Source organism: Hyposmocoma kahamanoa, unplaced genomic scaffold (assembly GCF_003589595.1).
Source record: "Hyposmocoma kahamanoa isolate Upper Pololo Valley unplaced genomic scaffold, ASM358959v1 134, whole genome shotgun sequence".
Classification (NCBI taxonomy): Eukaryota; Metazoa; Arthropoda; class Insecta; order Lepidoptera; family Cosmopterigidae; genus Hyposmocoma; species Hyposmocoma kahamanoa.
This window is the reverse complement of record NW_020653477.1, coordinates 2,336,224-2,408,312: the sequence shown is the minus strand read 5'-3', so window position 1 is coordinate 2,408,312 and position 72,089 is coordinate 2,336,224. Positions and strand designations below refer to the sequence as shown.

Here is a 72,089-nt window from a genome sequence, read left to right as displayed (position 1 = left end):
AAATATGTTCCTGACTTTTATTACAGTTGATTTCGATTTTTTGTTAAGCTATATTTTATTTTTATAAATGAGACATGAGTAAAATATATTTTAAATATATATAATTTTATTATTTTATTTTGTATTAATTATTCCCAAGTCCAACTTTTTATAGACGAAACTAAAGATACTAATAAAAATGAATTTCCAGCAAAGTAACGCCTGAATCTATAAATTATTTGTAGATAATTAATAGATTCAGGCGTTACTTTGCAGAAGTCCATGTTGATGAAAATGTAAGTTAATTAATTTGCTACTCCGCTAACCCAGTGACAGTTAAACCATGCAAAATAGCCACGCTTGTGTTGAATATATTTTTTTTTATGCAGATAAATAACTATTTCAAGAAAGTATTTAAACGTCTTTACTTTTTTTACTGGACTGGCTCTGAAATTATTAAATTCGTTTTAGGCACTCACCAGCCGCTCGCTAAGTCCTAACCTTGGTAAATTAATTTTTTCTTCTTAATGTACTCAAAAACCATAACCTGCGGAGTAAAAATTATAAGAACAAAAAGTATTTATTTATGTCTTATCTATCCAAAACAATCATTAGACAACTTAAAACAAAAAAAAAATCTATCGGAATTTTTTAACTCCAGTAGTCTTGGTAAATAAATTTTTTCTCCTTCATTTACTCGAAAACTATCGCTTGCTGAGAAAAATTAATAAGAACAAAAAGTGTTTATTTAAGTCTAATCTTTCCGCAGCAATCATTAAAAATAATTTAAAACAAAAAATCTATTCCGGTTAGTACCGGGATTTGTAAAAGGGAATGTCCACATTATTCTTAACGTTGCTCAAAGTTTCTGTATAAAAACTCCCTCAATTCCGATCACTGACTATAAGGGATACCTCAGTAGCGGTTCCATTTGCGTTTGAATAAAATATTCCACCTCTAAGGATGGCAAATCAGGGGATGAATCGGGTTTTATTGAATTTCACCCATTTTCCGCTAACTGATTGCAATAAAACTTGGCGAATGGATGTAATTCCACAAACTTTTGAGATCGTTTTTTTTACACATATTTCCTACATATTTTTGTAAAAATACTCCACTAGTTTGTTGTTATTCCCACGCAGTATAGGTATTAAACTAAGTTAAAATTAAATTAAGTGTTCTTTTTTGCTTTACTTAATATCATGTAAAATCTTTGTACATATATGTTAATAAGTAGCAGAAGAGCTCCTTGTGAAAGAGTTCGTCCAGAGTAGCAGTTTCGAAGGGCAAGGTTGCTGGTGAAATTACATGCATATGAGACTTGTCAACTTACGTTTCAGGGTGACGGGCGCAGTGGCAGTGCCTCTCAAATCTTTGCGATTTAAAGCTCTGAGTGGCACTGCAACTGTGATGGACAGGCGTGTAGCTTACCATCAGGCGCACGACTTGTTCGTCACTTCACTTCATAATATAAAAGTAAATAAATATCATGTATGCCCTGAAAAATTATAACTATAGCAATTACATAATAGGCATCCAGTTTGAATGTTTATATTTTCAATACTTTAAAGAAACGTCTGTACTTGGAAGTGGCATGAACAAACACATATATTTATAAAGTTCTTTCATATATTAAAGACTATATATATTAATTATAACCTTAACTATTTTAATCAAGATGAGTTACTGCTTACATTATGGCTGGTCGTTGGAATGATTTACCACGGTTTGGTAATTTATTACTTCTGTTCATCTCCTGGCTGTGGAATTTCGAAACATCTTGAATATCATTAAGTGAGCAAATTGTGAGCTTCTTTTTTCTTACCTACGTTTTAGGTGTTTTTTTTTTGTAAATTAAACGTAATTGGGCCGAAACAAAGTCTTTTTTGTCATTGACCTACTAATAAATGGACATCGGGTTCGCGCTAAAAAGTGTCCGCACCAATAGGGCGTTAAAATCACATACAGAGCGTCAATCGCGTAACAGTCTTCGTTTGTTCGACTGACAGCGCGTTTGCCAATCATGCAGTACCATATAATAATAACTTGTAAAAATTACTGCAGTAAAGTGTAAAAACAGGATTTTGTATCATATTTTCACTAAACAAATATATTGTGTTATCATAAGTTCTCATTTAAAAGTGTTATTTTGTACAGTTGTATAGTATTTAATGTATATATAAATGAATCGTAAATATAAAGTACAAAAGCACACAAAATAATCAAATCGCTATCTGTCCTTTTTCTACATATTGCTTGCGCAAAAGATGGAAAGAGACCCATTACGTCAATTTCAAGAAGCTTATATAAACTTCTTGGTCATCTTCAACTGTTCGAACCACAAGCGATTGAAATATTTAGAACAAAGAAACTATAGAGTCGCTTTGATTTTAATCTTATTTTTAAAATTATTTTTCATTAAACGTTAGCAATAACTAACAAAATATTCTTGTACTCGTTTTACGCCTTGGGATTACCTATCAGAAGTCAGAAAATACATTTGCCCGAAATAACGTTAGCTCGAATTTTCATAATGTCAAATGTATTTTTTTAGGAAGATTACAAAACAAAAGCTAATTTTGTCTTTGTGAAAAGCATCAAAATTACTCGAAAGCGTAACGGTTTTATTATAAATCGGTTTTCGGAATTACGGATATTCGAGTTTACGTTTAGTTGGAATATCGGTATATTTGTTATAGTACACGCTTGTTCTCCCATTTGTAGTAATATTTGTACGTATGTATCGGCCCAACTCTTATTATTCGTTTATGTGAATTTGTACAAAATTCGACATAATAATATGTATAAAAATTAAATAATATTTACGATAAAGGCTACTCTATTACTCTTGTGTTTAAGTAAATTTCAGTCGAAGCTAAATATAGTGCATTTTGTTAAGTTTCCAGTAGAAGCTGAATATGGTGTTTTTGGGCCCTCACATTTAAATTAAAGGTTTTAGTTTTTTATATTTCGTTACATGTTACTACGTTTGTATAGGTTAACTTCGGACATTTTTTTCGTGGTTTTTAGACCCGACGTCCATTTGTTGGTAACTTAATGATTTTTGCATACATTAATGTTGTTCACGACTGCTTCACACGTTTTCAGGGGTTGTGAACCTTCTACAATACGCAGATTTCTCCTCAATGTTTTTCTTCATCGTAAGCCAGACGTACTACTTCCAAACATTCGAAATGCCTACACCAATGCTACCTTACTTTCTAGTAAACGAGGATAATTTGAAATCTGATTTCTAGTTAATTATGAGAATAAGTTGCTAATAAGCATATACTTATTAGACCTTGTTATTCACAGCCGAGTCTACAACTTATAACAAGACTTCACGTTCACTATTATAACTAACTATGTTTTTCGTATCTAAAAGCATATAATATATTTTTCAAACAAACGTGACGCTCTTCCTATGCTGACTTCCTTCTTCGTTACCTTATTATCATCCTCTTTTCTGGTTACTTGCCACTTATTTTTGAAATTTTGAATCGTTCTCAAATTCTCTTTTCTTCACTATTCTTCCGTTTATTCTATTCATCGAGTATATAACCAGAAATAGATGCGAAATAAGGTCCATCAGTCAAATGGTATTGATATCACTTATAAATATCAACTCTCGTTTGCGCTGAAATAACAAATTAGAAAGCTGAAATAGTACAGCGCCAACAACTAACCGGTGTATACGTCTCCGTATATTCCAAAAATATTCTGTTTATAGTAATAAAGATAATATCTCAACTAGGGGGCTGTTCCATTCGGTGGTGTGGGAAAAATAGCAAAACATCTAATTACAAAACAAACGGAACCACATTATGTAATTATTCAATTAGTAAATTATGTAATTGTTCAATTTTCGTCCATTACAGCAACGCTTAAGTTAAACTTGTCGATTTGAGGTAAAACAATTGACGACACCCGACAATATTACGGCAGAATAATTTTCAAACAAATTAAATGACATTTCGTCTCTGTTTCTGGTTATATACTCGATGATTCTATCCGTCGACACTCCCATCAAAATTATTGAAACGAGAAGACGTCGCCATAAATCACAAATCATTTTGTTAAAGTTCATGTCGATTATTAAAATTGTCTGTAGTTATGTAAGCCTTTTTGGGTTGAGTATTATGTATTGTGATAGGGAGAGTTTTATAATAATTATACCTTTTTTATATCATTTTCAAAGCAGCAGTCGCGGCTAACTAAGAACTCGATATCCCGAGTTAATTACGAGTATATTATTTGACAACCTGTGTGGTCCAACAGTTAACACTGACGCTAGAGGAAGAGAATCGATTTCCAGTATGACAACTTTTTTAATTTGTTTTTTGTTTTAAATTGGTTTGATCTCGTTGAACTTCGTTGCTCTGGTACTCATGTTAAATCAAAGTCATTATCTTTGTATCATAGGCCATGATATCATACGTATGCTCAATTACCATAGGTACGAAAAGTACACTTGAAATCGTCATATTGTTTAAACTCTACTGCTCATTTGTAATAAAGATTCCTTTGAGAAGAATAACACGAAACTCTAAGGTTTACTCTTTGTATATATACAAAGATTTTTTTTTTTTAATCTTTATTTATTTAGAAACTTTTATACAAAGTACATGACAGTTTCATCGTAACTTAACCTAAACTTTACAAATCCGGGTATACAAAGATTGATATTGTACACATTTATCATGTACAATGTGTACAATAGTTATTTCAAACATCATAGGTCAAGAGACGCTGCAAGATTTAAACGGGTCACTACCACGGATTGTCATCCAAGTGCAGAGAAGCTGTATAATAAACCTTTATTTATAAAGTTTTTGTTTCACTATAATTTTAAACCTTGTGAATGGCAAATTTTGAATATCAAACCCGGTTTCTAATTATAGAAGCGTATATATTACCCCTTACATGAATTGTGAAGATGACAAGAACAGGCAGTTTATTTTTAACCGACTTCAAAAAAGGAGGAGAGTATCGACTGTATTTTTTTGTATACATTAAAAGCGAACCGATTTTGATGGTTCCTTTTTGTTGGAAAGAGAGCACCTCGGTAGTGGTCCCATTTAAATTTGAAATAAATATTCCACTTCAAAGGGTGGAAAACTAGGGGATGTATCCCGTTTCGCGCACTTTCCGGTAAACGATCGCGATGTCAATAAAACTTGGCAAATAGATTTAATTCCATGTACTTTTGAGGTTGGTTTTTTAGTACTCTCTGTACTGACATTATTATACATCGTATTAATGCTAGAGGGAATAGATAGAAAGTTAATTCACACCATTATTTGACATTCACTATTATTACTACATTATTATTAACAGATGTTCAAATTTTTATTGTTTAAAGTAAAACTGTCAAGTACCATCACAATACAATTTACTTTGCAATGATCATAAAAAGTAACAACATTTAAGTTGTATAACCCGCATTACGTAATAAGTATGGAAGATAAAATAGACTATTACAAAATAAACTTTTAAATCGAAACTCAAACCCAATTCGCTATAGTGAGGTAAAAACAAAGATTGGCGATTCGTAACAGTCGATAAAATTTCCTACACTTCTTGTTTTACGATTTTTCATGGCTATAGAATCAATTTCGTGTTTTTTTTTCTAATTTTCGATACTCGTGCTTTCACACTTTAATGTTATAAAGCGATGTATATTTCTATATTTCTAGTAACCGTGCACAATGAACAGAGAAAGTAAGGCCTTACCTTTTGACCTAGTGCTACCTAGATAGCCTACATTCCAATCAATGTGGCTTTCACGATAAGGCTGTATAACATAATCTACAAATAAAAAATACAAAGAGGCCATACTTGAGCGCGGGTAATGAACAATGGCGTTTGCTTCCCGCCATTTCGCTTACAAAATGCAATTTCACGAAGAAATGTTTGTAGTTACCATACGAGTACTAAAATTATACGTGGCTTCTACTATAAGCTATATAAATTTGTAAGAACGTACCTGTGACTTCGGTATTTGTGTCGAGAACCGGTCCCCGTCAGCTGATGAACAAAAATGGCGGCAATATACCAACGATGGAACGTGTGATAACTTAATCTTATCTCATTGATTTAAATACAACAATGATTTGCATAATTGTCATTATTTAATACTATATAACGATAGTTTTATTTTTATAAGTAAAATACGTGGAGGTGTAGGTCCACAGATGTAACACTATTCCTATCGAATTAACTTAAAGCCTGGTTCAGACTATGTTAGAAATTTTGCCAAGTGACGAGTAACTTAGAAACTAAACAATAAAATTTCAGTTGGATAAGAGATTTAGTCGAGTTGATCCATTTTATTTTATATTTTCGGGCGAGTAATGCATTACGCGTCACTGCATCGTGTTTTATCCACTAAAAAAGTGCGAACCTGCTTATTTAGTTGAGTTCAATAGCTGCTATAAAAAAATGTTCCGTGGGAGCGAAGATAGTAGTTAATAAGACTAAATAGTCTGGTCAATCCATTTTATTCTATATTTTCGATCGAGTAACGCCCATTACGCTTCAGTGCATCGTTATTTATCCACTAAACAAGTGCGAACCTATTGATTTGGTCAAACTCATTAACTGTCGCTAAAATGTCGTTCCGTTGGAGCAAATACAACTATAAAGTTTATTGAGAAATATATATACAACATGAGTGAATTAGAATTGCAGGATCTAGTTCACCTCTTCTTCTTTTTCCTTTTATCACACATTGGCTATTTTAGAAACTTTATTAGTTTGTTGCGTTGTGTGATAATTTTGAAATACTATACATGAACGCTTTTTGGTAAGTTGGTAAACGTTTAATTACTAGATTACTTGTCACACGCCTAAATTACTTGTATAGTCTGTACCAGGCTTGAGATATTTACTCTCGAACTTAGTGTATCATTATTATAGTATTGTTTATTATACTAATGTCCATCTTGCACTAAACTTAAGTACGTCTTAAACCAAAGCTTGCAATGCAAAAGACACTCCTTAATACTATGTGTTAAGAGAATCTTATCAATTTAAGTATTGATTTAAGACATACTTAAATTTAGTGCAAGTGGACATAAGTGACGATGGTAATAAAGCGTGCGCTTGGTAGTAAACGTCTACTCATTATTTTTAACCGGTTTCAAAAAAAGAAGGATCTCAAATTCAGAGCTAATAAGATTATATTAGCTTAGATATACACACTTGCTGCTTACTTAAACAGAACGAGAACGTTTTTAACCGTCTGTAAAAAAAGGAGGAGGTTCTGAATTCGACAGTATTATTTTTGTATTTATGTTACGTAATAACTTTGTGAACCGATTATGATGATTCTTTTTTTTTTAAAAACAGCACGTCAGTATTCGTCCCATTTAAATTTGAAGAACATATTCCACCTCTGAGGGCGGTAAACTAGGGGATGAATCCGGTTTCGCGCACTTTCCGGTAACCCATTTCAATATAACTTGGCAAATAGACGTAATAAAAGTTATTGCAGTGTCAGTCTGAGCTTTAAATCGCATAGATAAAATATATAAATAGATCGAGAGTAAAGTTAACAAATCCTGTGCGTCTGTAGTTTCAACGGAACCCATATCCTTACAAACTGGAGCGTAGTAATGCTCACATTACTGCTTGGTGGTAGATATAAGTATGGTGGCAGTACTTTCCTACACGAACTCTTTCAGAACGAGCTTTTACTGTTACTAAAATATAGTTTTTAATTAGTAGGAAGATATAGGACGGAAAATGCCTGGAATTGAAGCATTTCTTGCCTACCTTTAACATAAAATTTGAATATTCTTTAATATTCAGCCGCCGTTGTTAGGCATATAATATTTTTGTTTACGCACACGCTCATAGCCCCCAATAGGGAAAGTCTGTATGTCGGATGCCATGGATACATACATCGACAACCACAAATTACACCCAAACTCATGGGAGAAATAAATGTGGGAGAAATAAATAAAATAAAGTTTTTATGCACTTTTTAATGTTGGCAGGTTCCCCCGTTATTATGGTGCGTTGAGACAATTTGTAAGTCGCGTCAGTTTTTAAAGAAATAAGGGAGCGTAAGGTGCAAGTCAAAACGAAATACTTTCAATTTTTTTTTAAATTGTTTTATTTAACAATAAAGGAGTATTACATTGTTTTTCCTCTAACTTTAACCAAATTTCTCGAAGGAATTATGAACACCGCGCCTGAAGTAGCCGCACAAGCTGTGGCACTTTTGCAGTCTGGACTTAATCAGCGCAATGCAAGTACACAACTGCATATCAGTCGTTCCGCTGTGCAAAGGTTACACCATCGGTACTTAGAGACTGGCGCGGCGGCTATGTTCGCCGTCAAGGAAGGCCACGATTTCGAGTGACAACGGAAAGGCAAGATCGATTTGTCTTCACGACGAGCTTACGAAATCGTCAACTGACTTCAGTACAGATCCAAGAACAGGTTCGAGATTTTCATGGAGTGGCTGTTAGCACTAGAACTGTGAGAAGGAGACTTAAGGAACGTGGTCTAACTCCACATAAGCCAGAGAACGGGTCTAAATTGACACGAGCTCATCGAATGGCGCGACTCCGATTTGCACGAGAACATTTGCATTGGACTCCACGTCAGTGGAGCCAGGTACTCTTCTCTGATGAAACTAAGATTATGATCTATGGTAATGATGGAAGGAACAAGATCTACCGAAGACAAGGAGAGCGTTTTGTGCAGTGTTGCATTGAAGAGAAAGTGAGCTGTGGCGGGGGTTCATGGATAGTCTGGGGAGGAATGTTCACCGAAGGCAAAACTGCGCTAGAGGTTGTGACGGGGCCGCACTGCCACCATTAAATGCCAACAGATACATTCGCCAGTGCGTCGAAATTCATGTAATGCCATAGGCTGGCGTTGTAGGCCGAGATTTTATTCTCATGCATGACATCACAAGAACGCATATTGCAAGAGTCGTCACGGAATACCTTCATGACGTCGGTAGTACTACCATGCAATGACCAGCACGAAGCCCGGATATGAACCCAATAGTACATTTATGGGACGAGCTAAAGACGCGTGTTGGAGCTCACCACCAACCCTGCAAACCTTACCGGAGTTGAAAGTTGCCATTGAGGAAGAATGGGAGAACATTCCACAGCACTTCATATTGACGTTAATTAATTATATGCCAAATCGTATGGCGGCCGTTGTCAACGCTCTTGGAGGCAATACAGTTACTGAATAGACATTTTTTTCCGATAAGCCACTGTTTTATTTTCAAAATTTCTTTATTAGAGTTTCATTTGACAAAGGTGAATTCAAGACTTGTGACACTTAAACTCGTTTTTCCCTGGTTTCACAAAATCAAGGACATACGGAAATGACGTTTAGTAAACCAGCTTCAAAATTGCATTAATATTTTTTAAGCTTAGGGCTTTTAACACTAAAAATGCAAGGTGGCTCGAAATATATATATATATTGGCATAACGAATAACTTCCTCTTTGAAAATACATTAAATTAAAATAACAATCTCTAATAAGTTTTTAAGCTACGACATTGAAACAACGTAAACAACACCATACTTGAAAAGTATATTTTATTCCTTTGTTTCCTTATAAGGAATCTGGCCTAGAGACCTACACTGATTTTAATACAATTTTGGCTAAACGGCGTTTCGCTTAACGCTTTTGACGACTTAGTTAAATCAAATAGAATGTGTAGGTGAGTCGATTAATTTTTATAAATTAACTTTGTTCTTTGTTCACCAAACAGATTTGATCGAATTTGTTGAAACACAAGAGTAAAATTGTGATTCAGAGTGTTCTCTAGGCGGGTGAGACATATGGCACTTGACAACTAACATAGTATTCTCCATTGACTTACAAATAAATGGACGACGGGTCTAATACAAAAACCAAGAAAAAAATGACCCAAGTCAACCTATTTAAACGTAGTGACATGTAAAGGAATATGAAAAAGCTAAAACGTTGAATTTAAATTGTAATGTCATCGCAGTACTCTCTAATTTTGCTTGCTTCGCTGTCAGTCGAACAAACGAAGACTAAAGCGTGAATGACGCTCTGTATACGATTTTAACGCCCTATAAGTTCGGACACTTTTTAGCGCGGACACGACGTCCATATAATTGTTAGTCAATGGTATTATCTCAAAAATTGCGTTATATTATATTTTACTCCAAAATTGCGTTATATTAATAATTTATTTGCAAAATTTCGCTATAATGACGTGTCATTCATATACGATTTAATTTCAAAGTGACAGACCAGCACTGTCGCTTTGAAACTAAATAGGTAATATTAATATAATTTAAAGCCATTTTGAGATAATACTATGTTAGTTGTCATGTGCGATATCAAATGGCAACCTAAATAATAAATTAAATAATAAATATTTTAGTAGTACTACAGTTCCTTGGAAATGATTTTGTCCAAGGAAGTACTGCCACCTTACATGCAGCTAAGCAGTAATGATCAGATTACTGCGTTTTGGTTTTAAAGGCTAAGGGTGTTGGTGAAATTACAGGCACATGGGTCTAGTCAACTTATGTCTCAGGGTGACGAGCGCAGTGGCAGTGGCCCTCAGATATTTGCGATTTAAAGCTTTGAGGAGCATTGCATCTGTCATGGATAGGCGTGTCGCTTACCACCAGGCGCACGACTTGTTCGTCCCGTTGCTTGATATCATAAAAAATATAAAGTGACGATATTCGAAATATAATATTTTTGGGAAGCTGACAGTTACCATGGCGTAAAGCCTGGTAAAAGAAGCTTACTCTCACCTATGGCGAATTAGTTTACTGTTTATATTTATGTAACGTAATGCTTTTCTATTTTTCATTGTATTTTTTTGTACTTCAGTCGTGTAAGGTGTTTGATCCGAATTAAATGACTTTTATTGTAATAATAATAAATTCTTTTTTAAAACGCCCTTTTCAGCCATAAGGTGACAAACAATTTAAAAATTAGACTTTTGTCTTATTAACCAAACGGCTGGTACCACATAATAATACGTTTTTATGTACATAAGTTTCTCAAAAAATACGAATTACGAATTCGGATTACATCACTTTATTATTGATGGCGCGGCATGTCTTTTTAAGACTTCCTTGTAACCAATTAACAGATTCTGGCGTTACTTTGCAGAAATTAATGTTAATGAAAATTATTTTGTAACTCCTTGAACCCAGTTAGCTCACCTATGACACATGTACAAATATATGTAAACTTCCATGAATAGTTTTTAATTTTATAACGTCTTAACAAAGAACTTGATTAAAATCTCATGTTTTTTTCAATGATATAAATTGACGGGACGATCAAGTCCTGCGCCTGGTGGTAAATGAAATAAATAACATACACACTCATAGTCCCGCATTAGGGAAGCTCTAGATATAAATGTAGGCCGTATAAATATTTCTCCCGGCCCGGGAATCGAACCCTAAACCTCTGCGTGACAGATCAGCATGATAACCGTTCAGCCACAATTAAGTGATACGCCTATCCATAACAGTTGCAGTACCACTCAGAATCCCATTTGCCTGTAGTTTCACCCTTCAGAACCAGAACGCAGTAATGCTCACATTACTGCTTGGCGGTGGAAATAGTTCGTTGGCAGAAAAACTTCGACTGCCTAAATGCGTAGCCTATAAGTATAGAGCCTACTTTTGAAATAGTCTCGAAAGTCTCGTTTTTTCCGGTATTTTCAAGACCGCACCGAGACACGGTTATTTTTTCCCGGGATGCTGAAATGCAACGAGATTAAAAGCCCTAGTAGATAGACTTTCAAAACTTGTAGAAATGTCGTTTTGGTAAATAAATATACCTAAACATATATCGGAAACATTATTTTGCCACGATTTTATTACACGAGATGTAGCAACACCCTTTTAAGTCTAATTTACGATTGAGACATTGAAAGCACACTCATGTGCAGTCCGTAATCTACACCTTATAAGGCGACAAAGCCTTTTCGTTTATAACTTTTATGTAGTACATATGTTGATGCACAAACAGGCACAATTAGAGGAACAAAAAATGAGAATATAAAATAGTGATGTTTATATTTAATAAATAAGAATTAGACATAAAGTAGCTATTTAAATAATATTTTATACTATAGGCGTAGTACAACGCCTTAGTCAACCTTATAAATTAAATATAAACAATAATAGTTAATAAAATACAAAATTCATCGCGTCTTATATAATGTCATATTGAGGGTGCATTTGGGATTGCCCAGATACTGCAATGCATGTGGTATGTTTGCGGAAGCACACGCTGACTGTTTTTATGCTCTAATGCGTAAAATAATTGCATCAGTAACACTCAGAAGGCTGGAAAGCCCCAACAGCATACTGAGGACACTTGCCGATTACAGCTTGGCGACAGGAATAGGTAAAGTGGCAGAAATCCCTGGACGAACTCTTTTACAAAGTGCTCTACTGCTACCAATCTTGGCATTCTTAAACCTGAAAAGGTTTGTTATAGTGTTACATAATCTTAATATGTAATTCTCAACTTTGATTGGTGGATAACTGAATCAAACTTCGTTTATATGGAACGCACAGCAGAACTGCCCTTTAAAAGATCGTTTAACTTGAAAAGTCAACACGCATTCCGATCGTTGATAAGATTCCAGTGTCATGCAGTGCAGCGCACAGATGCAATCTCACCATTCTCACAACCTAACCACTATAACCTTCGCACTTGACTTGCGTTGAGTTGAGTTTGTGTGGTAATTCACTGATTTTGAATTTTATGCTTGCGGCTATTGGGCTGTAAATATTAATTGTATAATTTTTATACTATCAACATTTTGCAAACGAAACTAGCCGTTTTTTACTGCGTTCCGGTTGTTAAGGGTGGGCGTGATGGTGATACTAAAGGCACATTGGAAGTGTCAAGTTTATGTCTCACGGTTGCGGGCGCAGTGACAGTGTATCTCAGATCATTACGATTTAAAGCTTTGATTGACACTGCAACTGGGGCTCTACTCTCGAAGTACGAAATGGGTACGTAGTTACGACCGTTTTGCCACTACGGATGACCTACAGACTGGAGTTTCGGTCGGGGTACTAGAACTAAGTATGTACGACAACGCGATTAATATTTTCCGCTTGACAGCTTCGAAAGGGTCAGGTCTCGAAAATCCCGGAAAAAATGAGATTTTTGTGACTATTTCAAAAGTAGTTTTCCATACTTATAGGCTAGGTGTTAAGGTAGCCAAGACGTGAGATTTTAATCAAATTCTTTATTAATTAAAACTAAAAATTATTAATTAAAATTTTTTATTTTTTTATAGTAGGCACGTCTGAAACAAAGGGCGTTTAAATGTAATTACAGATGGACAGGACCTGATTCTATTACTATCGTTTTTCAATCTCCACAGATTATACTACGCTCCAGATCACAGTGTTGCCATGTCCATGTAACTAGAATAACAAACGGCTATTGGTTTGGTAAATTGTCTATTTTTTAATTTATATTATATAGACTAACATACATATTAATTTAATAAAACACTATGTATTTACACGAATGGACTATGACGTGTGACGCAATGTGGGTGTCCGATAACTGTCATCGGAAACGTGGAAACATGACACTATTCGGCCAAAACTCCTCTTTCACGAAGGTCGACAGATGCTGATTTGGAACTCCCACCACAAATTAATTAAAATTCACATTGTGGCGGGACCGCAACTGCTCGACCCTCATGGTACTCGTAGCTTTGGCTTTCACCCGTATATACTCCACAATATCCACAGAGTTTTTGGAGTAATAATAATAACGCACACGCACTTATAGCCCCGCACTAGGGAACTGTATCGCGGGTGTCATGGACACACACATAGACAACCACAAATTTCACCCAAACTCACGAGAGAAATAAATGTAGGCCATGCAAATATTTCTACCGGCAAGGGAATCAAACCTGGGACAGCAAAAACAAATATCGCGTATATCAGAAAAAGTTTCATTTCCAACTAAAACCGTTGTTCATAGTAACTCAAACTAGTAAACAAGCAATCCATTAATGTAATAAAAAATGAAAAAGAAATAATAAAAAATGCTACTTCACCGTTTAAATTATCCACCCCACCGTTCACCCTAACGAGTAAACACCTATTCGTACCATACACCATTTTTCAAAAACCACTTGTTAAAAATCCCTTACCGTACAATCTTAACCATAAGTTAAAAAACTCTTGCTCACGCATTAGTGGCTAGTATAGCGCTGAGTCAGAGACTGTACCTGTTTATGAAAATTAACCACTTTCTGTGGCGTCACCCCTTCACCCTCAAATGCATTCGAGCATGACGCGCCGTTGCCTCGCAAATGGGAAAACCGTTAATACAACTACTTCTTTGTATTACCAACATTTCTACCCAGGTTACTTGATAATTTGGTTATTAAATTAATGTAGTAACAGTAAACTATATACAGCGATGAATGGTACATACTCGTACAACACGATTTTGAAAATAATGTAGGGGCATGACATTTCACGGCAAATGTCAAACAGAAATGAGAACCAGACAGTGGACACTACTAATCCGAAATATCTCCAAAACATAAAAAAATATTGTTCTGCTGTACAGTCAAGCAGCAAACTGAGCTACTGCGCGCTCACCCCTTTGGTTGCTACCAGACAGATTGCATAAGCAAAGTCGATATTATGTATAACTGCATGCAGCCGAAATAGACTGCTTGCAGTCGATACTGACGGGAAGCAGTTATCACCGCGCGCCAAACTCGGGAGGCCAATGTATTTTTTGAAGTCGAAATGGTAGCGCAGATGTTACTTGTACCTTCTCACTGTATCAGAACTTTATTTACAAATGCTAACTTTACTTCTTATTAATAAAATGTAAAGTTAGATAACATATCACTGTCGAAATCATCCATTTTAATATAATAATTTGTCAACAAACTCACGTTCGTAATCCTGACTATACTCTGTGGTGGTATTTGCGATCAAAAATGTAAACAAAGGTGCTATTAGCATTGTGCCAACGTGAAATGACCGTTGAGAAAAGTTTCACAAATCGTGTTTTTGTTTTACCATTATGTTGATTAAACTTTCATATAATCGTTACCTAATGCCGTTACTGAAAAAAATCAGGTGGTTCCAGATACAATAAAAAATCATATAACCTCTTAAGAATGTCAATTGCTGCTTTTGATTCTTGGACTATCGTTCACATGACTGCAGCCGTCGCTTGCAGTCAAAGTTACGACTGGATGCAGTCGAAGTCACGACTGCATGTAATTGGTCACGACCGCACGCATTACTTGCTGACATGCAGTCCATTTGTTAGCAGTTTCCTTTTCTTTTTTTTCGCAAAATTCGTTTTCATGTTTTTTTGGAATTTTGTTTTTTGTTTCTTTATTTTTTTTACAAAATTCAGGGAGCATAACATTAGTAAATAAATATGGCTGTTTACAAAAAGAACAGAAAATGACTTAAAAACAAAGGTATCGTAGCATTTGCTGGAGGTATCGAAATGCTGACAATGATTGTTAAGACTATAGCAAGTGGTATAGGATTAAACTTTTAAGTGTAAAATTGGATGTACCGTTGTCCGTACTTCATAGATATAAGCACTAAAGCGACAAGTGAATGGGACTAGATAACTGAGATTATAACTTTACTTGTATTTCTAATGAATGAGTGTAAGATAAAATTACAGTCATAAGGTTTAGTGTCAGTGACATGCCAGTTATTTAGCTCGCGAGACCAGTTCGCTTAAGGTGCCAATAAACACGACCACTCGGGTTTTGTAGTAATCATGACTTAGTGATGTAAGTACGGACAACGGTATTACACTTAAGAGTTGAAATGAACTCTATAATTCTAGCCTCATGGCCTAAGTAGGTACGAGCTTAAGTACGAGATTTTAAGACCTAATTATGTAATTATTGCATACAATACTTTTTCTACGCGTAAATAAAATAATGAGACAAAACCAATATTTAATAAAATAAACAGAAAATAAAGAGACATTTATTCATCCACAAAACACGTAAATAAACATAACCGTACAATTAAAACAAAAGAACCGAAATGTGGACAAAAATGATGAAGACACAGCATTGCTGATTTTCAGGCTTGCTGCATCAGACCGGCAAGCGAAGTGTATACTTAACACCAAGCAATTAATAGAGGCTGTCTGTGTTGCACTATATGTAAAATGTATCAAAATTTAAAAAAAATTGTAATTAAAAACAGAAAACATTCTAAAATTGTATTTGCTTATTTAGTGTTGCCAACGGATTTAACCACCGACCATTTGCTACTCGATTTCTGCACAGACAGGAGATATTGTTTACACATTAGTTTAAAAGAATATAGCGTTTTGGCATTTTTTAACGGAGGTGTTATTGTATATTTTGTTAACAATCCCATTTATTAGGGTAGGCAAAGGTTCCACCACACAGCCTCTTCCATATATTTAGACGAAAGCCAAAATAAAAACAAACGCTACAAAACAAAGGCCCGGTTGCAAGACTTTTAGGTCAATTTAACCTATCAGGAGGCAGTATAGCGTTTGAGTAGCATCCTAATTGATATTTTAATTAGAAAAGAACGACGTTCTTTTTTTGAAACTCATTAGGCTCAAGTCACACTGGCGCAGAGTCGAAGCGTGTCGCGCCGCGTCCTGTTTTTCAACTGTAACGCCTGGCGACGCGCGACGACACTCGCATTAGTGCGCCCGGATCGCAGTGTGGTTGGCGTCTGACGCCTCACTGCGCCAATGTGAGTTGAGCCTTATAGTAATGTGTTCAGAACTATAATGAAATATGTAATAAATAAATAGATAGTGTAATAAATAAATTTCAGTTCGGTACCGAGTACCATAGACATTTTGATTCAGAATTAAAAAGAGTGCCTTTATGATATGGTTTATGAAATTATAATTGATAGATTTAAAGTACAGGAGTAGTAGAAAAATTATATTATATTTTACATTTTTTTATTATTTTTATTATATTATAAGGTACATAAAAATAAAAGGTTAAAGACTGTAAAAAAACAATAGGTCAAGTTAAAATACGTAAAAAGCAGAGTAATTTAAGTAAAACGTAAAAAAAAAACAAAAATTTATATGCTTCTCTTTTGGAGATAGATTGTTAACGTTTATACATAGAATGTACATTTGCAATTGCCGAACTGTACGCTTGACTTATTAATGAATGAAATATTCTTTATTGCACATAAAAGTGCAGTGACAACACAAAACAGTTAATCACGTATAAAAATAGTTAATTAATGTGCATTATGCGTCCTCATAGCTATGTATCAATTTCTTTCAGGCAACCTTAGGATACAAATTTGACATATGGAAAAGGTGTGCAATCAGAGAATGTCATCATAAATACACTACATAACAAGTACTAATAAAAACATATACGTAGATAGATATATACATACAAAAAAACGTAAAAATAAATAAATAATATTATTAAATACTTGTATACTTTTGAAGAAAAAAGAAATGATCTTTGGGCACGATGTTTGAAGGAATCAAGAGAAGGGGATCGTTGAATAGATTCAGAAGGAATTCCACAGTCTGAAGATGAGAAGACGGTAAAAGAGTTGGAATAAAAGTTGGAGGTATAAGAGAGCTTGTCTAGTATGACAGTATAAGATGAGCGAAGAGGACGGCAGAGTGTAGAAGAGTGGAAAGTAGGGAAAGAATGTGAAGATCTCTACGCGCGAAATTGGGAGACATTGTCAAATTTACGAAGTCCGTAGACGAACCTTACAAACATATTTTGGAGCCGATACAATTTATTGAGCTTGGTGAATGATAAGCCGGGTAGCAAACATCTGTATAGTCTAGTATCTTATAATCAATTTCATAAGGGCATTTTCTTTTATATCTTTAATCTACGAAACCAATGTCAGCTTCAATAAAGTAACCAATCTTGACACAAAGAAAAATATAAAGTAAATGTTAATATCTAAATATTGAGATCTAAAATGGTATATTAACCGAATTGTGCATGCAAAACAACTTGACACTGTTATTTAGTACTCAAATTTAGTTTCTTAATTTTAACATATTATTTATTTGACTAGAAAAATTTCAATGAATAAATACGGTCGATATTTGTAACTGATGTAAGAAGTGCCTGAATCCAATGTCAGTGACATGGTAGCTACCCGAGTTGCAAGACCAGTTTGTATTAGAGGTGGCTGTAACGGTGACTGCGCGTAGTATGCAAGACTTAAGTTCTATGGTTCTAGGTTACGTAACATATTATCCTTACAAAATAAATGAAATATGATATTGTAAATTAAATTAAACTTAAAAACTTAAAAGTTACATTTCGCAATGAATAAAATTGACCCATTACCACGTTTAAATTACTGAGTTATTAAATCTGCGTAAATTACTTCACAATTTTGTACGCCCTAGCGGTCACAAGAAGAAACAACATTGTGTATACAAACATTTTACGCGGTCCCTAGCGATAACTGTCATTGTAGTCTCAAGTGAAATTAAAATCTAGAAAAGAAAATTAAGATCGCTAAAAAAAATGGTAGACGCACTGATGTCACAAAAAATGGCAACTACCTATTCTTAAATCTCTCCACCGCATATGATACTCAAGTTGAATGATTAACGATGGAAGTTTTGCTTGAACATAATTTAATAAGCAATTTTTTTTTTTAGTAGATTTTGTTTAGTATATCTCAGGAATTTTATATGATACCAAGCAACGGGACAAACAAGTCGTGCGCCTGATGATAAGCAACACGTCTACCCGTAACAGTTGCAGTGCCATCCAGAACTTTAAATCGCAAAGATATCGCATAGGGGTAGTGCCCCTAAGATCTTTGCGATTTTAATCTTCGCGACTACATCCGTCATATGACACGTCACCCTGATATATTATGTGAGCATTACTGTTTGGCGATAGAAATAGGAGCTCTACAGTTACTAAAATCTAATTCGTCTGGCACGATATGCTTGAAGACGCATATTCGAATCCAGCCGGATCGAAGAAACCTTTTCTGAGTGTTCGTGTTCGATCTTTGTATTAATAATTGTACTAAAATCTAGTTTGTACGTTACAAAATTTAATAACATAAATCTAATTATGCTACATACAATTTCGTTAGAAATATACACTTCAATTACGTTCCACGTTAATGTAAATTGAACCTTACTACAATAAAGGACGTAATTTATAAATTTGACATAAATAAATGGTTTATACAAAAACATAGATATTGGAATTCGGAATCGAACTACGTAAATAAAATTATAATTGACCCATGTCGAACTATCACCGCGTTTAAATTAGTTTACGTTTTATTAAATCCATGTGCGCACGGCCATGTGATACTATTGGAAAAACATGTATGTTTTTTTGTGTATGGTTTAGTCTCTTGAAGTCATGTTGAAATGCGTAATACACATGTGAATAAATGATTGTATGCCTAACGTTTCGCCGGATACAGTGAAACTAGAAGTAGTAGAGCTCCTTCTGAAAGAGTTGCCCAGGGAAGTACTGCCACTTTACTTATTTCTACCGCCAGGCACTAATGTGAGCATTACTGCGTTCCGGTTTAGAAGGGTGCTGGTGAAATTACAGGTACATGGGACTTGTCAACATTATGTTTGAGCGTGACGGGCGCAGCGTTGGTGCCCGTCAGATCTTTGCATTTTAAAGTCCTGGGTGAAACTGCAACTATTATAGACAGACGTGTCGCTTTCCACTAGGCGCACGATTTGTTCGTCTCTAGTTATCATAAAAAAAAGTGTCAACTTCCATGTACCCCGAGTTTTCACAAATAAATGAATTATGAATTATTTTCGTTCAAAAATCTAAGTTAAATCCTTTCATGTTGAAGTGGATTGAATGTCCCCAATTTATAAGCACCAAATCACAAACTCTACATCGAGGTTTATCGTCCCGAGCCACCGCTCTGCACCGTGAACAGGTGTAGAATCCGTTACTTCGAACGAGTTTCGAATCGACTCGTTTCATCGATTACGTACAACTCGTATCCGCAAAGATTTAAGATCAATGTGAAGGAATCTTGAGGATTGTTTCGGGAGCGTGTTTTTCTGCTAAATACACGGTGCTAAAAAATTAGGTATTGATTCTTTTATTTTTTAGAGCCAACTACTAAATTAATTATAATTATGTGATTTCCTTGCTGTGAGCTTGTGTAACTTTTTGTTATTGTAAATTGTGTTATAGCTTGATAATTTATATTAATGTTAGAGTTACGTTTCATTTAATTTTAACTTTTGTAAGTACCTAATAGATAAACGAAAAAAAATTACATTGAAGTAATAATTAAAATCGCGATATCTATGTTAGAGATAAAAAAAAACAACTTAAATACTAAACACACCAGTGTTAACAATACTGTTTAGTGTCATATTTCTTCATTTCCTTCTAAATGCACGTGTGATGATTAGGTTTGGATATTATTAATAACATATTTTTTATTTGTAGGCGTTCACCTCGAACGTAAATCAACACTATTGTTATCTTTTGTCTGTTTTAATTTTTTTTGTGTGTATTAAAGAGTATTTTTATTCTATTTTGAAAATTGCATGAAAAGTCTTTGATTGCTATTTTAAATTGATAATTGTGATGAAAACTGGCGACTCTAAAAATTGTCCTACCTAATTCATTAGCACCTTATATAGTGTGTAATCGCCGCAGCTAGAGTATGAATAGTCAAAATTCTTTGTTGAAAATTGTACAAACAGTCGAATAATATGTTTGCATATGTTTGTACCTGTGGATATAATATATAAATTACTATGAACTAAAAAATAATATGACCGTGGCGTTTATTATACACAAACATTTTTAAAAGACTACGCCAAATACACTTTAGAAATAGCAATGTAAAATGTTAAACCAAACAAAACACATAGTCGTGTCGCAAATAAGAGGTATAATATATTTCACAAAGTTTCTCGGATTTCTCAGCCGCTAATTGGCCAGAAGGTTTCGTTAGGGCAATATTTGCGGCTTAACAATGATACAAAAACATTTTCCTACGTAACTTCGGCTTGAAACAAATATCTTGAATGTATAGCACCTACAGCAAGGACTAAAATGGGTTAAACACTCTCCTTATATATTGCACTATATTTGGGCTTATGATGATATCAACGACGATGTAGTGATGTGAGTTTATGGAGGCAAATTTAAAATTTAGTATCAGTAGAGCGCCTTATGAAAGAGTTAGTCCAATGAATTTTTTTATGATATCTAGTGACGGGACGAACAATAACGTGCGCCTGGTGGTTAGCTACACGCCTGTCTGTAACAGTTGTAGTGACACTCATAGCTTTAAATCGCAAACATCTGAGGGGCACTGCCACTGCGCCCGTCACCCTGAGATATAAGTTGACAAGTTCCATGAAGTTTCACCAGCACCCTTACCCTTCAAAACCGGAATACAGTAATCATGACATTACTGCTTGGCGGCATGAACAGGTATGGTGGCAGTACTACCCTGAACAACTCTTTCACAAGGAGCTTTTCTGCTACTACTGTACTGCCTTACCTATTTCTGCCGCCATTTTGGTGGTCATACATCGTGACATTCAATGAACTTAAAACGCCTTGTGCACTTAATTTATGTACTTATGTTTCAATATGGTTACAATTAATTAATACATGTTTATCCGTTATTTTCAGGTCAAACAAGTACCTGCAGAAGTCTGCAATCACGAGGGTGTGCGCGGTCGGAGGTTTTTTTATATCAATACCAGTATTTTTAACAGGTACGGTGAAATACTTAAATATTAAGCAATCTGTTTTTGAAATCAAAATCTGTGTTGAAAATTACACATAACATATTATTTTGCGGTTTACCGAAATATTGTGACAGCATGTATAGTATGAATTGTCAAGTCTTTTAATATATCGAGTTTTTAGGTTTTCGCGATTGTTACACATATGAAATGAAACTATTTTTCCGGATTTAAATCGCGTATATTTGTTTATTCAAACTAGCTGACGTTTCGGGCCCTTTACAGGTCCCATGGTCACGGTTGTCTGAGGCGGTCATCAACCAGTTATGTCTAATATATTGCAAACCACCCAATTTTTTCACTATAGTTACAAAGAAACATTCCAATTTACGCTACATTGTTTTACAAATTATTTTATTGTAACAATATGAATGTTTATTAAATTAAAATTATTATTAATTAACAATGGAAATTAGAATAAATTAAAACAACCTGTATAGGGCCCGAAGCGTCGTCGGTTTGTTTGAAAAACAAATATACGTGACTTAAATCCGGAAAAATAGTTTCATATCCTTAGGGAGCATTAATTCGACACGAATTTCAACACGCTCACTCCGCGCGGTCGCCGAACGGAGTCCGCGTTGCTGCCGCGCAGTGACCGCGTGCGTCTTACTGTCATGGCAAAATACGCTCTATTTGTTTAGCTTTTACGTTTTAATTTAAATGAGCGTTTCGGGTACGCAAGCCTGGCTAGAATTTGGTCTACGTGGCGGCCCGCGCGGTAATTTTATTGAGAGAAATTTAAATGTTGTTGCATAATAAATAGGATTCAGATTCGCCATTAATGTGCATGAGGGCATGGTAACTGTGCGGTCGACGCGCGGCGGCCGCGCGCAAAACTTTCTTCTCGTGTAACTGGGCGTTAAGTCTTTTAACAGTAAAGGGAAATATCGTGAAGAAATCCTCATGGATTCGGTATTCACTTCGCTAAAGGTTTCCAATACTCAGATTACAAAAATCTGAGATCCAATATAACTCAACCTTAGTGCACACGAAATCAAATACTGTCGTAACTCAAAATTGTCAACTTGAGAGGACGCCTTAATAAAAAAAAACCGAATGAAACCAATACATATAAACTCGTTTATAAATGGACAATTAAGTATTATGTATAAATAAAAATAATCACATTAATCCCAATAAGATCCAATCAGTATTTTTTTTAATTTTCAAATTGCTTTCTCAATTCCACAATTTTGAGTTACGACAGTATTTGCTTTCATGTGCGTTAGTTACGACATAAATGACAGCCAGCGTGTTTTAAAAATGTTATTAAAATGTTTCATTCCCTTCTATTTCAGGGATAATACTGTACACATTCATCCAATTCCATTCAACGCCTGCGATAATCACCTCAGTATTTATCGGAGTGGGCATAATCTTCTGCGGCTGCGCAATGGTCCACAACGTCTTCGTATGGCAGAAAGAAAAAACCAACTTAGTCAAAGCATTTAGAAGTGACATAAACAACACGACAACGCCTTTAAACACATCGAATGGAGTCCTACTGAGCAACGGACATATAAATAATAATTTAGGTGGAAATATGAGCTTTCATAGCATGGGGACCGGGCCTTACACTCATCCTATCACGTTGTTACAGCAGGGTGGACCTTATATTATTAGGTGAGCAATGGAAGTGAGTTTTTGTAACGGAATTGTACACAGTATAATTAACTTAATCTCAATTGTGTAATGTACAAACTAGATACGATACGGTACATGTGGGAATTCTCGAGACCAACCAAACCATCCTGTCATTGTAATTCTATTCAGACTCCACTGACGTTATATTGCAATTATTTGTTATTCTGCGAAAATTTAGTTGCAATGGCAGTTGGATATCAATAAAGTGCCAGTAGAATGGCAGTGATGACATTAATTCATTCAATTACTAACGATCGATGTTGGCTTACTAGAACTACAATGGAAATTAATTACTATACAGTAATACACCGCTTCACGCGAGGGATGCGTTCCGGACAAAATCGCGTTAAGCGAAATTCGCGTAAAACGATGTTGTTCTTTTTTTGTATGGCCGGCCTGGTGCTATGCTATTGTTTTTTGGTCGCCTTAAGGTCTTTAACTTGACCTAGTGATAGAACGGGTTGTGATAAAATAAAAAGCTAAATATTGTATCGAAAGTGCTATTTGAACGAGCCCATCTTTGTTATAGTTATTAATATAAAGATCGAACACTCAGAAAAAATACCTTCGATCAGACCGGATTCGAAACGACGTCTTCTAGCATACCATGCCAGACGTTATACCAACTAAGCCACGGAACGAACCAGCGGACCTCACGAATGTTTTTGTGCTTGCGTCGTATCTTTGTATTTGGTTTTTCAACGACTGTTTAGCCGTAGCGCCATCTAATGAGAAATCTATGATATTTCGTCACTCAGTTCGATACCTTTACAGCTACCAGCCCCGGCTAGAGATGTCGATATTCACTGTATTTAAATTTTTATTGAATTTATATTCAATTGTTTTTATGTGAAATTACTCCACTAGTTTGTTATAGTTATTAACACAAAGATCAAAACACTCAGAAAAAATCTTTCGAACCGGGGCTAAGTTGGTATAGCGTCTGGCACGGTATGCTAGAAGACGTCTGTTGGAATCCGGCCGGATCGAAGGAATTTCTTGTAAGTGTTCGATATTTGTATAAATAACTATGACAAACTAGTGAAGTAATTTTACATAAAAAGAATTGATTATCAATTCAATAAAAATTTGAATCCATCTTTTCTAAAACTTTCATCTTCGTCTCCAAACTCAAGCTCTCACGCTCTTCTTTCTGAGCCAGTGGCACACCCCGGACAGTTCATACAACGGTCGAAAATAATTTACCTACTACTACTACATACAGCAAGGCGCTATCTGCATACGCGCAAATGTGTGCGTAAAGTGGCAATCAGCGAGGTGTAGCGGAGAAACACTCGGCCGCGACGCTGCAGGGTTACCCATCACTTTCATGCACTATTACGTTACGTGGTCGGAGCGGCAAAATAGCGAAAATTGTAACGCGAATCTGTTATCTATGATTCTATTAATAGAATCTTAATAATTATACTTGTCTGTTAGGCATTTATATCGATATATTGTTATATTTTTCATTAATTCACTAACTAGAGTAATATTGAAGCTTTATTTCAAAAATATATTAAAAGCACTTAAAATGTTATATTTTTTAAGTAAGGTAACCAAGATATTTGAAATTGCTTGTCCAAGTTTAGTTAATAATTAGATATATTCACTACCTACGTAATATTTATCGGCAATACGAATAGAAAATTCGCGAAGTCATGGCGTCTCATTATATTGATATAATAATTCTGTATTTTTTATACTCGTACATACATACATTACTCTGCAGAAATAAAAGAAGAAAACAATAACTGAATGAGTCTCAGACACGAGTTTTTTTTACTTACTTTGTTTCATCTTTCGGAAAATGATGATAAACAGCCGTACACAGCACAATTCACGACCATTATAAATAATAACCTAAAATGATGTTTTATGTTAACGTACAAGTTTCGTAATGAATACATGAAAACTACATTCAAATACCAAAGCCGTCTTCGCGCGAAAACGGCTCACCGGCAGCCTTGTTGTCGTTCAGTCAATGTGACCGGCAATGTGCGGGGCGTGTTGCGGTATCTAAAACTAGGGAGGGGCGTCCGTGCTCTTATTCTTTATTCTCTGTCGGTGGCGTCATTGTTCGCAAAAAATATCTTTTACAATTTACTGATAGTACCAATTTGATTACAAATTAAAGGACCTACCAAGAAAGAACTACCTCTGACAATGCACTTTTAGTAACTGAGAAGCTACGGGTTCAAATTGGTTAAATCAATGCAACCGTTTAAAGCGGGGTAATTAAGCGCGAATATTAAAAATCGCGCAAAGCGGGATATTACTGTACATAATTTTAATCTATAACGTAAAAAAAACGCGTTTAAAAAGTAATTCGATAGCTAGCCGCTGACGTTAAAAATTTTGCCACCGACATTTTATTAACACACAACTGTGTTGGTATAAAATTAGCAGACTTAGGGGCCCTATAGATTTTATCCTCGCAAATTTATTTTTATTAAAACCAAGTGGGATGAACAAGTCGTGCGCCTGGCGGTAAGCGACACGCATTGAGTATGTAACTAGAAATAGAGACGAAATCGTCCATCCCTGGCAACTCATTAGGCAAATGCCCCTTATATCGCTTTTAAATATCAACTCTCGTTTGCGCTGAAATCACACATTAGAAAGCTGAAATAGTACAGCGCCAACAACCCTGCGTGTGAGCGTCCGTATATTCCAAAAATATAAAAACAGCAAAACATCTAATTACAAAACAAACGGAATCACGTTTCATCGGTAATTAAATATGTAATTTTTCCACTTTCGTCTATTATCGCAATGCTCAAGATAAACTAGTCGATTTGAAGTGGAACAATTGAAGACAATTTTTTTTGAAAATTGATTTCAAATTTATCATGAGCTTTTCGGTGAAGGAAAACATCGTGTTGAAACTGCACGTTGAAGAAGGTTCACAATCCTCGAAGAACGTGTGAAGTCCCCAACTCGCATTGGGCCAGCGTGGCGGACTATGGCCTAAACCCTCGTCTGAAAGGAGACCGGTGCCCAGCAGTGGGACATATAAATGAGTTGATGATGATGATGATGAATTGACGACACCCGACAACTGTTTCGAATTCTCTCTATTTCTGGTTACATACTCGATGGTGCCAGACAAGCGCACCAACTGCCGTCTCAAACTAGGAAATTCCCTGTAGGTATTATTAGTATCAGAGCAACGGATTTTACTCGTGAGACACTTCTCAGAACCCCCAGACCAATTTAGAAAAGTTATTTTCCTAAATTTATCCTACAGAGAATCGAACCCAGCACCTCTGCATCCCGTGTAAACTGTTAGGCCACCAAGGGGTACTCCGGGTCATATACCAGAACTCTACTCAATGCTCAAGTCAGGACTTGAGTATGATTTAGCACTGGAAATCCGATCCTAATGGCAAGTACTTGAGTATTATTTTCAGTGCTTTAAATCATACTCAAGTCCTGACTTGAGCATTGAGTAGAGTTCTGGAATACGACCCCAAAGTAGTCAAATAGTTGGATGTAAGTATTGTTTATGATTGTCAAGTGACGGGAAGAACATTCTTTTTGTTTTGACGTTTTGCTTGTTGTTTTTTAATCATTCCGGTATTTTCAACTCGGTGGGTATTTTAGAGTGACGCATGTATCCATTCTTTTTTCACTCACTTTATCACTGTTTTTCCCGATGTCTGGCACATATCATTATTTTTCATCAACGTATTTGTTACTTATTTCAAGCATAACGAAAGAATTTGCTAGGATACTTTTAAACTGCGCTTGTAGAAATAAAAAAATCGGCACTAGAGAGGAAAATGTCACTGTTTTTTGTTACGACTTCGTATTCAATTATGATCTAAAATGAGTACTCCTTAATTTCTTCATTCTGCCCTAATATTTCAATGTGTCTTTTCCAGGCCCCCAACTAGCACCCCTCCAGGTGAAGGCGCGGTGACCCCAGGCGTGCCTCCAGCAACGATAGACCTGAGTCATGACACGCACGAGCTCAGCACCCTGGTCTGATCCGCGACGTGACGCGACCAACGGTCTGACACACAACGAGAAACAGATAAATAGTCAATTTTCCATATAGCAAATCTAAACCTTGTGTCAATGACGTAAGGTTTACTTTTAAATGGAAAATTATGACACTAGTGGCCCACCCTTCATAAGTCTGACACACCACGTGTCTCGACGAAACTTCATCAATGAACTTAAACGAAAATCCATAGACAACGACGAAACTCCAAAGGACAATGTGAATTAATAAACTATGGTGTGACAACTGATAAATATTAAGTGTAATGCGGGAAGTGGACGTATTTGAGACATAAAACAACCTTAGCCAGGAATTATTACGATGTTATTTTGGTATACGGCCCAGAACGATATTCTGTAGGTAAAGTTTCCGTATTTTTTTAAAAGCATTTTTGTTTTTGGCGCAAAGCTCTAAAGGCCCGTAGCCGACATTTTTTTGTGTTATGGCTATAGAGGACGGCCAAGTTTCATTGTTAGTCAACTTATGTGTTGGTATATTTGTTCGTGTGAGCTGTTTTTGGAAAAACGGTTTAGCGCAAACCGCGTCCGTGACACGCGTAGATTTACACTGATCCTTAGTGAAAGCGAACAGTAAATCTATGATGTATCGCGCTAAGAATTCATGAGCATAATGTAAACACACCTCTGTCAATGGTGTTTGAAAAAAACCATTCTCAGTAAACTCATATTGTATAACATAATTTTCCACTTGTTTCTGTTCAATCTATTGTAATGAGGGGAGATTTTATAACATCTTACGTGTTTCAATCTTCTCTGCTAGTCATGTATTGAATTTAATTTGAAAACATGATTGTCTTCAAGAGATTCGTATTAATATAATTCTGATTGCGTATTTATACGTGTGTTTTGCCTCAAAGTCCGTCACGTATCTATCATATTTAGTACTTAAATAAAATCTACAAACAACCACACGACGCACTGTACACTGCCGTGTGCCAACTTACACTGGACGTGTATAGCTGTGACCGTGCGTGAACTGCAATAGTCAACTTGTCGTCTAGATATTTCCATAACAACTTTTCCTTCATCAACATGAAGTTTATGAAAAGATATCTTAAATAAGTTAATTTTACTGTTATTTCTTTATAGTTATTTTGTTTTATTTTCTATATAAACACCAGAAAAAACTATAATGATGAGCGACATGAGTTAATTGTGCATCTGGTTAGTTCATTGTGGATTAGTATAACTTTTATTTATTCACCTGAGATCGCGTTCTGAACGGTAATGACTTTGCTGCATATTTGCAAGTCCTTTGTGTACGGGGTTGGGCAAATGTGCTGTCTTAATAAATTAAAAAATACTTTATTGAAAACATAAAATTCGGTATTTTGACATTTTTAAATATAAATTATAATAAAATCATTCCCAGTCACCTACATATTGCCCAGGCTTGGTTACGCAAAGTCCTGTAGATTTCTAATATAACAAAATTAAGGAGAACGCACATTAGGCGTCACTGTACACGCTGCTTACGATATTTTATCGAAGTTATCGCTAACAGAAAGTAAATGATGACGCTCCCGTAGGGTGTACTGTATTTGTTACCACCAAGCTCATAAAATTTTCATTATATGTGTTAAATAGGCAAAACAAATTAAATGTTAACCACCATGAAAACAATGAGCAATGAGCAGAGAGAATAAAGGAATACACATGTAGTGGATAGTAAATCTCTCTGAAACCTTTCTTTATATTTATGATGTATATTGCTACATTGTTTCGATTTATTTGCTTTTTACTTTTAATCATTCCGGTATTTCAGAAGGAGGTATTTATCAACTCTTTGTGCATTAGTTGAAATTTAGGTAAATATAACTAACCTATTCTCTCCGGTAATGACATAGGCTGTAACCACGTGAAGTGTCATTATAAGACCATCTGTAAAACAGTTAGGACGTAGTAGGTAAGACCCACCACAAAATACACAGACTAATGTGTGTTAACCTTCAGTTTATTTTATTTGTCTTTCATAAAGGTTTTTGTTCATAGTGTATATTTATATAATTTTTTTCACGATCATTGCTTTGTTTGTATATTATGGAATAGTAATAATGTTTTGATATCCAAGTGTGTTTTGACATGTGTAGATTTTATAACTATGGAATAGAGCCTGATTTAAAATTTGTAAAGAAAACAAATTAGAACGTAATTAGTTTTCTTACAACTTGCTTGTTAACTTGCACATGCCACTCACAGGTGAAAACGCGTCTATAGTGTTTATTTTAAGTTAGAATCAAGAGAAACAAAAGAAATTCAGTAAAATTATTTATTGAAAAATGTATTTTCCCATTTTTATACCGTTTTTCACTATGCTATAGAAAAACGAGCGAATTACATACTTCATAATTATTTATTATACAGTTTAAAACATGCCATATTTCATGATTTATATTACTTTATAAAGAATAAAGCGTAAAACCTACTTTGACATTTTTTAAGCACTAATTTTGGGATTATTCACTCTACACTGTGTTGGATAAAATCAAGACTCCGCAGTTACAAGGTCAAAAAATACCACATAATATTTTATTTAAACATCTCGGTCAATTCTTGGTTTGTTATTAATTGGTGGAGCTACTGCGAAGTCTGGGCTCTAGTTTAATACAGCGTCGCGTGATATGTAAACTGTCTTTGCAACTGTTCTTTAGACTTTCTTCAAAAGAAAATTAAGTTTCTTTTAAGGTTTGTTTTAGAACTAAGAAACGTGAAATTGGCCTATGCATCTACTAGTAAAAAACATTTACAAATTTTAAATTACTAACGGCGCGGTCCCGTTCGCAAATAACTTGCATGCAAGCGGGAAGGGCAAGTGAAGCAAACAATTTTTACTCTGAAATTAATATCCCATGCAGGTTACTTGCAAATGTAAACGCACCTCAATCTTAGTTTAAAAAACAAATACCCACCAATCAGAGACCATTACGTAGCATTAAAAAAAATCGAGAATGTATATTTTGTACATAGTTTCTATTCAGAATCTGGAGGCATAATTTATTTTTTTTTATTTTAAAAAACAAAATACAGCATTTTCTATTTTTATTTGTAGTTTTATGTGAAATAAAAATAAAAGTTATTTAAAAGTACTGTCTATTTGTTACGTACTCTAGTCAGCGACTGGATTTGTTCCGGACTTCTTTAGACCTGTGAAAAATATGATAAACTGTTATTTTATACATCATTACCTACCACCAACCCATTTATACGTCCCACTGCTAAGTACGGGTCTTCTCTATGAAATACAATCACGTGATATTGTTTAATCACTTTTCAACTACGTAAGGAGCCTCTGTTACAAAGCGTAACGCTTCCCATATAAGGAGCTCCACCGACCGAGCGCAGCGTCATTGTTGTATGGAAATCGTGCTGAAAGTGAAACTCTAAAGTATGTTACTATTAAAATTAAAATAGTATCAACATGATCCTCTTAGGACACCACAGTTAAAATACATATTTATAATTTAAAAAATAAAAGATCATAATAGAAAACTTATTTTAAAGAAAAATTAATAAATTAAAAATTATAATAGCAAAACAACGAGAGACGAATGTCATATGACGAGAAGAGTGTTCGGTACGACTGTGGAAGGATATAAGGGGCGAGGAAGGCCAAAGAAAAGATGGATGGATTTTGTGTAAAAGATGACATCGATAAGAAAGGTGTGGGTATCGAAATGACGACGGAGGAAGAAAAACACACGTTGCGCCGAACCCACCTACCGACCGCTAAGGACGCGAAGAAGAAGAATAATAGCAAAAATTATAACATAACGTAATGGCTTTTGCTGCAGTAGGTACAACGGGAGAAAGTTGATATAGTCTGTGTCAGTAATACTGTTTCAGGCTATAGTAACATTTTTCTATCAAATGAGCCTTTATTTGTTTGGTGAATAAATTATATTGGGTTGAGGTGATATCCTTTCGCATTCTATTGTCAATTTTAATACTGCTCGGTGGGTAAGTGTGGCAAAACTACAGTCTGCCAGTAATAGTTTGACAGTCTAAGTTAGTTTGTACTTTACGCAGAAACGCTATGAGGAAGGTGTTTCTGTTTCACTTCAAAACACGGCGACAAACATGCTATTTGAGATAACGACAGCGGTACAATTGCCGCTTGATGGATCTTGCCCCATTGCACTGGAGGCAATATTTGAACAATAGTATACAGCTTGATGTGCCTTAGCTTAGACTGTACTATAGCACCATAATGAAGGCTACAATGTTTAAGCATGAGTAGTATTGGGTAATTATCCAAAAAGATTTAAACGGTGGAAATTTTTCAAATTTTTTTTCAGAAAACGGCAAAAATATAAGGGAAAAATTGGAATTTTTTTTCTGAAAATTTTTTCTTGTTCTATACATATCGCCCTTGGCAACTAACATAGTATTATCTCAAAAATTGCGTTGCATTATATATTTAATCTTAAACTACGTTATATTAATAAATTATCTCCAAAATTTCGATATATTAATATGTCATTCATATACGATTTAATTTCAAAGTCACAGGACGACACTGTCGCTTTGAAACTAAATAGGTAATATTAATATAATTTAGAGCCATTTTAAGATAATACTATGTGAGTTGTCAAGTGCGATATATTTTTTCATGACCAAACACTAAGCATGACTATCTTATCATGTACACATTACTGAAGCATTGGCACTTTAGTATGGACGGTATGCAGTTGACAAGTGGGTTACCATCCTTAGTATCTTATTTTGAACTAAGCAGTAGAGCTCCTTGTTAAAGAGTTCGTCCAGGGAAGTACTGCCTTATCTATTTCTGCAGCCAAGTAGTAAAGTCTGAGCATTACTGCGTTCCGGTTTGGAACTTGTCAACTTATGTGTCAGGGTGACGGGCGCAGTAGCAGTGCCACTTTGCGATTTAAAGCACTGAGTGGCTCTGCAACTGTTATGGAGGGGTGTGTCACTTACCACCAGGTGCAAGACTTATTAAAAAAAGCTACCACTTAGAACTTTAGTTACTACTTACATTTTACTTGGATACTTGTTTATGGGTTGGTACAGTAATACTTTGTTACCACTCACCGCTTAAGTCCCTGATAAAGACCTGCGTAATAACCGCTCATGTACCAGCTGAGCAGCATGGAAGACATGGCTTGTTCCTCGGTGTCGATTCGACTCGCGGGGAAGGCCAACGGCGGCGGAGGTGGGACCGGCATGTCGCCGTTCAGACCGAGCTGGGCAGAAGAAACATCTTCTTTGAGACATTGGAAAAGGTTTTATATATAGTTTCGTCCATTATACTTCTAAGGTCATTCACCTGCAGAATTGTATTTTTTTTTATAATACTTTCAAATTTCATGGATATAGTCGAGGAACAAGAAGTTCCGCTCGTTTCGCTCGGTGCGTTTCGGTAATAGATAGATAATAAGTTTACAAGTTGACTAAAACAAGTGTGGCGTTAGAACATCGTTTTACAGTGACGCGGATTGCTCCGTACGGAACACGGTCCGACTCTGAACTCCGCACAAGCCACTCGTGCGTTCATTATAGGCGACTACCTTCCGTGAGTATCCGCACTCAATTAAAAACTCAATTCAAAGCGCTGCGGATTCTACGCATGTGGACGGCCCGCGGGCGGACAGTCTGTACGGACCGTACGCACAGCTGTGAAACCAGCCTAAAACATTTATTAAAAAATTGTGACACATGTATTTAAATGCCAGTATCAAGTGACGGGACAAACAAGTCGTGCAGCAAGTAAACGGAAACGGCACGCCTGGTCATAGCAGTTGCAGTGCTACTCAGAGCTTTAAATCGCAAAGATCTGTGTGGCACAGCCACTGCATCCGCCACCCTGAGAACAAGTTGACAAATCCCATGTGCCTGTAATTACACCAGCACCTTTACCCTTCAAAACCGGAACACAGTAATGCTGACATTACTGCTTGGCGGCTGTACTACTCTGGACGAACTCTTTCACAAGGAGCTCTAGTGCATCTACCTCAGGAATGACTCAGTTAAGGGGTAAGCCTGTACTGCATTTGACAAAGTTTATTTCGACTCACCCGTAGAACAAAGACCTATGCGCAAGACTGCTCATTCTCAGGACATTGTACATTTCGTTCGCTGTTCTTAGCTGTGGATATTAGATCGACTGTTGATCGATTTTATATTTCCGAAACGAAATAATACATAAAATTCTGACAACACCTATAGCTAGGCCTTATTGTGAATAACGAGATGATGTATTTATCCTCTTTTCGTTGTATAATCACATCGGGCTCTGTTCTTCGGATTTCAATATAGCACGAGAATATTGTGATGAATCTTATTTTTAACAGACTTTAAAACAAGGAGGAGGTTCTCAATTCGACTGAACATTGTTTTGTATGTATATTACGCGATAACTCGTGAACCAATTTTTGATTCTTTTTTTGTTGGAAAAAGGGCACCTTAGTATTGGTCCCATTGAAATTTAAAAAAGAAAATATTCCACCTCTAAGGGTGGCAAACTAGGGGATGAATCCGGTTTAGCGCACATATCCGATAACCAATTTCAATAAAACTTGGCAAATAGATGAATTCCACGAACTTTTGAGGTCGAATTTGTAATACTCTAAGATTATTTCTAATAATATTTACAACCTGTAGGTACAACTTAATAATAGCAGCAGAGCTCCTTGTGAAAGACCTTACCTATTTCTGCCGCCAAGCAGTAATATGAGTCGCTTACCACCGTGTGCACGACTAGTTCGTTCCGTCATTTCGTATCATAAATAATAATATGTATATAATTTTTTTTTTATTTATTTATTTGTGTTCAGGTTACAAAGACCCATAAATACATACCTTATAAACTAACATGAATAATAATACAAAAAAAAACGTATAATACATACCTTAAGGAGTAACATACATTCAATATAATAAAACACTATTTCTAACTAATCTATACAAATTGCACTCGTAGGCAACGTGTGGCGCAATCTGGTGTCAAGTAACCGGTCGCTGTTTCGCCGATACATGACACCCTTCGGCCAAAACTCTTCCTTCACGAAGGTCGATAGAAGTTCGGTCGGCCCTCTCACCACAAACGAATTAAAATTTACGTTGTGGCGGGACTCCAACCGCTCGACCCTCAGGGTGTATTTGGCTTTATGTCTAATGTACTCCACTATCTCCTCAAACTTCGTGGAGTAATGCAATCGTGACAGGTACAGCAGCGTCATCGGTATGGCCGGACGCAGCGGGAAGTTCGGTCCTGTCGGTGCTGTGCCACACTGGTTACGGCTGGTGAGCTTCCTCTTCACCATCTTTGTGAAGCCGTCCTCATCGGACCAGGCCGTCTGCCTCTGTGGTGTTGCAACTTCAGAGACAGGCTCAAGGGGATTGTATTTGCTCTTAGTCGATTGCCGCCGCTCGAGTTTCGAGACTCGACGCTCCTGGTGGATGCATTTTGCGCCCCACGTCACGTGTTTATATTAGAAGCTTCTGGTGAGCTACATACCGTAGCAGCGTTGTTTAATAACGCAACTTGGGCACGCAGCTCACTTATGATGTTATCTGAAGCCTCCAATTTAAACTGCAACTCGGCCATGCTTGACTTTAGGGAAATAATGTCCTTCAGCAGCCTGGTGACATCGACGTTATCGAACGAGACTGGAGACAGTTTGTGCAGCTCCTTCGCCACGAATGTAGGCACGTCGTCCGGGTCAGTCTCCTTCAGGAGTGTGATAATATCCTATAAGACTCTTCACGCCTTCATCCCTTCGGCGAGATGGCATCTTCTCAGTTTTGCCGAGGCTCTGGAACAGCAGCATTTTGCCACTGCAATCTCATTGTTGAAGTTACATTCACAAATCTGCACAATGCTGACTTCGTCTATGGTATCAATGGCGTGTTGGATAAACGCCAAAAGCTCATTGGCTATGAGTTGTTGGGAACTCATTACCACTTACGCGCAGCGGCCGCGCGAATCTCGAATTATAATAATAATTCTCACTGCGTAGTGAAGCGCGTCCGTTTCCGAACGTGCGCCGAACTGCGAATAATAAGTCCGAACGTAGGCATTGAAGCGCCTTTACATTTACATTACTTCTCTTATTACTAGACTGGAACATTTATGGACCGTGTTTTGTAACTGCGCAATTTGAAAATGTTTTATACGAATATATTGCTTGAAATCTATACAATGGTTATCGTGTATAGACCTAGAAATAGAGACGAAATGCCATTTAATTTGTTTCAAAACTATTCTGCCAAATCATTACGGTGACAACTGCGCTCCGTTTGGTCAGCCCGAATTCGAAACAATTGACAGACGTCGTCAATTGTTTCACTTTAAATCGACCAGTTTAACTTGAACTTTGCTATAATGGACGAAAATTGAAAAATTACATATTTTAAATGTGATTGCGTTTGTTTTGTAATTAGATGTTTTGCTGTTTTTCCCACACATGATGAATGGAACAGCCCCCCATAGTTAGAGATATTTTATCTTTATTACAATAAATACAGAATATTTTTAGAATATACGGAGACGTACACACCGGTCAGTTGTTGGCGCTGTACTATTTTAGTTTTCTAATTTGTGATTTCAGTGCAAACGACACGAGTAGATATTTAAAAGGATATAAAGCCTATTTGCCTGACGAGTTGCCAGAGATGGATGGCCCTTATTTCGTCTTTATTTCTGGTTATATACTCGATGACAATGGTTCTAGGGTTTAGAATTCTCGCGACAATAACCGATTTAAGGCAAAAACAAACTTACTTGCGACAACATGGGAATATGAGGCATTGGCACATCAGGGAATTTAAATCCATTGGTAAACTTGTCAGTTTTTTTCTTTTTTGGTAACTTCTTCCGCCGGTCACACGATGGCTCTGAAACTGTGAAGGCAGTATTTAGATTTATATATTAAAACAAAAAAGTATAATAATCAAAATTCGCATCCTTGGTTTAACTGCTTCTGTGGCCGAACTGTTATCATGGTGGTTCGCCATGCAGAGATCCCAGGATCGAGTCCTTGGCCGGGAGAAATATTTGTATGTATGTAGGCTACATTTATTACTCTCATGACTTTGGGTGTCATTTGTGGTTGTGTATGTGTGTCAATGGCACCCACGATACAGGGTATCCCTAGTGCGGGGCAATGAGTGTTGCGTTATAATAATAATAATAATAATAATAATAATAATAATAATAATAATAAAAAAAAAAAAAGTAAAAAAAAAAATTCGTATAATATTAAACGCCACCTACCAATACGTAAGGTGGTAGGTGCGTTTAATATTGTACGAATAGCATTTTTTTTGTTGATTTATTCATAACCCAAATAAGTACAAAAGAAACTTATATATCTGCTAAAATTCATCAATCTGCCGTGCAATTTGTTGGCGACATGTGTACTCTTCATTGTATCTAACATTTATTTTATAATAACAAATGATTATACTTAACTGGCTAAATAAAGAATTACTATGAGAGGTACTCTTTAAACTTACGTTTTAGTGAACGTTTACTTAATTTTTTATCATCTCTTAACTGATCTATGTCATTAGAAATCTTGGGAACTCAATATCGTGTTAATTTTTTTCCGTAATCGTTATTTGCTTTTACTTGCACTATTTTACAAACACTAAAGTTTTCATTATCGTAAACGGTTAATGTCGAGATCCAAAGTGGTCAGTTTTATATATTAATAAGAAGTGCAGAAAAAAATTGCAAAGCAAAATGAACTTTATGACAACGAATTGAAGGTTAACTTTGTACAGTAATTGAAAACAATTGTTCCGTACCTTGACATTATAAAAAAAAGTTAGCCTATTCGACAAATAATATGGCAAACACTAAACTCGCGTTGCCGTGCGCAGGTCGGTTTCTCGGTGCAAATATCCAAAAACGCAATAAACCTTCCACACTATGGTCATATTCATTATTTTATCTCCTTATTTGTCTCCATGTGTAGACGGTCATATTTGTCAGTGTTTGCATGATTGTCTGTACGACAAATATTTTTCCAAGCATGTAAAACACCCAATAGCGATTACAAGTAGCCATGTGAAGAGTCGCCACAAAAAAAAGTGAAAATTCCAGTACCTGTCATAGCTGGACTGGGTTCTCGATTATCGCTATCACTGTTCATTTTTTCACGCGAACCTGTTAAAATTCCACTATCCTCATTCTCGTAGTTGGCTTGGGCAATTTGCAAATCTTGCTTCTCCTTGCCCAGGGAAGGCGAGAGGCCGCTTATCGGGACTACTTCTGAATTGTTGTAGCCTGAAATTGGTCAACATGTCGTGATTAAATTAGGAAATTATTTAGTTCTGTTTAATTCAAGGTGCAAAATGATCAAGATATTATTATTATCCTTTACAAATATCATAATAATTATCTGATCATGACCATGATAAATATCTGATCATTATCCGTCAATAATTTTCTCTTAAATTTTGACTAAAAGTGACAAACAGTGAGAAAACTAAATAAGCACGAAGAAAAATATGTGGAGAAAAATCACAGACATATATCTAAATAGACACCGCAAGTATCGCGATCTGTATGAAAACCAAGCGTGTCATATTTTTTGTACCTCTGATGACGTCACAAGCGATATTTAGTGATGGAAAACTTTCTTCGGCACTTTAGTTTTAATTAGTAGCGATTCTAATCAATCGCTTTAGCTAAAGCGATTCTAATCAATCGCTTTAGCTAAAGCGATTGCTTGGAATCGAAGATCGATTGATTATTCAAATATTTGTTGGTTATAAGCCAAAAAATGTTAATATAGTAAAATATTACCATAATAAAATAATTAATTCCCTTATTAACACGTGTTTTGTAAAAAAAGTTGCTCCGGAAAACTAAAAAAAATTTACTAACTTGATAGAATATTTTTATAACATTTCCTGAGATCTTAAGAATTATCACCCTTTGTTTTCTAAATCGATCTGAATCGAGAACTGTGTTGCATCCAGTGAACAATATTAATCGCAAAATTTTACCAAAAATATGACAGAGCGGCCGTAATACAAAACTGAATGCAATATACGAAAGTATCGCTCTTTCGATATTGATGGTCTATTGATATTGGTCCTTCGACCACAAGGGTAACGCATCAAGTTAAAGCTGCAATGTATACGAATCACGCGGTATACACTCGCTTGCATCTTTGTTTTCTCAAAATTCATTCAAAATGAAAACAATTGATTTTAAAATAAATTATGCATATTCTGATTACAAAATTACATAACTGTTGAAGCAACATCCCCGTTTATTTATGTTCTTACAGCTGTGGTGTTTCCGCATGTTTCTAATAGCACAATTGGGTAATTTTCGCGTTTTTGACTGATGTTTAACTACGATAACGGCCGGGCGCGTTCTGAAGCGTAGCCGCGGCAACTATAGCCTATATTGGGCACGCGAAGTAGGTACACTTGCGGAGAAAATAGAGACGAAATATGAATTATTGAAAACTGCCAAATCATTACGGTGACAACTGCGTTTCGATTGGCCAGCCCGAATTTGAAACAATTCACGGGTATCGTCATTTATATATATCTATCGTGTTTCACTTCAAATCGACCAGTTTAACTTGCGCTTTGCTATAATGGACGAAAATTGAAAATTTACATATTTAATATTTAATTACCGATGAAATATGATTCCGTTTGTTTTGTAATTAGATGTTTTGCTGTTTTTCCCGCACCACCGAATGGAACAGCCCCATCTTTATTACAATAAATACAGAATATTATTTTTTAGTATATGGAGATGTAGACTTAGATCAGTTGTTGGCGCGGTACTATTTCAGCTTTCTAATTTGTGATTTCAGCGCAAACGAGAGTTGATATTTAAAAGTGATATAAGGCCCATTTGCCTGATGTGTTGTCAGGGATGGATAACCTGAATTTTTTAGATTGACATTTGCGACGTTTGAATATATCTCGGATACAATCATGTGGCACAACATTACTAGCGATAGCATAATTGTTGTTCCAAATGATTTTAGAAATATCTAGATTATTATCATTTCAACACTAGTTTAATTAGACTGCAGCTTGATTTAGGCACCAGATTTTCAACTCCTGCAATAGATACTGTAAAGTTATAACGGTATTAAAGATCTGAAGATGTGACTAGATACAATGCACTCCTTTTGCTATCAGGGTAGGCTGCGACCAACTAACTGGCTAAGGAAAAGATTCAGTGGACCACCAAGACCACACTGGCCAAGGTCAACTTGAGGACTGCACATGTCTTCAAAGTTTCGCTAACATTCTCTAACTAGCAGTTTTCAATCAGTGCTTTACAGCCACAGGCAAAAAAAGTGATTACTGGTGAAGTAAAACCAGATTGCATAATATTTATAATATTCTTACCAATAAATCGCACAAGGCACAATGTGTCATCAATTATCTTCTGCACCACAGCCTCATACTCCAAACCGTCTCCTTCATACACTGCCCTGCAAGGCATCTTGGGGCTCCAATGCTTCTTTTGCTTTTCTTGCTTAATTTTGCGGTCTGTAATACAAATATTAGATATTATTAACACAAGTGTTGAAGTGTTTGATGTATGTTATTACTCTGTTTAACTTTCTAAATAAATAACCAATAAATAAATTAAAATAAATAAATAAATTGCCATTAGTAATCTTATTGCATCTACATTTATCCTATTGCAGTTTTGTTAGGTTAGAAATCAGATCATCTAGATTTATTACACATGTAAAGAAACAAAAGTGCTAGACAAATCCTAATAAAAAACAGAATATCTTTGAAATTTATTCTTTCAACCAAAAATAGTCATCATAATCATTCAATTCATACATTTGTGTCAGATGTAATGATATAAGTCCACAAATAAAAATAAACTAGTTATTCTCGATGCTCTTTTAGCCTATAATGAGCATATTCGGGGCAACCAACGGGTCATCGTCCAGTGGGCCATCCGAGATATAGTTGCAAGGATGAATTAGCCAAAGATCTAAACGAACTGAATGTATACGAATGGTCAGAATCGTCACAAGATCGACAAAAATGGTGTACTTTGGTGTCGGAGGCTAAGATCCACTTTAGGTTGCTGAGCCAGTGAAGTAAGTTGTTCTTGCCAGTCATCTTCACAGTCTCAAATTCATTTAAGAGGCAATGTACATGCTTCTATAATAAGATTCCGGGTGATTCAAAATTAGCTATTTACAAGGTTTAAATCTATAGTGAAACAAAAACTTATTTAAAAATTTTAAAGGCAACTTCTTTGTATTTTCTGTATACTCGGATGACAAAATTCCATACTAGTGACCCATTTAGCTCTTTCAAGTATTCTCGATCAAAAATGTTTGAAATAAATATTGTAAATGACAAATATAATAAATGTATATTTACAAAAAGCAACCCCTAGAGTTTCTTGCTCATTCTTTTCAGGGGATTTAGCGGATGAATGAGTGGTTGAGTTTAATCAATATGATGGTTTTAAGTGTAACTTGCTTACCTATGAAATAAAGATGATTTGACTTTGATAACCAATTCATGTATGCAGTCCAACATTACTGTGACCAGCAATTTGGACTATTGTGACAACCATTCACTAAACTAACAGAATTAAAGAACTGCATGATTTTTCCTTTTTCTCCTAAGATTGTTGTATAGTTGTATAAGATATGTTGAGTGTGCGCGTTATTTATTTATTTATTTAGATTAAGGTACATGTCAGCCCAGGAGTTAGTAGCAGATTGGAGTGCAACATTAATAATAATAATGCACACACTCAACAAAGCCCCGCACTGTGTCACGGGTGCCATGGACACACATAGACAACCACAAATTACACCCAAACTCTGAGAAGTAGACTATACAAATATTTATATATATTCCCCTGGCCCGGGAATTGAACCAGGGACCTCTGCATGGCAGTCCATGGTAACCGTTCAGCCACCAAAGCAGTTTGGCTTAAAAGATGCATGTAGAAGTGGCTTATCGGCTGTGATGATCTTATAATTAATATAAAAACATCAATGCGTAGTATGGTTGTGGGTGGAACTTTTGAAATTGAGAAACTCCTTAATGATCGCTAAAATGTAAATTTAAACCTTGTTTAATCTGGCTATTAGTTGACATAGCCACACGTTGAGCTACGTCTACTGCATTGGCCAAGCGCATTGCTTTGTCGTAGGCTATTTTCAACTTGGAGTCATCCCATGGGTCGTCTTCAGCTTCCACCTCAGAATCTGACTGAAATTAAGGAAATAAAGAAATGCACTAACAATAACTTTGCACCATGTATAAGTTAGGAATTTGCTGCTGCAATACTGCAATTGATCAAAAAAGGCAACCAAAAGTTACAGGTAGTATTTAAGAAAATTGATAAAGATCATGGTTCAATAATAAGCTTTTAAGCTTCTATTGGTTAATAAAATGAAAAACAATCCACTGAAGTAAGTTCAATGCAAAATGCTTCTTTATTGTATTTGGTATTTTTCTTGACGTACATGCAAATTTTTCCAGTCTATTAGCGTAAAATGCTTGACTAAGATTTGTATACGGTGAGATTTGTTACATTTTATTACTATCAATAAAAGTAATGTTACCATTCCGTTCCCTTTAACGTATAACACCTCGCTCTTCGACATATTACTCAATTAGCACAAGTTACGTTTTCCTTACAAGATTAACGATTTTTTTATTTATTTTTGGCAGTCTAATATGTTACGGCACTTTTGAATTTTAATAAGCCTTGTTACATCCAACATTTACTAAATTTTAGGCTGAAATAATTTGTTTTTCTGCTTTGACAGAGTCACCCACCATTTTAATTGGTCCGTTATGTTTGTGTCAGTGTTTTTTTTTATTAACTTTCACCATTTGGGTAGGCAAAGGTTCCACCACACTGCCTCTTCACAAATTAGTATATTTTCATGTTTTGACGGGAAAAGCGACAAGCGCCTGTTCTTATTAATAAAATTGTTTGTTAACTGGCTGGGGATCGACAACAGAAGCGTTGGGCGTCTAGTTGCAGGGTGGGTCGACGCACATAATACGCGTTGCAACGTCGCAAGGCGTCAATGGATGCAGTTAGCACGGGAATGTGGTGGATGGCACAAAGTTCGGGAGGTCTATACCCAGCTGTGGGTGAAATCAGGCTGTGTATCATGATGACGATGAATTGTTTGTAGCCGACAACATCTATTCTGACGATGGTTAAGTGTCCATTCAGCCGCTTATATTTGATAATAATATACTCCTTGTTATCGCTTTCTTTTCAATATTTCATTAGTCTCTAATTTGTTAAACAAATAAGTAATGGAATTGATCAACTTTATGTGCTGCAGAATTCTGATTCCTTAGCCTTTGGCTTCAATGAAGCAGTTTCACTAATTCGCTAGAGGATGGAAAAAAAAATCAAAGTTAATCAAAGTGATTCATTGAAAATTAAATGACATTGACGTTGACGTTCGGAAGTGCTTGTGCATGTGCTGGACTGCTGGATTGCTTGGTGTGCATCTTGATGAGCTTGATAAAATAGAATAGAATTATTTAGCGGAAATCTTGATACCGTCATTAGGTAAAAAGACGAAGAAGAAACTGATGACAGTGAAATAATGTAAAAACTTAGTAAAAGGGCTTACTTGGTTTTATCGTGGACATAACAATAATTTGCCTGTGACAGGGAAATCATTGAATCGAAATAAAATCAGTAAGTGTCTTGCATTAGCGTCTTTTATTATCAAGATAATTGTATAATAGTTGTCAAATTGGACCTCTTATATTGTGAAGACAATAGTATGCAGTATGTTACTTTATCTCGCAAAACTTTGTTTCAGTGATTACTTTCTCTCTGAAATGAATTCAGCAGTAACCAACAGTCAAACGTTACTCAACGCTATTAAAGGTACTGTGAAAGAGGAGCATATGGATCGATATAGTCCTTCAAACATGAGTACTGACGAGAACAACTCTGCAGATAATTTACCAGAAATAGATTCCGTGAATAGGACAAAAAAGACCGAACATACACTATCACGACGGTCTTCAAACGATAGTAAGAGTGATGAAGGTTCTAATATTTCCTCAAAAGGATCTATGATTTTGTCAAATAAAGAAACTGTTGGAAAAATCGACATAAAAGCAGAAAAGGCGACAAGCAACAGAATATTAAAACGGAAAAAGAGAAAATTTGATTGGGAAGTAATAATCGTGAATGAAGATTTGGTTAATGATGAAAATGGCGAAGAAGAAATTGAAATGAAAGAATATAAATATAAATTGACAGTGTCAAATTTTCCAACTCATTGGGGTGAAAATGAATTAAAGGAATTCATTTTGAAATTGGTTTGTATTCATTTTGAATTTTTATTTCTTTATCTCTTCGCCTTTCTCCTCAAGATACACAATTAATAAACATTTGTAAATACATACAATAAATGGAAAACAGTTGTGAGAGTGCTTGCACTGCCCAGTGAACGCTAGTCAGGAGCCAATAGAAATTAGACGCTTGTAGAAGAAGAGTGGTGCGATTGTGAGGCGGCAGCTGCTCATCTGTAGTGCCTTAGTGATGTTTAGTTTACTAATTGTGGTGGTAGAAATGGTGCATGTGTGTCACTGCAGTGGTGCAGCAACTGCTTAAATATTGTATGAGAATAAGAAGTGCAGCACAACAGTGGCACCACTGCACTGCAACTATAAGCGTGTGAATTACACTATGCTAAAGTTTTAGTATGTGCTAAAACTATTCCAGTTAGGCGTGTTTTATTACTCTCAGATATAACACCCACCTGCGTGAAGTATTGTATATCGAAATTGTCAAGTTTACAGGGGAGCATTTTAAAAATTTGAATTAACTGGAATGAGCATAACACGTGACTTTAGCATTTCTCAGATTTATTCAGCAAAGCTTGTTATTCACATAGAGCAATCATCTAATAGATCATCTAAGCTACCTAGGATTTCATAATACTCTGTCCATATATTATGCTCGTTTCAGTGAATTCAGAATTTTAAAACGCTCCCCTGTAAACTGGGTAATTTCGACATATCATACTTTATATAGGAGGGGTCGATATACTTTACATCCTACATTAATTGGTTAACTACGAGACAGATTTTGCCTAGTGGAGCCAGTGTAACCGGTTTAGAAAAAGTTTAAAAGTACATGTCTTAAACATACATATTCCATAATGTGTAATATAATGTATTCTCACTTCTATGCCTGTTGTCTGAAATTGAACTGTATTTGTTTTTATGTACAAATAAATTACTTACTTTCTTTTTACATGTGATATTTATTATTTATTTCAGCATGGCCCAGTAGATATGTTTTACATGTCAATAGATAAGCGGCATTATTTTGTCGGCACTATACAGCTACATTTTAGCACAAAAGATGATTGGAAGAAGGCGTGGGATGAGTTTAATGGAAAATGTGCTGATGACCAGAGGATATTTGCTCATGTTGATGGTAAATTCTAATTAAATTTTTGCTCTATATACTACTTCAGATCACGATACAAACATCTGTGGGATATTCGCAATTCATTCAATCAACATACAATTTCTTGTTTCATATTAGACTTATTACTAGTAATTGTTAAGATGGTGAGGAGATGCTCTTTAGCGCATATTGTACTACATCATAAATAAGTAATTAAAGTTTCAAATAATTCTGGTTTTCAAATGCTGTAGCTTTACATTTTTACACTTTCTCAAAAAATTATCACATTTTACCATTAATTTAAGTGTTAATAATTTTGATAATTTTCTTACAAATCGAGTTCTTAGGTTTTCATTGCTATACATTGAAACTATATTATATTCTCTTATCTAAAATCGCATATATTGCAGCCCGATTTTGCTCGTACTCCATAACCTAAGCATACATGGCTACCAAGACTTGTAGCGGTCTGATTAAGGCTGTAGAGAGCTTCTGACATTGGGCAGGAATGGGGTCATAATACCTGCCTGGGCTCTCATAAGATACTGGTCCAAATGAAGCTTTCCAATCTTAAGCTAAGCGAGAGCAAAAACCGAAGTTCTACCATAAAGCGAATGAGACTATTCTGGCATCTAATAAACCCATTTTGCTATCTAAAAAGCTCATATTCTTTGGCATCTCCTAAACCAATTTTGCGATCTAAAAAGCTCATTTTCTTTGGCAACTCCTAAACCAATTTTGCGATCTAAAAAGCTCATATTCTTTGGCCGATAGTCGAACAATCAAGGCGAAACACGTATCGAGTATATTTTTGGTGGTGATGTTTGTATTTGCATTTGTGTTATTTATTTTATGAAGAGGGATGATGGGAAAAGTAACTGCAGGAATGTTGTGGCGCATCGAGTATATAACCAAAAATACATAGATACGAAATGTCATTTAATTTGTTTGAAAACTATTCTGCCAAATAATTACGGTGACAACTGAGCTCCGATTGGCCAGCCCGAATTCGAAGCAATTGACGGGTTTCGTCCATTGTTTCTCTTCAATTCGTCCAGTTTAACTTGAGCTTTGCTATAATGGACGAAAATTGAAAAATTACATATTTAATGTTTAATTACCGATGAAATGTGGTCCGTTTGTTTTGTAATTAGATGTTTTGCTGTTTTTCCCACACCACCGAATGGAACAGTCCCCCATAGTTAGAGATATTATCTTTAAGAAAAATCGATACAGGCACAGCTATTTTGTATGCTTTAACCTACACTGGGTTCGTGGAGTAGGAAAGGAATTTGTTTCCATTTTTGTTACCATGAATTTCCGCAAACTAATCGTGCTACTAAGAAAATCTTGCAAATATTGTTGGCTCCTTGTAATTAGTGATGATCACATTAGACAAAATGCTATTCAGAATTATGAAGAGCAGCATACATACAAATTAGGCCATCCTAATAAAGAAACAAAAACTGTTAACAGTTAACCTTTTTATTGTAAATGTGCTTTTGAGTAAACGTCTTATTTTTATCATCAAACAATTCTTTCACAGATTTCATGGACTCAGATACCGACACGGAAAGTGCAGAGCCTCCAATCAAAAAGTAAAAAATAAATGCTATTGTGTGACTGTTTAAACTATTCCGCTTCTTCAGTCGACTCTGTTCAGAATTAATTTTTGTCCCTTGTGATAGGAAAAATATTAATGTTAAATAATTTGTACAACTCACTAAAGTTTATTGTTGTAAAGTGTTGGCATAGTTGACAAAGTTTTGGTATAGTTGACAAAGTTTTGGTATAGTGGACAAAGTTTTGGTATAGTGGAGTACCAGGGTAACAGATTGCTCAGCACTTCACCGCGCACTACTAAAGGCGCCTTTAGCGTGGTCTTGCTTAAACTATCAGACAAGTCTTATGTGTTTTTAAACTATACTTATTACCTATGTAATTTTTTAAATAAAAAAATTATTAGCATGTACATAATTTTTGCAGGATAAGAGAGAACATAGAACCAGAGGATAATTCAAAGTCCGACATTGATGTATGGGAAACTGATCCCAAAGGCTTGTACGGATTGAAACCCGAGTTCTTACAGACTTTAGGAATAACACCACCAATAGACAGATGGGTGCATGTTTCTAATGTAAGTTTTAATATAAGTCATTGTAAATGTTATTTATAGCACTTAAAAAAATAACAAAGAATAGCTTTAATATTTATTGTAATCAATATGTTTTTCTACCATGATTATTCATTGATTTTTTGTGAAATTACTCGTCTAGTTTATTATAATTATTAATACAAGGTAGGAACACAAACAAAAATTCCTTCGATCTGAACACGAATCTGCATCTGACCCATACCCGGGTGACCGCTTTACCAACTGAGCTACAGATCGAGTCGGTAGACCTTACTTTTAGATTTTTGTATGTGTTTATCACAGATCTTTGTTTTAACAGCTATTTGGCCGTAGTGCCACCAGTGACAAATCTATGAAAGGTTTTCTTCACTCAACCTGCCCCCGTAGCATGGCTACGCATGATAGTCGCGACGCGCGCGATAAAATTGAAATAAGCGCGCCCTATTGGCTATCTAAATTAGATCTGATTGTGACAGCCAATAGCACGCGCATGTTTCAATTTTATCGCGCGATTCGCGACTATCATGCGTAGCCATCCTACGGGAGCTGGTACCTTTATAGCTACTGTTGACAAGAGATGTTGCTTCATAAATTGTAATATCATATCAGATGGAAGGAATTTTTCTTTCTGTTCGAGTAATAATTCAACAATAGCTTTTTTATTTACTATATATAAAAAATCATAAATACTAAACATGTTGTAATGCAATGTAGCAGAAACTGTACCATTTTCCCGTACATTGCGTAAATTCTTCGGTGGTAGTCTGGCTGCGTTTTATAGTGAGTTAATGAGTGGATTTTTTTTGTTATAGAATAGAATAAAATCAAAGCATGTTAATCTAACATTTTTTTAAAGTCATTTTTTTGTTTAAAGGTAATGGCTAAAACTGCAGAGACTCGTTAACATCCAAAAGTAGGTTGAATGCATTACCTATTCAAGAAAACTATAAATTGCTTTACAGGTAAGGTGTGACAAGAATGAACTAAAAGAAGTAATGGAGTTAGCAGGAGAGGTGTTAATGTGCACTGTGTCATTCTTTGCTGCCAATGTGAAATATGCGAAGGTCATGTATTCTCATCCTTTAGAGGCAGTTCAGGTATGTGTATAATTCTTCTTTATCATATTTTACAAGTTAACAAAGAATTCTAAGGGCCCCTTTAAAATGTTAAGATACACTTTTTATATATTTTTTACTTTCTTGCTTTTCTTGAATTCTGCCAGTGCCAAGTCAGTCATGCGAGTTACGCTTTTTTTTTAAATTTATGATTAACTATTTAAAACTGCTCTTTTAGTTACTACGTTACTATTTCGATTCCGTAATACGAAATAATACCATATACCAACACCATTCGTGATATTGACACATATGACGGGGGAAATTCCGTTTATACAGGCCTGCGTACATTCCACACAGTTGGCTAATCTGCCATGCTTGGTGCGCCAACATTGCAATATTGCTATGTTAGGTGTCGCCTTTTTAATGATTACCTAGTAGTGATCTCTACAATAATGTAATGAATTAATATTAACGCCATCTATTTGTTAAAAATAACAGGGTAACATTCCATTTTAAATAACGTTCCATTTCGATGAATGTCAAAACGAGGTTATAAATTAAACGCGCTGTTTGTAGTTTGCTTCCAGAACGTCGTCGTTCGTCGTAATTTAAATAAAACCGGTTATTAATAATGTAACATCAAATTTAAATAAAAAAACTCATTGAAAGTTGAAATTTATAACTTCTTTTTGATTATTAGTTTGCTAAAAAGAATGTGCATAATGCTGTTAGGTGACTGTATCCACCTACGTGTAAATCCGTTAAAGGGATTGTAGTAGGTAGGCTAGATTTAAGAACCACTGTTAATTAAAAAAAATAATGGTACTGACTTTGTGCCAACGTCATATTAAAACTGCCTCTGTGGTCGAATTGTTAACTAGACTGCCACGCAGAGGTCACAGGTACGACTCTCATATACATATATTTCTCTTTTGAGGTTAGAGGGTGTAATTTGTGGTTGTCTATGTGTGTGTCCATGGTACCCGCGACACATGGTTTCCCTAGTGCGGGGCTGTGTTGAGTGTGTGTGTTATTATTATTATTATTTATTTGCACAGCAGACGCAAGTGACGTCATCAGTCTTCTACCTTAAAAGAGCGTCGTCTCTGTCATATAATGCACTAAATGTTTTATTCTGTACATGCTTACCTTTTTGTACTGTCGTTCATCCTCAGTATTTTGCAGTATTTTGCTGTTAAACAGGCAGGTAACAGATGCTTAAAACTTGTTAAAACGAACTTATAAACTATTTTTTTAATTTGTTTAGACACCAAATCTACTTTATCATCTTACAATCCATCAAACTGCAATGGGAAAAGCGCTACACGCCTAATATATATTCAAACCAAATCAGATGCCTTTATTATTACTTAATTTATTAACATAGTTTTCAGTGTATTCAGTTTTAAATGTCATCGAAGTTTAATACAATATACATAGATTTAGATTTATCACATATTACTTTCATTTTAAAATTTAATTTTAGTATATCGCATGTTTACATTATTTATTATTTATATATTTATTATTAATTTAGATTAAGGACCCCATGTTGGATATAGGCCTCCTTCAACTTTTTCCACTTAACTCTATCCTTTGCTATTTCCATTCAGTGTTGTCCTGCTGTTGATAGGATGTCGTCCCCACATCTGGTCCTTGGTCTTCCTATTTTTCTTGTACATTAAAGTTTTGAATGTACTACATATAATTACATGCTTCAGGCCCAAACGAGTATCGTTCTCTTTTGTATGAAAAAACTTATCTTTCTACATATTCATTCTACATATATAATCGTATTGAATACGTAGCGCTAGCTTTGAATGCGATATTTTCATTACAATGTACACTGGGCGTTTACGGGATCAGAGGTATTATATCTGGGTCTGAATCACTTCACATATTATGTATACTATGAGATACATGGGGCCCTAGGGGGCTATATTTATTTATTGGCAACTTAACAAAGATTACTAACTGCTACTTTCTTTTTCAGGCAATATCAATGTTAAATGACCAAGAACTATATGGAGCGAAGCTTAAAATAGTAATGGACCACCTTGATAGTAATCTTACACACGTACTGCCAAAGGGACTCAAATCTGTGGGACCAGGTTTAGGAGTTATGGGTGTTCATTTAAGGGATGTTGTCCGCCAATATGAACGATATGTTAAAGGCTTCAACTCTGGTGTTAACAAGGAGTTTTTTCTAGAAATAGATGGCCACAATTACTGCAAAACTGTCTCCCGAAATAGATCGCGGAATTATTCTCAAGGTCATGTAACAAAATCTTTGAATTTGATGCCTTTAAGGCATCAAATACCGCAACCTGTACCACCAGCATCTTATGCTGGCAATTATAGACCTAACGGTCCTATTAATTATGGTTCTCAGACCAACCCTGGACATATGGGGCATCCTGTAATACCCAGTCATATGTGTCCTATGCCCAATCCTGGTCCTTCAGGGCCGATGGTCCCTAACATTCCATTGAATTGCCCTGTGGGTCCAGTTGGGCCTATTGGGCCAGTATGTCCCCCACGGCAAATGGGTCCAAATATCCCGGTTAATGGCCCACGACCCGTGGGGCCAGTACCTGCACCTGTCGGCCTCGTACCAAGACCTGGTAACCCCGGTGTAGGACCACGAGGGCCAGTTGCAGCCGTTGCTGGTCAGAGTCCCAGTGCTAGTCCGGGTCCGATGAGTACTGTAGCAGTACAGCAACCTCAAGAACATGTTACAGTGGAGCTTAGTAATGTATGTACGCATTATTATTTGCTTAAACAATTTCTTTTGCAATCAAGTATATAGTCGGGTATATAATCAGAAATAGAGACGAAATGTCATTTATTTTGTTAGAAAACTATTCTGTCAAATGGCAACTGCGGACAACTGCGCTCCGATTGGTCATTAGAGTTGGGCAAGCAAATATTATATTATCCAAATCGATAGTCAAGGTTATAAATAACATTATAAATAGCCATTACCTGTTTTTTTAGACGACTGACCAAACAAAGGAGCGTAATGTTTTCATTGTGAATATATGTAATGAAATATCGTTTCTTGATTCCTCTGTAACTTCTGATTGTTTTAACCGATTTCAGTGCAAGTGTTGATATTTATAATTGATGTATTACTGACGTGTTACCAGGAATGTAGGCTCTTATTTCGTCTCTATTTCTGGTTATATACTCGATAGGTGGAGGTAACAGGAACATATTTTGAGTCAAATGTTTTGAGCTCTATGAAGAACAGATAAAGTCTTTAACGATTTTCAAGTACACTAAACTTGCTTTGTTTGTCAGCTTCACATGTTTTAACAATCGTTACGATTTATTTGTCGAAAACATGCAGATTATGCTAACGTTTTTCTTCCCCCGGTAGGGTATTACGGTATAGTCGTCGCCTTGTGTTCCATTACCTTGTGTTCTCAAGTTTTCACAACTGTCAAATTTGTTTTTTCCGCCTTTTGGATTTGGAGCATATTAGCGACATCTTTTTGAAAGTCGTTTAAACTAATTTGTGTTTTATCGACTGAGAGTCTATAGTGATATACTCTTAGTTTATGAGTTAAAGCTTCAAGTCTCTTTTGGTCCGGTGTTCTTCTTACCCCACCTGACTCTACTTCTTTTTTAGCATTAGACAGAAGGAAAATTTGGCTATTTTCTGACCGGCTTAGGGTCGAAACACAATACTGCGAATCGGCAAAAGAAAACTGCGACGCGAATTCCTTCAACGATCGTCAACCGTACTGAACGCATTTAATTAAACTAGGTACTGACATGGATCGTAAAAAGATTGTTTGTTGCTCTGCTGTTATTGATGAGAAAGTATAGAAAAAAAGACACAAATACGATTAACATCGCAGGAGTGTGCGATGCGGAGCAATTAATAATAACACACTCAACATAGCCCCGCACTACGGAAACCCTGTGTCGCGGGTGCCATGGACACACACATGACAACCACAAATTACACCCAAACTCACGAGAGAAATAAATGTAGGCCATACAAATGGTGCGTGGCAGTCCGGCATGGTAACCGTTCGGTCACGGAGGCAGTAAATTCGCAAATTCTAGCGATGCATCGTGCGAGCTCGTCGATTTTTGCGATGCGACGTCGCAGCGCAGTTTTGTGTTTCGGTTCCTTAATGCGATTCCGCGTCGATAAGTGTGGTTTATTCCTAATTGGACGCACCACATACCGTCATGTCTCCATTTTCAGCTTCCACTGTCAACGACATTCCCGTTGCTCTGCGACAAGATGGCGCAGTGCGGTGCGGTAATGTCCCTGCAGTTAGGCGCGCCGGGCTGCGCCATCGTACAGTTCGCCAACCGCATGTCTGCTGAGAAATGCCACAGTATCCTTTTACAAAAATTAAAAAAAAGATACGCGCAGGTGTAAGTCTACATCATGATTTTTAATAAGTTCATCATCAACACAGTTTTCATACTAGTTACCACCGTTATACCACGTACTAAACGTTTTTAAGATTATTAAGTGACGACACGACTTTATAGAGAGCTAATAAAGTAGGTTAGAGTTTGTATAGGGAAGTACTGCCACTTTACCTATTTTCGCTGCCAAGCAGTGATGTAAGCATTACTAAGTTTCGGTTTTGAAGGGTAAGGGTGCTGGTGAAATTACAGGCACATGGGTCTTGTTAACTTATCCCAGCGTGACGGGCGCAGGGGCAATGCCCCTCAGATCTTTGCGAATTAAAGCTCTAAGTGGTATTGGAGTTGTTATGCACAGGCGTGTCGTTTAGCATCAGGCATATGACTTGTTTATTCCGTTACCACGGCATCAACCTTTTTTTATGGTATTAAAAATGGTTGATTTTGCATTCAAATCAATAAATGAAGAAATTTACAAGTATTGACAGTTCAATTTAAAGCTGCTGTTAACTGTAAAGGTACCTGGCTATATGAAGAAAAACTTTCATAGATGTCTGACAGAAGCGCTACACGGCAAAAAAGTCGTTACAAAATAAAAACAAAAATCTGCAATAAGCACGTAGTAAAATTCGTTAGGTCTGCTGGTTTGTTCCTTAGCTTAGTTGGAAGAGCGTCGGCCTGGTATGCTGAAGGCGCTGATTCGTATCCAGCTGGATCGAAGGAATTTTTCTTAGTGTTCGCTCTTTGTTTCAATAATTATAACACTAGTGGAGTAATTTCCCAAAAAAACTAATTGAATATTATGGTCGTAAAACATTATATACATATATATTTAATAAATTTCACATTACAATTCATTTAAGTTTGTCAGTACATAACGTTCTAATTATACAAATATTTTCTACGTCGTATACATACTATTCCTTAATCATCTTCACAGAGCAATACAATCAATGCCTCGTTATGGGTAACGTGATTGAGGTGAAATTCCTTTAAACACGGTCATTGCGGTGGGTATGTATACTCTTTATTTTCAGGATTATATTTTCTTCAATTCCCGCAGTTGTTTACATCAATTCAATTCGGAAGGTTTAACATCTCTTCCAAAGGTAATTGTTTCTATCAGTTTTTTAAAAGTACTAAGTCTATCAGTATTTATGCAAGAAAAGTCTAGGTAGCACTTACGAAATTACACGAAATTACACGACGCGTTATTTAAAACAAGATGTATTCTAGATAGGGTTGCAATGCATGTATAATATACATAACGGAAGCAGTGTGCCCTTCAAAGGGAAGGGACTTCTGGGATTGGTAACCTTTTCAACCCGTTACACGTCTTAGAGACACACGATGTTCCTAACGATTTTGGTACTGTTCTAGAGCCACGTCGTGTCTCTAAAGTGCAGCTGTGTTTTCATCCACTATTATATATATATATAAAAAATATTTTTACCTGCATCGTTAGGGCAACGTGAGTTTCTAGGATGCGTACAACTCTATTTCCAGGGCTGGGCAAAATACTTACTGTCTTAATTAAAATATAACACAAAATATATTTTACTCCAAAAAGCCAATAATGTTACCATTTTGTGTTGTAATGTTACCATTTCATTGTGTGCGTTATTTATTTCTAAGCTAACAACCGTCGAGACCAATTTAATGAGCCCATAGACCATATGTTCCCAAACGTTTTGACTCACCGCCTTTAGTAGGCAAGATAAACAAATTTCAACCGTCCCCCTAGGACACTTCACCGCCCACTGGGGGGTAAGGACCACTTTGGGAAACGATGCCATAGACTATACTTCTACTGTAGGCGGTTGAGGAGTTGGGTAGTCTGCAGGCTGTCCTGGTTGCAGCATTAGATCAAATTTACCATGTTTATTGCAGTGTCATCGGATTTCCGTAGTATATACGAAGTGAAATAAATATTCATTTCATAACTGAGGTCCGTACACTAATTGGGAAAAGAACTGATGACCTTTAAACAATTGGTCAGATGATTATTACAACAAAGATCGAATATAAAAGATCGATATCGATAATAAAAGATCACCTGTGGCTCAGTTGGTAAGAGCAATGCTACGGTGCAGCATGGTCGTGGGTTCAAGTCCCACTGGGTCGAAGAAATTTTTCTGTGTTCTATTTTTGTGTTAATAATCATAACAAAACTAGTGGAATTATTCCACATAAAGTCTATATAATACAGTTGGTCAGATGTTCATCAAATATAGTTACGGACTATTTCGATTAAATTAACCTTAAAAAAAAATATTAAATCAGTCCATCCGTTTGGGAGCTACGATATTACAGCAAACATACATATATGCGAACAAAGGCTTCAAACTTTATTCAGATGAATAGAAGGAGAAAGAGGAGGAAAAAAGAGAGCTTTTTGAGTTGGGGGTTAAAAAATACATAATTATAACTTTTTTATTAAAAAAAACCGACCTAAACCGTTCGTGGAATTACTTGCCAAGTTTTATTGGAATCGATAAACGGAAAGTGTTGGAAACCAGATTCATCCCCTAGTTTGCCACCCTTCGAGGTGGCATATATTATTCAAATTTAAATGGGGCCCCTCTTTCCAAGAAAAAAACAAATCATCAAAATCGGTTGACAATTGCTGGAGTAATAGAGGATTACTCATCATATCTTACACAAAAAAAATACAGTCGAATTAAGCACCTCTTTTAATAAAAAATACAAATACGTTAGTACGTCTTTGTATGTCAAGTAAGTCTTACAATTACATGTAATTCAAATACTGCCCAGCCCTGCCTATAATCAATGGCGCCAACGTCTCAGCTTACAATGGAAATATAATTTACATATTGGCCGTGCGTCCCTTCAAAAGGATTCAATGAAACTATATTTTCTTCTTGATACTTTCCAGTGGTCAAATAGGTGAACACCTATTTTCTTATCGAATGTAACAGGGAGCTACTTACGGTTGAATCAGATTTAGCACGCTTCAGCATTGCCGATAACAAAATCAGGTGTGTGTGGTGCTGATAAAAGTGGTTTTATTTTTATTTTGTGTCTCTATATTTATAGCAACATACCACAGGTTTTTCTCAATTAGATTATAAGTGAGCTTTTAATTTCATATAAGTAATTACTTTAGTAGTATTACTATGTATTTTGTAGCTGTAAAATCAATGAACTATAACTATAATACTATTATTTTATATACGTCTTTATAATAATTACGAAATAAGTTCCAGAATTGTAGATTAACTTTCAAAATAAATTGTGTAGTTTGGTTTTTAAATGTGTCGTGTATGTATGATTATTTAATCTTTGAAAAAATATGACTTATAATTATTAATACAAAGATCGAGCACCTAGGAAAAATTCCTTCGATCCGGCCGGATTTGAACTGACGTTTTCTAGCAAACCGTGCCAGACGCTATGCCAACTAAGCAACGGAAACCAATGAACCAGTGGACCTCACGAATTTTTCTATGTGCCAACAACAACAACAAGGATCGTTGTATTTAGTTTTTCAACGACTTTTTAGCCGTAGCTCCATCTATGAGAAATTTATGAAAGTAGTTCGACTAGAAGACGTCGGTTCGAATCCGGCCGGATCGAAGGAATTTTTTCTAAGCGTCCGATCTTTGTATTAATAATTATAACAAACTAGTGGAGTAATTTCACAGAAAATAATTGAATATCAATTCAATACAAATTTAAAATATGACTTGTTAGGCTAAGTATGTGTTTACATAGATAACACAAACATGTTATCATTATCACCTAGCCATTCCTTGTGAATTTTCGTAGTTTAAATATGAATAGTTTATTTCATTATTATAATAAGGGTTTTCTCTTTGTTATTTGTAAGAAAGTGGTCTACAATACACTGTTTCACCCATAGACATATATCTAGATAGACGCCGCAATTGTACGTACTTCGCGTGGCCAAAGTAATTGAAATTCACTTACTTGCTGCTGCTACAGTTCGCGAAAAAAACATAATTGTGCCATTACAAACTGATCAACATTTTTGTAAAAACAAGTAAAATAAAGGACTTAACCATTTTATTCTAGAATTTTTGTACCATATTATTATTACGACTATTTGTAATCAACAAATACTTGAACAAAAATTATTATATTTAGAATCGATTAATCGAATGCGTATTCCGTTCAATCAATCGATTTAGAGCGAGCGGAAGGAGGTTCCCATCACTAAATACGAGTAGCTCCATTGGCGTCATAGTGGGTACAAAAATGTGGTACGCTTGGTTTTCATAAAATTTGCTGTACTTGCGGCGTCTATCTAGATATAAGTCTGTGGTTCCACCACTGATTTTTACGATTATGCTGACTATTTATTTATAGAATCGGCACCAATCGTAAAATGTAACGGTGCAACGCTCTTCTCGGTTGATTAGCTTCTTCAATTGATTAGATTTTTTTTATATAGTTGTAGTTTTATCATTGTAAGAGTGCCGTTTCCATCTACTTATTTTTAGGGATATTTTATATTTACGATATCTATGTTGGATGTTGTAGGTATTTTCAGGCATTTTTAAAAAGTAAGAATATTTCGATTTAGTGGTTCGAGTGTTATTTACACACGCTGCTGGTAACAATAGGTTCAACGTTAACTGAACTTTTGAGCACATTTTTATACAATGTTGTTAGCAATACGATAACAGTTTTCCTATGTAATTTTTAAGTTAATTTTAACTATGAATATTATAATATTATTTTGTTTGTTAGGTACCTATATTTATACAATTATTTTATACACTACTATTATTTTCGGTTATAAATTATAGGTAATTTTAAAATATACCTTACATAGTTATAGTTAAGTATACTTAGGTTTTTAATTAAATAAAAATATCGTGATAAATTATAAACTTGTTTCAATTTTTCCATTCGCATCCTTCCTTATGCTAGCGATCAAACTAAAACGATGATCTCGGTAGCCCAACGGTTTGCATTATGGGCACTGGATGAGGAGATCTCAAGTTCAATTCACAATATCTTTTGATTTTTTTTCTCTGTCGTCGAGTGGCTTGCACGCCGGTTTTTATGGTGTCGCCATCTCTGAGGTTTCGGGTTCGATCTCCGACCGGGCAAGTGTAGAAAACTAACTTTTTCTATTTCCTTATTTTTTCTATTGTCTTGGGTCTAGAGGTTTGTGGTACCGTCGTTGTTTTCGATTTCCATAACACAAGTTTTTTTTTTATTTTTTTTTTTTTTTTGATTGAAAATTATGATAGTACCCATATCTCCACCATTCTATGGTCCCTACTACATCTCTTGTTTGACAGCAGGCAATTGATGTGGTTGTTTGACACATTATTAATATTTTGGATATCTATTTAGAATCGCGCCTCTCCCAAAAAGATTAATTTATTATTATTATTGTCGCCGATGGAGCAGTTTTGTACTGGAATGGCGACCACGTCAAAGAAAACTTAGTGTGAGACGCCCTCCGGCAAGATGGACGGACGACCTGAGCAAGGTGGCCGGCAATGGCTGGATGCGGGCGGCACAAGACCGTGAGAGTTTGCGTGCTCTAGGGGAGGCTAAGTCCAGCAGTGGATGCGTGTAAGGTGATGATGATTATTATTATTATTAAAGTTGTCTATTACTCCGGGCCTTAATTCTGCTGATTCTTTTGAACCCACTGGTCATTGTAATTCCATTGAGACTCCATTAGGGTTCGTAGTATCTGAACCCGGGGTCAGTTTAAATTTGCAACGGAACCCGAATGAGCCCAAATGCGAGTAACTTGTGATCCTAAGACTGGTTGCTTGTCAAAAATAATTAAATTTGAGTCGCATCCAGTGCCGGGTTCAGTTGCACCACGTGAGATGACATTAAATTTGTATCGTCTGAACCCGAATTCATTTTCGATAGATGTAGGTACGTTTATGTTGGTACATTGTTGCTTTAAGGGGTGATCAAGTGCCGATCGCTTAATTTTAATTACTATTTTGACGTCACCACGCGTCAGTTTTTTTGTTTTATTTCATTAATGTGTTCTATTTCTGAATCTTATGCACAGGAAAAAGTGGACAGTGATTTTTTTATCACCCTGTATAATATTAGTATACTACACCGTGCGTCGACGTGTCATGGACTCGCCATTGAAGAACAGAATACAAAAAAGAAGTAACAATGGCAGTTGAATAGAAGCTCTATGGCTAGTTACTGACAAGGCATATTACTCTGCACTTTTAGCAGAATACTAAACGTATAAAATTAGCACTCTATCTTGGACTTGGCTCCCTGTTTATTCGTGCCATAAACGCTGTACTTTATCATAGTGTAATAAGACTAGTAGGTTAACTTCTGCCTGTTTGACGCATCAATGTTTACCGTACTTCGTTCGAAGAGTAAGGTTGGCACATTATTATTTTACTTGTACCAACAAGTTGTAAACATAATTTAACAAAAACTAAGGTGTTTGTCGCAGTATTCTTGTGCAATTTTGAAATAACTTTTTGTTAAATTCTTCTTTAACTGCTTCCATGATGTAACAGTCACCACGCACGTATGTCACGTCGAGTCCCGGGTTCGATTCTTGGGCCGGGAGAAATATTTGTATGGCCAACATTTATATCTCTCGTGAGTTTGGGTGTAACTTGTCATCTATGTGTGTGTTCATGGCATGTGTTCCCTACTACGAGGCTATAAGTATGTGCGTTATTATTATATTAAATGCAGTACTTACGTATTGGTACTTTAAAACCAGCATCACGAACGGTATCTCAGTTATAGGAATATGATTATGAAATCGAAATGAAATGCTGAACAATTCTGAATTTAAAGCACTGTTCAAATTCGCGTCCGGTTCAATTCTTAATGGCGTGCGTGCGTTACAGATTTTTATTAATTTTAGTGCACGTCTGTTAAATTGTCTACTAGCATAGGTTGATTTTACAGTATCGTGGCGAATCACAAAATGGCATCTTTTTTTCACTACGCAAGAGTCATAACTTTGAGTTTTGTGTATCCTTAACGTCACTTGAAGTATAGGTAATGTATATATAATTTTCGCATTGTCAATTAAAACTGTTGTGGCTTAAATATAAAAGCTAATTTATAAGTATGGTGTTGTTAACTGTTTTGTAGATCTATTATTATTATTATTATATATTCTTTATTGCACCAAACAAATAAACAGAAACAAAAAAAAAACATAAGGTGAGCAAAGGTGGACTTATCTCTAAAAGAGATCTCTTCCAGCCAACCCAAGGCAGTGAGAGCAAAGGTTTTAAGCGGGGAACGGCGTGCAAAAGAGATAACAAAAGATGATAATCTACATGTATAAAATATGCATATATAAAATTACCGTTAAATAATTAAAATAGTATATAAATAAATAGACTACATAACGTATAATACTGAGGACTTACACTTTTGTAGCATACTATTTTCACGTAGTGTTTACTTTAAAATTAAAATACCTTTTTAATTGGCAACTAATTTAAAAGACATAAACACTAAATGCTATCCAAATTTATTTTAATAAAATGCCGGAATACATATCCAAATTAGTTAAGCCATTGTAGAGATTAGCGTGCACAAACGCCCAGACAGAAATTCGAAAACTTTGGACTTAGTAGCGTGTCGCGCGTGTAGTTATAACTGACTTGTACTTTAAAATATTACAAGTACAGAAGACTCAGTTTCCGTACTTAACCGACTTCAGGAAAAGGAGGGGGTTCTCAATTCGAGTGTATGTTTTTTTTTGTATGTACGTTACGCGATAACTCGTGATAATTTGTGAAGCGATTTTCATGAATTTTTTTTTGTTGGAAAGAGGGTAGCTACCTCAGTAGTGGTCTCATTTAAATTTGAAGAAGAATATTCCACTTTTGAGGTCGGTTTTTTATTTATTATGTGTATATTGATTTATTTGCTTATTGCTATCCCAAAATATTTTTAATATAATAAATTATTACTTATCAATATACTACAAATACGTTTACCTCATCAGTGCTACAGCTTTATTTATGCCTTTTGCGGTAGAAATCTTGAGTCCCCGGGGGTTACAGGTGAAAATCCTTGTTGAGCAGTTGTCACTATGAGCGTTTAGTAAACAGTTTAATCACGAGTTTAACACCCCTGCAGCTCCAGTTTGTTTCCTCTCCCGGGTTTTAAGCTTGTATCCAAGTCCCAATAGGCCAGCACGGTGAAATATGGCCACATCTCGTGGATGGGGTCCTTTAACAAAAACCGTATTTAGCAGTCGGTCATAAGCAGGGTTCGAAATTAACAAAGATATTTATTTTCTTTGATAATATGATAATTATTTCATAATTAACCGATATATATCCGATAATTACCTATTCATGGTGATTCATACTTTTCTCTTCTTTAATTTTTGACTAAGAATGACAACCAGTGAGAAAACTAAATAATCACGAAGAAATTTTTTTTGGGAAAAAGTAATTTATGACTTTGTTAGATTAACATTGGACACGCTTGGATACGTTTCAGATAAAAACACATGGCACGACATTTGATTGATAGCGGTAACATTATGTTGTTCTAATTAATTTTGTAGATATCAAGGTAATTTAACTGCCTCTGTGACCGAACGGAACGGTCGGCCACGCAGAGGTCCCGGGATCAATTCCCAGATCGGGAGGTATATTTATATGGCCTACATTTATTTCTCTCGCGAGTTTTGGTGTAATTTGTTGTTGCCTATGTATGTGTTCCATGGTACTTGCAATACAGGGTTTCAGGGTACGAATGAGTGCGTGCGTTATTATTATTATTAATTAACAAGCTATGTTTATTTAGATAATTAACATGATAATTATCACTTCGAACGCTGGTCATAAGTAACCAAATTATCAAGTCATTACTCGGTAAAGCACAAAAGTAAGCAGAACAAAAAGTGATAAAATAATAGATATGTAATATAAGTCTTAGGGTCGTATTCCAGAACTCTACTCAATGCTTAAGTCAGGATTTGAGTATGGTTTAAAGCATCCGAAATCATACTTAAGTCCCTGCCATTACGGTCGTATTTCCAGTGCTTGTGTTTCCAGTGCAATCCTGACTTGAGCATTGAGCAGAGTTCTAGAATACGACCCTACCTGGAAGGTGGGTTTAGAATTCTCAGTAGGTAACTATATATCAAGTTACCACTAAGTTATACCACTAATTTTACCACTCTAGACAGTCTCACTGACTTCTCAAAGACATTTACATAGTTCAATCAAAACTGTTTCGTATTCCATATAGACTACAGTTGCGATTGCTTTCTATATTGATTTGCATTTTGCAATTAAAACTACCTGGAACTCCAACTAGTGACTGCAGACAAACTAACCAAACTAACCAAGTTAACACTACAATGTCTATTTGAGAATTGTTAACATATGCTGTGATCTATCTGAATAATAATAATATGAAGTTTGTCTAAGAAGATCTAATAAAAATATATATGTACCTTTATATCTAAGTAAGTACTTACTTCATTTTGTTTTTGGTATTACAAAAACGGTAAACAAAGAATCAGTGATCGTAAAACTTTTTCTTCAGACAAAATATTACAGTAAAAGAAAACATTATTATTATTTCCTTAATGGCGGCCACTAGGCCTGAGCCAGTGTCAATTTCGACGGTTGTGTGGTTGTCACGGACGCCTCTCAGCTTTCTGATAGCGTTGGATTAGGATCCCTAAGTTTAAAAACAATCTTATACCTACTCTAGCCAAATTTGATATATGGCCAATTTCAAGTCAACTCAAGTTTTGTAAATGTTGTCCATAATTCTTTTGTGAAATGTTGATCAGTTTTTAACCGACTTTAAAAAAGGAGGAGGTTCTCAATTTTACTGTTTTTTTTTGTGTGTTTGTGTTACGCGATTACTCCCGGCATTTTGATGAGTTTGTTTTCATTGGAAAGAGGGTACCTCAGTATTGGTACTATTTAAATTTAAACAAAATATTCCACCTCTTAGGGTGGTAAACTAGGGAATGAATCCGGTTTCACGCATTTACCGATTTCAATAAAACTTGGCAAGTAGATGAAATTCCAATAAAAAGCCTATAAGCAAAGTTTTGAGGTTATTTTTTAAATAAAAAAGTTATAATTACCTATATTGACCATTGGTATAAGATAATGTTATTGACCACCAAAAGAAACCGTCCTGAAAATCAATGATACACGACATTTACAAATGACATAATAGTACATTATTATTTCATAAAAAGTTTCCTTATAATGATCGGAGCTTGAACCCTCTGTTTCTTTCAGTTTTTTGTAGTGCAAATTTATTTAAACAGGTTAAGTATGTAAAGATTTTCATTTAATCTATAGTCATACTATAGTGAATACTATATGTGACAAAAATGTCTTTAGAGGTGATTTCTTCAAGCGGAAAAACGCATGCTATGTATGTTTAAAGGTTGGACACATGTCAATGAAGTGCAGAAAACATGTAAAATGTATTGCTTGTGGAAGACGACACTTTCTTATCATGTGTGAACGTTTGTTTGGCTTTTTATTCATAACGTTTTTGCTCTTACTTACTGTCGAAAAACACGCAGCTGAAGAACCTGGCGCATCAGTAAATTCATAGTCTCTACCTTGATTACTACTACTCAGCTTTATTCTCAATAATTAACTCACACAACTTGTAGTTTTTCCTTGCAGTTACTGCTCCACCGAATGACAGGTTCATCTCGGTTTGACCAATAGTTTTCAATTGTAAATATTCCGCTACACTTCAAATGGTGTAATATCGTTGTTGACAACAGAAACGGACTGGTTGTCACTTCAAACACAACGCGTTATATTTTCCATATTTTCATATATATTTATTGCATTTCTACATGGTTTCCTTAGATCTAGAATACATTTAAATTGTCCTTTAGATACCAGTAGCACCCCGCTGGGGCGTCGCAATAAATTACAGAGCACATACAAATTGTTAATTAATGAATATACATTTCATGCTTATGTGAAAAATAATAATAACCTACAAATTATATAACCATACATGTATACAATATGAAATTTGATGTCAATAAATGTAGTCAGGATACACCGTTGAAATTTATTTAAGTATTTGTATATTATTATCAGTAAAAATGTCGTTTAATTTATAAAAAACATTTTCCACAAGGTACTTTTTAAGGAGGTTTTCAAATTTATTGTGTTTTTTTCATGTTTTAGTCGTTGGGTACAGCATTAAATATTTGGATTGCCATTGAGTGGGTCCCTGTACAAACCTAGAGTAGAGAATGGCAATTTTAATTGGTTTAAACCGCGATTATTTCGTTTAATGGTTGTTTTGGGGGAATATAGTTCGAAATGTTTGAGAACGGATTTGCAACACTCCAAAATATATATTGAAGTAATTGTTAGAATTTTAAATGTTTTGTGAAGTACGGTTTACAGAAGTCTGTTCTGAGTCTGCGTCGATGTCTATATGTTTTAAAATCTAGGAGTAAAATAAAAAATATTCATAAAGGTAGTAAATATTTTTTATGTTTGAGAGTTTTGTTTCACGGTACTTTTACAAAACGACAGAATGGTGCCTGATAAAAAGCCCAAAATTTTTTTGTTAAAGCTATTGACCTACCAAACCTTAAAGCCCAAAATTTGATTCTAAAAAAAACAAAGTGTAGGGTAGTAGTGCAGATAAGTCAAAATCATCATCGTCATCATTAACTCATTATACGTTTCACTTCTGAACACGGGTTTCCTGCAATGAAAGACTTTTCCTTCGCCGATAGCGAGATGTACTAAATACTCCTACCTACCTACTCGCCACCCGTTAATACAGAAATCTAGTAGCAGTAACAGCTTCTTGTTTTTTTTTTATTTTTTTTTATTTATTTATTATTCAAAATTACAACGTATTACTTATTACAAAAAGTCGCCAAACTGCTGTGCAGTTTGTTGGCGACATGGGCACTCTTACTTAATAATACCTACTTTACTATATTTAACATTATGCAGTATTAATTCAACTAGTAACTTATTAAATAAAAGATAAAGATTATTTTAAGAGGTACGCCTTTAACTTACGTTTTTGTGCATATTTACTTAATTTTGTATCATTTCTAAGCCAATCAAAATCGTTATATATTTTTGGAACTAAATAGCGTGTACATCTTTTTCCATAATAATTATTTGCTTTAAACTGCACTAGTTTACCCTGCCTTACTCTTTTTGTCATGTACTTATTTTTAAGCCTAACTTTATAATTATCGCTATAGTAATTTTCCAACACTCCTTGTGAAAGTATTCATCCAGGGAAGTACTGCCACATTATCTATTCCTGCCGCCAAGCAGATGTGTGAGCATTATCTAGTGCATTACGATTTTGAAGGATTGGTGAATCTCTTTTTTTTTTATAACATCAAGTGACTGATGGTAAGCTACACGCCTATCCATAGCAGTTACAGTGCCACCCAGAGCTTCAAATTGATAAGATCTGTGGGGCACTACCACTGCACCTGTCGCCCTTACCCTTCAAAACCGGAACACAGTAATGCTTACATTACTGCTTGGCGACAGAAATAGGAGAGGTAACAGTACTACCCTCGACGAACTCTTTCACAAGGAGCTCTATTGCTAGTGAATCTACACGCGCATGGAACGTGTTACTTTAAATATCAGGATGACGAGCCATCTGTATTCTGCTCGCTTTAATCCTACCTCAAAGATTGTTACGGGTTTCATAGCACTATTCTCAGTCGCATCTTACGGTCTTCTCTTACTCTTTCTTTAAACTGTCCTATCCATTCTTCTGACTTCTATTCCAACTCCTTCATGGTTAGAAGCATCAAGCTGTGGAATTCTCTGCCTGAATCAATTAGACGCGCTATGTCGAATCTGTTGAGTCTTTCAAAACTTAACTTACAGCTCATTTATCTTACTTTCTATTCATTATTATATGTTACCTGTTTAAGATCGCATGTGTTGTTATTATTATCTTTTCTATAATCCTACTCAATTTGTGTAATTATATGTATTTTTTTGTTATTTATTTATTTAAATTTATTACAATTATTTTGGATATCTGTTTTACACTATTTTTATTATGTTTTTCATTTGTGTATGTGCATTAAATACGTATTTTGTAGGGCTCTCAATTAATTACTATCTTATAGTTTTTCCTGTAACCCGAAGGTTGCCTGGAAGAGATTTCTACATAGTAATAAGGCCGCATGTGGTACCTGTCTTTTTAATTTTTGTATTATTTTGTATTTGTCCCAGTGCGCTATAAAGAATATATGTAGATGTATTGTATTGTATTGTAAAGCGTGACACTTGAGATTCAAATTCAACTCTACCCGCCACCGCTGCTTACGATAGAAGCTGATACCAAAGTGTCAAGATGCCTTTTAAATTAGTTGCCATTAAAACCTACGAAAATTAAATTTAAAATGAGTTTATTCGAAATATAAATATTACTGGTTTATTTATTAAATTACCGAACAGTTTTGTGCAAATAAAATACAGAAACAACTGAAACAGATACTTGAAAGTTCCAAGAAATCTTGCTGACGTAGGTAATATTATTCCACCGGTTTAAATTATATTTTAGCGAAAACTATTGTTAGTCATTTTCATCGTAAATCACTAATTATAAATTTAAAATCAACATTATACGTTTCAGAAACTTTGTTGATTAAATTGTTTCAAAATAATATTATATTAAAATAATAATAAAGGGTGGCACCACACTTATCCATGTACAATCTTAATAGCAGTAGAGCTCCTTATGAAGAGTTCGCTCAGGGAAGTACTGCCAGTTCGTTGCCCAGCATAGAGGTGCCCGGGATGGAAGGCTCGTCTGGTGTTCGGCGAGCCTAACTTTCGGAGTCGGGGCACCGATGTGTCTCCCTTCTCGAGGAGAAGGAGGAAGGAAAGCGCGGCCAGCCGCTGGTGGGGGCGCGGACCTACCTATCTCCCCGTATCCCCACGTACAGCAGAGAGGAGGAACACTCCGGGTTCAGCCCAGTCCCACATAACGGGGTATCTGTAAGCAGATTTCCCCGTATTAACAAAAAAAAGGTTATTTCTGCCGCCAAGCAGCAATGTGAGCATTACTGCGTTCGGGTTTTGAAGTATAAGGGTGCTGGTGAAATTACAGGCTCTTTTCAACTTGTGTCTCAGGGTGACGGGCGCAATGACAGTGCTCCTCAGATTTCTCGTTTGCGGTTTAAAGCTCTGAGTGGCACTGCAACTGTTATGGACAGGCCTGTAGCTTACCACCAGGCGCACGACTTGTTCGTCCCATTATTTGATATTAGAAAAAAAAGAATCGCATTAAGCCAGTCTAATCTATCTAAGAAAATCTTTGTCCATGTAATGAGAGTGAAAATAACGTTGTGCGTTTCGCGTCGGCGATTCGAGCGGAAGCTGAAGGCGATTTCGTGTGAATTAATGTGGTGTGTCCCTTAACAGTGCAACGCCGACTGTTCGAATTGGATGCGTCTCCAGATCCGCGTCGCACTGAGTGCGCTGTTTATGACATAATACGTTTCACCATCCGGTCCGATGCGGACGTCCTCGTAGCCTTAGTTCACGGCATTGTCCTGCACGAAAGGTATTCGGTTATAAACGGACAGACAGCGGGGTGTTCAGACGATGTATATTTTCATGCGTTTAAAAGACGGATACAAGTTTTCACACAGCAATCGCCCTGAGAACACGTCTGTGTGGCCAACATTAACGGCTTTGCCACTGGAAGAACGGAAGGTATTGGATTTATACAACTCCATAATTTTGACCCACAAAACAAGCCATTGTTCCCTTAAAGATATCAATAAATAAATCGTTGTCCACTGAAGATCCGCCGGAACACGTTAAAGTTTATTCGATTCGCTTGACAAGTACGTTGCATATTCGATAAACGTATAGAGCTGCGTTTTTTTGCAGGACAAACATCGTGTGGACGGTTCTAATATATGCGAAGAAACAGTGGCTGTTTCTTCGGTAAGATTTATACTGCAAAAAACGTGCAGTACAATGCCGTGTGAACGGGGGGGTAAGACTTCAGCGTTTAATATTTTAATAGTTACCAGACCAATATAAAATAAATCAGGAGGTAAAGTGCTATAAGTGTCTCTTGTTAAAAATGGGGCACAGATACATTCACAGAAAGTACGTCGTAAAAATAAATACTTTAAACAGGGGAAAAACGTGCACATACGGACACTTATCTTGAAAAAGCCTAAATGGCGGCCTCTCAAATACTAATTGGGGTGCACGGGAGAAAGGTCGGTAATCGCGCTTGTTACCGGATGTCGTTTGATTATAGCATATTTTGCCATGAAAAGGGTCATTATATTTGACCAAACATGGTCGATGACGAGAAGCGCCATCTATATTCAAAAAACTAATTGATTATGTCACTCGGTTATGGGTGGTTCTCGCGATGTCGAGCGCACTAGATGGGGTTGACACACTATAAGCTAGACGGTGAACATTTTTTAAGTTATAATGAACAATAGGAAGGTTGTATATAAATTACAAATTGAATATCAGTTAAAAAAAATTAAAAGTTAACCTTAAGGGAGAGACTGGAGTCCATACTAGGTAAGTAGATCTGTGCCACCCAGGCTCCCACCCTTTAACAATTTAGATTTTTTTTAAATTAATGTGGTGACGAGTCGAGAGTACGTGTACGTGTGTAGAGGGTATATTACGTATATTATATACTTTATTATATTTGTTTTAATCGACTTGAATAAAAGGAGTTTATATGTTCGGCTGTATGTAGGTATGTTTTTCGATTTCTCCGGCAATTGTGGACCGATTGTGAAAATTCGTTTTTTGTTTGAAAGGGTGCACTCTCGTGGCGGTCCAATTGTCACCAAGTCAGACTCTGATGAGGGGATCCATGGAAATCGAGGAAAATCCTCAAATTGTACAGGTATGTCAGTGTACTTACCGATTTCTCCACCAATTGTGGAGCTACTTTGAAAATTCTTTTTTTGTTCGTAAGGTTATACTCTCGAGGTGGTCCCTGACGCTGTGCCGGGTTTCGTGCCGGCTATCACAAATTAAAAAGTATTATCCGTAAATAAAAGTCTACTTTTCCCATGGCACAATACATGTAATCAACAACTCGCCGTCGCTATGATAACCAGAAAAAAGTATAAAATGTACAAAGGACACACGTCGACGTCTGTAACAGTGCCATTTTCACCAAGAAGTCAGAATCTAATGAGGCAAACTTTTGAGATCGGTTTTGTTTTTCAATGAAAAAGTTACAATTATTAATAAATAATATTAATTAAGTATGTAGTAGGTAATTAAGTATTTCTTTGGGAAGTTTATGTACGCCTGGTGGTATGCAACACGCCTTAGCAGTTGCAGTGCCATATTCTGAGGGGCACTGCCACTGCACCCGTCACCTTCAGACATAAGCTGACAAGTCCCATGTGACTGCAGTTTCATCACCATTTCATGACCGTTTTGTCGGCATATCCTGTATTTATTTTTCGGGCAACTCATAATTTAGTTTAATTAGATCCATTTAAAATTAATTTGTTTTTCAGAAACTTTATTTTTTCGGCTATTAAATATACGAATGTTCCAACCACGAATGTCTAAAGATTTAGCTTTCTCGGATATTCCAAATCTAGTAAATAATATTCAAAGAACGTTGAAAGTTACAGTCCAGTACAGTCAACTATTCATATGATAATTCTACACCCAATCGACTTAATGTCCTAGTGTTGCTTCTATATCGACAAACATGACTACAGTGATATCGATTTTAAAAAAACAGACGAAAATGTTGCTGTTTTGCAAAGTACGAGTCACTATATTTTAAAAAACATGTTGATTTTCGTTATTTCCTAACTTGGTTTGAAAGATATTGTAAGAATTGCGAATGCGGGGAAAGGCAGTCACCATGTTATTTAATTACCTGAATCATATGACATTGTAGAATACTGGAGAATTCTTATACCAGTGGCGGCTGACAAGTAATCTACCTAAGCATGGAATAAAAGATGACCATAGCTAATTTTGTTTTCAATTTGAAATGCACATAGGAAATGTAATAATAAGAAATGCACTTATTATATTATTTTATAGTTTATTAAAAAAATTGTTCCTCCTTTTTAAAAATTTTGCATTTAGCTTCGTAATAAACAAAGAAGACGTAATAAACAAAAGAGTGTGACCATTTCGTCAAGTGTGATTCGTCCATAAAAATAACTGACTATGCCATTATATTTTAATTCAGTCAAAAGATAGTTTTATTACTTTATTTGTATCAGTTTTGTCATCTGGTAACTTAGTGTTACCTTCTTACAATAGGAAAACTAAAACTTCTCTACGAATGTCATTATTAAATATATGGGAGCGTTTAATCTTAAAATTTTGGATATTTCTAGATTTAAAAAAAAGTTATTGATGTCGATTTACTCATTAGGTACTATCGATATCAGTTTTAAGCTTTTTGATATCTCTTACATTTATGGCATAATCGCCTGGGCACTCTTAACGATTACACCCTGTGTAATAAACCTTTAGTGTAAAGTTTTTGTTTCACTATAGTTTTATGTATTATAGTGTAAGAATCATTGACTTACAATTATACGGACGTCGGGTACGCGCTAAAAAGTGTCCGAACTTATAGGGCGTTAAAATCGTATACAGAGCGTCATTCACGCTTTAGTCTTCGTTTGTTTCTTCGAACAGCGAAGCAAGCAAAATTAGATAGTACTGCGATGACATTACAATTTAAATTTAACGTTTTAGCTTTTTCATATTCCTTTACATGTCACTACGTTTAAATAGGTTGACTTGGGACATTTTTTTCGTGGTTTTTGTATTAGACCCGTCGTCCATTTATTTGTAAGTCAATGGTAAGAATGTTAATTTTATTAAACTTCTTTCTCAAAGACACTCTGGAGCTTAGCCGCTCACGCGATGCGCTCATCCTACCGCAAAATGGCGGCTATTTGGTTTCGCAAATTAGAAAAGGATTCAGTTTAAATACAAGTTTTTAAAAATAAAAATTATTATACTGCATTGCTAAATAAATACCCTCCGTACTACACCAAAAACATCTCAAATAAAATGCAGTAATACACCGCAAATCCTGCACTTAAAAAGCACTAATCAAATTTTTGGTGTACTTGGGTAAATATGATAATATTCCGTTTGAGTGGTTCTAACGTTTACCATGAAATTACTCCTTAAAGTATAGTTTATAAACATTTATATTCAGGGTAAACTTAAAAAACGCAACTTACGGTATGTTTACAATAAATAAACACCGACATCACCAGCCCAAACAATAACACACACGATTCTCGTGACGTATTTTTGAAGTTGTTTATTTTTTTTAAATGACAGACCCAGACATTAAAAACTTTATGGTTTCCTTGAGTAGTTAACGAAATAGCAATTAGTATTAGTTCTTTTACATGTTATAACTTCGATATCCGATAAATCGGTATAAAATCATCACCGGCACCTCTAGGTGTGGTATGCTTCCAGAGACGCATGAATCGCGTAAGCGGCTAGACTGTAAATTGCCTTAACTGCACGTTTTTGCAGGAAAATATTTTTATATTACCATAAAGCAAAGAAGATGAGAAGAAGAGGTTAAGATGTTACAAGCCTATCCAGATTTTTTTTCAAAATTAATCATCTGATCACATCTCTACGATCGAAATTAATTCTCAGAGGGCTGGGACAGTCGTCTGAATATATTAGGTCTGGCAACACCGAAGCGCGCATTTGAATAGAAATAGCAGCCCAAAGGAATTCTGGACAGACGGTGAATATTAATATGTGGTAAACTTTTGGTTAGAGGTTATAATTGGTTTACTACAAGACTGAATTATTTACTGACTGTTTGCGAGATTGAATGCTATAAAAAAGAAGTTTAAGTTTGAAAGTATCTTCATACTTGCAAACTTAAACTTCTTTCACTCAACCTTCAAGTGAACCTTCGTTCAGTCATGGATATATTCTTAGAATTATAACGCATAGAATGATAGTTTCATATCAAACGAACTGTCACAAGTGAGGCAAAAATCAAATTCATGTAGGCTAGTTTTAGTAGTAGGTTAATTTTCGGTTTTAGTGAATATTTATATAAAAATACAAGTTGAAACGCGTTACTTCCTTGTGGAATGTGATGTTAGTATCTATTTGTTTGTCTGACGTATTTTTACACTCATTTACCGCACATTTCGACATTTTTAGCTAAAATTCTGGATTTGTTCGCGGTGCAAGTTGACCTTGAGCACTGAAGGCCCGCCCGCTCTTGTAGGCCCTTTGGGATCGCTTCAATTTGCCTCACTTAGCGTGTGCGGGCTAGGTTTCTATGCGTTATTATTCTATATTTAGGTGCCCCTCAGACTGTTTTACAGTTGTCACAATTTCAATATTTTTCCCTGAAATTCGATTAGGCTATTGATGAATGAAATTGAATCTAGATGTTACATTACAGTCGAATGCTCGTCGCTCAGTGAGGCAGTATTGCAATGTAATGCTCGAAATTGAATCTAGATGTTACATTACAGGCGAATGCTTGTCGGTCAGGGCGGCAGTATTGTAATGTAATGCTCGAAATTGGATCTAGATGTTACATTACCGGCGAATGCTCGTCAGTCAGTGAGGCAGAATTGTAATGTAATGCTCGAAATTGAATCTAGATGTTACATTA

General features: G+C 35.6%; 3 protein-coding genes across 7 annotated transcripts in view; 2 read left to right on the top strand and 1 right to left on the bottom strand.

Moving 5' to 3' along the window:
• The window catches only part of LOC113240369, a 64,585-nt gene extending 37,120 nt beyond the window's left edge, over positions 1 to 27,465 (top strand). For all 3 annotated transcript variants that reach the window (XM_026477650.1, XM_026477649.1, XM_026477648.1), the window contains 3 exons: positions 21,663 to 21,748; positions 23,080 to 23,404; positions 27,313 to 27,465. In XM_026477650.1, the coding sequence (XP_026333435.1) occupies positions 21,663 to 21,748; positions 23,080 to 23,404; positions 27,313 to 27,418 (517 nt within the window). In that variant the 3' untranslated portion in view covers positions 27,419 to 27,465. The remainder of the gene's footprint in view (positions 1 to 21,662; positions 21,749 to 23,079; positions 23,405 to 27,312) is intronic.
• Positions 27,466 to 29,406: 1,941 nt separating this feature from the next.
• LOC113240370 (survival motor neuron protein) lies at positions 29,407 to 42,242 on the bottom strand. Of its 3 annotated transcripts, none has more exons than XM_026477653.1 (7): positions 42,233 to 42,242; positions 41,518 to 41,659; positions 39,809 to 39,952; positions 37,527 to 37,706; positions 36,198 to 36,316; positions 32,507 to 32,658; positions 29,407 to 30,598 (listed from the first exon to the last, which is right to left on the bottom strand). In XM_026477653.1, exons 1-7 carry the CDS (start codon positions 42,233 to 42,235, stop codon positions 30,565 to 30,567), a joined length of 774 nt encoding a protein of 257 aa, XP_026333438.1. In that variant the 5' UTR covers positions 42,236 to 42,242; the 3' UTR covers positions 29,407 to 30,564. The 3 variants fall into 3 exon arrangements, with proteins under 3 accessions (XP_026333438.1, XP_026333439.1, XP_026333437.1); XM_026477654.1 differs by lacking the exon at positions 42,233 to 42,242 and adding an exon at positions 42,016 to 42,219 and having other exon boundaries at positions 37,587 to 37,706; XM_026477652.1 differs by lacking the exon at positions 42,233 to 42,242 and adding an exon at positions 42,016 to 42,216.
• A 1,415-nt stretch (positions 42,243 to 43,657) lies between these two features.
• On the top strand, positions 43,658 to 54,760 carry LOC113240359. The gene is made up of 8 exons (XM_026477639.1): positions 43,658 to 43,756; positions 44,723 to 44,882; positions 46,402 to 46,453; positions 46,842 to 46,992; positions 47,952 to 48,086; positions 50,041 to 50,802; positions 52,270 to 52,405; positions 53,383 to 54,760. Exons 1-8 carry the CDS (start codon positions 43,670 to 43,672, stop codon positions 53,436 to 53,438), a joined length of 1,539 nt encoding a protein of 512 aa, XP_026333424.1. The 5' UTR covers positions 43,658 to 43,669; the 3' UTR covers positions 53,439 to 54,760.
• The last annotated feature ends 17,329 nt before the right edge of the window (positions 54,761 to 72,089 follow it).

Excerpts from the sequence above, each read along its gene's own strand:
- LOC113240370 (XM_026477652.1), bottom strand. The coding sequence starts at position 42,057 with ATGTCGAAGAGCGAGGTGTTATACGTTAAAGGGAACGGAATG. Across the intron at positions 39,953-41,517 it reads TAATAGCCAGATTAAACAAG|ACCGCAAAATTAAGCAAGAA; the intron begins GTTTAAATTTAC and ends TTTGTATTACAG. Across the intron at positions 37,707-39,808 it reads GTGCCTTGTGCGATTTATTG|GCTACAACAATTCAGAAGTA; the intron begins GTAAGAATATTA and ends GACCAATTTCAG.
- LOC113240359 (XM_026477639.1), top strand. The coding sequence starts at position 43,670 with ATGAAAGAATATAAATATAAATTGACAGTGTCAAATTTTCCAACTCAT. Across the intron at positions 44,883-46,401 it reads GATATTTGCTCATGTTGATG|ATTTCATGGACTCAGATACC; the intron begins GTAAATTCTAAT and ends ATTCTTTCACAG. Across the intron at positions 50,803-52,269 it reads TTACAGTGGAGCTTAGTAAT|CTTCCACTGTCAACGACATT; the intron begins GTATGTACGCAT and ends CTCCATTTTCAG.